Source organism: Chanos chanos, chromosome 7, assembly GCF_902362185.1.
Source record: "Chanos chanos chromosome 7, fChaCha1.1, whole genome shotgun sequence".
In the NCBI taxonomy this organism is placed as follows: domain Eukaryota; kingdom Metazoa; phylum Chordata; class Actinopteri; order Gonorynchiformes; family Chanidae; genus Chanos; species Chanos chanos.
In genome coordinates, this window is record NC_044501.1 from 38481255 (window position 1) to 38553343 (window position 72089).

The 72089-nt window shown below is 38.9% G+C and overlaps 2 protein-coding genes and 1 pseudogene across 2 annotated transcripts; 1 reads left to right on the top strand and 2 right to left on the bottom strand.

Moving 5' to 3' along the window:
• Nucleotides 1-6277: 6277 nt before the first annotated feature.
• Nucleotides 6278-9510, bottom strand: LOC115817426 (nuclear factor 7, brain-like; annotated as a pseudogene).
• Nucleotides 9511-13494: 3984 nt separating this feature from the next.
• On the top strand, nucleotides 13495-38524 carry LOC115816354 (butyrophilin-like protein 2). The gene is made up of 10 exons (XM_030779311.1): nucleotides 13495-13513; nucleotides 13600-13947; nucleotides 14043-14318; nucleotides 17677-17805; nucleotides 25333-25383; nucleotides 26796-27143; nucleotides 27238-27513; nucleotides 30617-30758; nucleotides 38240-38291; nucleotides 38465-38524. Exons 1-10 carry the CDS (start codon nucleotides 13495-13497, stop codon nucleotides 38522-38524), a joined length of 1701 nt encoding a protein of 566 aa, XP_030635171.1.
• A 2135-nt stretch (nucleotides 38525-40659) lies between these two features.
• Nucleotides 40660-48809, bottom strand: LOC115816355 (zinc-binding protein A33-like). The gene is made up of 7 exons (XM_030779312.1): nucleotides 48758-48809; nucleotides 42908-43464; nucleotides 42580-42675; nucleotides 41946-42179; nucleotides 41702-41849; nucleotides 41419-41445; nucleotides 40660-41243 (listed from the first exon to the last, which is right to left on the bottom strand). Exons 1-7 carry the CDS (start codon nucleotides 48807-48809, stop codon nucleotides 40660-40662), a joined length of 1698 nt encoding a protein of 565 aa, XP_030635172.1.
• Nucleotides 48810-72089: the final 23280 nt, after the last annotated feature.

The window sequence follows — 72089 nt, forward strand, 5'->3', positions numbered from 1 at the left end:
TGGCCTCTCTCTCTCTCCCTCTCTCTCTCTCTCTCTCTCTCATGATCAAAAGAATAATCTGCTGCTTCTTCAGCACAGGCAGCTTGTGGCAGTAATTCCATCCCTCTCTCTCTCTCTCTCTCTCTCTCTCTCTCTCTCTCTCTCTCTCTCTCTCTCTCATACACTTAGTCATTTCATTTTTCCTCTCAAAAAACAAATATATAGTATTCTCTGATAACCTCTTTGACAGTTATTAGCAAGGCCCAGATGAAAGTTTTAAGTATGAACAGAGTCAGATGAAGGAGTCAGTCCTAGTTCACTCTGCTTGTGTTTGTCTCTGTCAGTGGACTTGGGTGTCATTACCTTTCATTACAATAAGTGAAAGAGTCAGAGTGTTGAGTACACAGAGGGAGATTGTATTTCTAAACATCTAACAAATACTGTGAGTCTTTCCACATTTTCCTTCTCTTCTTACATCTGAACTGTTTTCTAATTCCTTTAAATACCAACACTGAATTCTCTTTTTTTATTTTTGTCTGAGATGAGAATCAGCACATGATTTTAAATGTCATTATTACATGCAGGAAAACTAAGTAAGGGAATTTGGGGCTGTGATTGTAATTTTTTCCATATCCACCAGGAAGTCCAGTAAGACTCTGTCCAAGCTGATAATCAGTAATGTGACTCACTGCTCTGACCCGAACACTCAGATATATGATATATCATTTGCCTGTTCGGGTGGAGTATACTTTTCTGTTATGCCGTGCGTTTTTGGGAAGCGCAATGTTTCTGTTGCTTCACTTTGGGGGTACTACACGGCTGATTTTGAAACACCACGTGGTTTTGCAGTCTCTCTGATTGGTTCATTCAGACTTCTCTGTATCATCTGTTTCATTTTCACTTACTCTTTTTTGCTGCCCAAACACAACAATTTATGACAAAAATGGGGTCATTACAGTTACAAGTTTCATAAATTTGTCTTAGTCTGGTGATTATACAACACAAAGTATGGTGAAAGTGTGTGTGTGTAAAAGTCACACCATAAACACACCATAAAATGCTGTAAACTTACTGTGAGGTTGCGGTGCGCCGTCCAGTTTTTGATTATCTAACGTGCAGTCTTCATTAGAGAATAACTTTATAGCATTAGAGAATTTACAAGTTCTTTTCAACATTTTTAAGCTGCTCCAACTTTCTACAGTCCACTCCGTCCACTCCATAAGGACTCATTTACCGTCCATGTCTCAAAGACAGAAATGAGAACGTTCGCTAATTAGGAAGTGAACGAAAGTATCTCGTCATCCAATCACTTTTTTCATTCAGTCGTATTCTTTTTGTCCAGTCTTTTTAACTGACAAAATGCAATTTTTACATCCAATCAGATACTTGAAGTTGATTTACATCACCAATCTCTACCATTTTTACTGCCTCTTGAGTTTCACCCGGGGCTCATCAGTTACTGTACCGATTTATGATCACCACTCAAGTTACGAGGGCCCCCTAGTGGACACAGAAATATCTGTGTTGGCACAGGAAGACCTGTTTGCCATTTCTGAGTGTGGTATTGTTGTGTTGTGAGGGATTGGAGCTGCATTCTTGCTGAAATCACTGTGTTCATTAATTTGAATTTTCTTTTTTAGATTAATTATACATTTCAGAGATGTGTTTGTGAGTAGGCAGTCTGGCAGTGAGGAAATTTACAGCAAAAAAAATAATTACAATTTTTTAAATGACAGTTTGTTTACATAGATATGTTTTTCTGTTATTGCACTGTCAAAAGCAAAAAGGTCAACGGCTTATTTGAAAGGTTTAAAAATTGTTTGAAAAATTTCGAAGTATCTGGCAGAGCAGTAGAATAAACATTATAAAGCATCTATTTTAATGGGACAGAGAATATTAAATAAATAAATAACTTAAATCTCAAACACTATAACTTAAGTCACTGAAACAGTATCAAATGCACTAAACACCTCACATCTCACACATAGGCCTAAAACATGCTAACACAGACACCAGAGAGAGGAGAGAAAGAGAGAGATATAAATGTGTCAGTGAAGGCTTGTCTGATCTGATCCAAACAGTGTAATGAGGAAACACACAAACAGACTTCATTCCTGAATGAACCACAACCAGAACAGACAAGTTTATGGAAAAAACAACAACTTTAAATGCAGAAGAAAAAGTAGAGACTTAAATTTACATTCCCAACACTCTTCTTTAAAGACACAGAGACACAGAACACGGTTTTGTTTTCATCTTTTCATAATGCACTTTAACCTGTAGGACCTGTTGGTCAACAGATTCAGTCACAGATAAAACACACAAATACTCCATAGGATACCCTTTATAATTATACCCAAGACTGTACAATGATCACACACAGCACACATTTACTGAAACATCAGTGAAAAACTGTCTTTCTTCATGGACACATCTGTCTTTCTGTTTGTCTGGAATTTCCACCATTTCACCACTGGGGGGTGTGAATCACAGTGACCAAAGCTGTGAGAAACATGACCTAATAAGACCTCTCCTGTATAAGACACAAACTATTCTAGTAAGCACTGAATTTTCACTACTAAAAAAAGACCAAGGGTTAAATTCAGTATTGTTTAAATTAAAACCTACATGCAGATTTATTTTAAATAACGTCGTCATAAAACTGCTTTACCAGATACCAAGCCTGAAACTTTCAGTGGGCAGGACTAAGATGACAATGATGAAGAAAATTTTAATTTGGTTGCTATAGAAACTTTGAGAGAACCAATCAGTATTAGGAAGGAAAGAAGGTAATCTGTCTTGTCTGTCTGACATTCCTGTAGTTTAGTGGAGCATCATCTGCCTCCCAGTGTTGCCATAGCTGGTTTGATCTCTTCTCTCTTACCTCTTTCCTATGTGTGTGTACCTCTATCTGCAGTATCTGCACCAGTGAATGGAATGATAACATGACCAGTGAAATAGTCAGAAAATGTATTTAACAGGAAACAAGGAAATGATGAGAGGATTCTGGGAAACGGAGTGTTATATGTTCAACACAGATGCCATGGTTACAGTCAAACTCATTATATTCTGAGTGTCACAGAAAGACTCAAGACTGGATGTAACAGTTGTTCTCAGACACACTGTCAGTATCCTCATTACTGTTCTTTAGAGTTAGAGACCGTATGTTCAGTTCATTCTATCATCGACAATTATCTTACTTCTACATTATCTGATGATAATGTCTTTGTTTTCTTTCATTATGAATACAGATGACTCAAGTATCTAAACATCATCTCTTCTCTCTCTTCCTCTATGGTACTTGTCTATACTCTCTTCCTCTATTTCCTGATCTTCCATCAACAAAGGAGGCTCATGTCACACCCCTTCTCATCTCCACACCTCCACTGGTTCCCTGTGTCCACCCACATCAAGTTTAAGTCCCTGATGCTGCCTTTCAAATCAACCAATGAAAACACTCCCCTCATGCACTGGGTCACTTATTAAGACCTGTGTGCCATCCTGCCCACTACGGCCTGTGAAGAAAGCTGTCTGGTGATTCCGCCACCCTGCAGCAGAGAGTTACCAGCTGGACTCTTTGCATGCACAGTTCCTCGATGGTAGGACGAGCTGCCCAACTCCATCTGCACTGCTGATTCCTTTGCAATCTCCAAGGAGCAGCTGAAGACTTATCTTTCCTGTGCAACCCTTACCTCCACATGTCACCAACTGAATCAACCTTCTACATTTGACCCCTAGCTGCTACCCAGACAACTCTATCCTCTAATACACTAATTCACTCCATGATGTGACCTACACGGGACCTCTACCTATACAGACCTATGAGCACTGTCTCTTTACGATACAGAATAATTCATTCATTCATTCTTTTTCTAAGCCACTTATCCTAATTTGGGGTGGCAGAGGGTGCTGGATTTTATACCAGTGCTCATTGGGCGAAAGGTGGGGAAACACCCTGAACTAGTAACCAGTCCATCACAGACGATGTATAATTATGTAGTGCTTAATTGTGATACTTGGTGTGCAATAGTTATATCCATAGGTAAATATCACTAAGTATCAATATGTAAGTACATTATTATGCACTTACTCATTGTTTAGAATTTATGTTTAGAAGTGATACTGCAGGACTGAGTGGGGAGTCAGCATTCCATTGTACTTGTTACGCATGACAATAAAGAATCCTGAATCCTGAATCTCACGCACCTAGATCACTCTGTTATTTTCCTTTATCTTACTTGTGTGTGTATCAAGGCTGTGTCAAGTGCCACTTACTCAACAATCAGCTCCTCAGTGGTTATTTGCTTGGTATTGGGCTTTGCCTGTATTGGAAGTTGCTTTGGATGAAAGCATCTGCAATATAAATAATTGTAAATGTATGGGAACAGTGTTATGAGTTCTGTGGTCTCCTTCAGGACTAAGAGACACATATACATCTACTCATCTCTACAGAACAGCTCCAGGGGTCTCTCATGTTTCTTACAGATATAATCCTCCACATTCTCCACAGGATCAATCAGTTTGTGTTTCTTCAAGGCTGAGACTCTCTGATGAGGCTCCAGGTGAGTCTCACAGTAAGAGGTCAGACACACCAGACAGGACTTCAGAGCCTTGAGTTGGTGGATATTACAGACATCACAGGACACTTCTTCGTATGTGGCAGTGTTACCCCTTGTTTTAAAATGATCCACAACATCTCTTAGTTGTATTGATGTTGAGTTTATGTCTTACAGAACATTTCTCTTTACACAGTGGGCAGTAGTGGTGTGAACTGGTCTCCCAATGTGTTCTGATACAGGTCAGGTAGTGTCATTCTGATTTGATCCGTGAACACATCCAGACAGATAGAACACTGGATCTGCTCCTCAGCCTGGAAACTAATGAATGAAGCCATACCTGGACACAGGGAGAACTGGACATAGGGAGAACTATATCAAATGAGACATTTATGAATTTTGCTTAGCCATTTACTCATTGGCATAATCTCGCCAACAAGTCGACCAACGTTCAGCCGACATTGTGACCTGATGTTTATGAGCATGTACATTTCAGAACCATTGAACATTAAAAGAAAAAACTGTTCCCACTGTGCTCTGGACTGTTAGAACTCTGGAACTTTTATTTCTTTTCTATTTCTATTTCTATTCCTGTGCATGTTTCTTTCAATATTTTATCCATTAATGGTTCAACAGCAACTGGGTAATCACACAACAGTGTCATCAAACACATTCTTTACTCTTAACTCTTAGCTGACAGTGCCTTCCTTCACAGGTTTTCAGCATATGGAACCAGTGACACATGAGCCCTGCTGTTAACATAAAACATAAAAGAGATAAATGCATTTTTCAAACCTTTCAATGTGCTCAGAAAACAAATGAATTTGCATTTTATCATCACTGATCTGTTTGTTTGTTTGTTTGTTTGCTTGTTTCTATAGTGAGGATTAAAACAAGCATTTCCATAGCTCCAACAGTTATGTACAATGAACACAGCTGATGAAAAAAACATTCATACTATAACACAGATCAGTATTTATCTGACACTTTACACAGTCTGTGGTGGAGATAAATAGTAAAGAGGTCACCATGGTAACAGTGCCAGTGGTCAATACTATCCTCTCTCTCCTGGCTGTTCTCATTACTTTCTGTAGGAAGTTCTATGTAGTCAGAATGAGAAAGTGCACTGCCATTCAGGCTCCCTATGTACAACAGTTGCAGTCAGGTCAGTGTTTCATCAGGCACTGAAGAAGAAACCAGAGGCCAGTAGCCCTAACAGAAGGGCATAGTACAGTAATGGACATGTAATGTATCTATATTCTAACTGAAGTTAACAGATGACAGTGACATTATCATTATAGTTTTCTAGAGTCTAGATACAAATCTATCTATCAAATTATTCAAGACATGGGACAAGACAAGTTAACAGTGTTACAGAAGAAGACAGAGTCTAATGAACATTAATAAACTTGTAGTGTGACATTAACATATCATATTAACTGATTAACAGACATCATGTGATTTGACAGAAACATCTCTTTATTAAACAATATTGAAAGGTGTGTTTTGGTTAATGAAAGGTTTGTGAAGCAATGGGGAAAAAAGGTAATAAATGTGTATTTACAGTGTATTGTTTTTTGGTCACATTTGGTCTCACGTTATACAGTAGCTCATTGTCTTTTAATTCCTCTAAAGGAGAACATGAAACACAAAATATGTATTGCAAGTGATGCTATTCAAATGACATTCTTCTGGGTTTTGTGATCTCACTGTAAAACTACATTTAGAAATGTTGCAGAAACTCATTTAGTGTGACTGAGAGGAGTGATGATCAGTGGAGCTGAGTTTTTACCTTCATCATCACTACAGGGACTGAAGAATGGATAGAGTTTCTCTGTGAAAGACTGACCAGTGAAAGAGTAGATATGAGACCTGGCCTCCACATCATAAAAGGAGACCACACCCTCCTCATAATCCACAAACACCCCCACCTTCTGGGGTTTCTGTTTCAGAGAGAGGAGGACAGAGGGATCGGCAAGAGCCTTATACTCATTCCCATTTCTCAACCACACAGTCCAGAATCCATTCTCAGGGGTCAATTCAATATGTCCTTTCCTGTTAATGGATTCTCTGGCCACTCCTAAATCCCATTTCGTCTTCCCACTGACCTGCACCTCATAGTAAAATTTCCCTGAGGAGAACCCCTCCTTTCCCAGGACACAGCAACAGCTACTGAATCTCTCTGGGTTGTCAGGGAGATTCTGTCTTGTTTTTCCATATGTCACTTGTTTCCCATCATCAGACAGGATGAGTTTAGGACATGCTGTAACAGGATCCAGAGTCACATCCACTAAGAGACAGAGATCAGAACGTAAAAGATGTTTTGTTTAAAGGGATCACTGATCAATTGCAAATACACAACTATACATACATCAGTTCAGATGAAATCAGTATTAATCCTATAATTGAATGAGATAACAGAATGTGTATTGATAAAAGAAAGCAGCAAATTTCACAAACTCTACCTGCAAACAGCTGAATGTTCTTTAGATCTGCTGAGAGAAGATACATAATGTTACTCTTTGTATGTAAACTGAATACATCCTGCAGTACTCACATGTCTGTCAGTGTAACAGTGATTACATTTAATACATTTAATACAAGGTACAAAACACTTTTAGACACAAAATCCATCCATGCTGTATCATTTCTCTGTTTCACTGATCAGTAATCATTTTTTTCTGCTGCTGTGTATCATGTGAAATTTCAGAACAGTGCTCAACCCTGATGTCATACTGATCATTACAGACTCACCTATCTCTGTTATCTTCTCCATTGTCTTATTGAATGATTCCTCCAGCTGAGTCAGAGATCTCCTCAGAGTGTCCACACTCACAGCAGTCTTAATACTGATGTCACTCCAGTCCTTGGTGTGTGGAGGGCTGCACACAGATGGGTAAATCTATAGTACAGCAGGAGAGAGGAGAAATCCCTCAGCATGGGGAGTCTTGTCCTGTCATGTGCTGCACTGTCATTGAGCAGAGAGAGAGACACTCACCTGTAGGAGGTGGAGGAGGTCCTCAGTGTGTGAGAGCTGCTCCAGCTCAATGTCTCTCCTCTTAAGATCACTGATTTCCTGCTCCAGTTCTTTAATGACTCCTTCAGCCTCCTTCTGTGTTGCTTTCTGTTTCTCCTTCATCATCTCAAGCAGCTCAGTCTGGACTCTCTCAATGGATCTCATAAGAGCAGTGAAGACCTCAACAACATCTCCCTTCTCTTCTTGTGTGGTTTTCTGATGGGAGAACATTTTTTTAAAAAATTAAAAGAACTTAAAATACTGAATACTGGAGATATTTCACCTCTCTGAACACCTTGATGCTGAAGACAGTGAATTTACTGTCGTTATAGTCTTTGAATAAACTCACTTTGTGTTTCACTCACTTTATTGATCTCTACTGAGTGTCTGATCTCTTCAATCTTCTTCAGTCTGCCCTGGATCATCTGCTTCACTTCTGTCTGTGTTTTCCCTATCTGTGTCTGTGAGGACAAAAGCGAAACAAGGCCATGGTGTCAAAAGAGTGAAGAAATTGTGAAAGTAGAACACTAAGAACATTGCAACTTTTTCTTCACACGGTTTCCCTGGTTAAGCTAAAAAAAAAAAGCCTCTTTTTGACCTTAGTCTTCCCATTGATGCTAAGGAGGTCAACCTCCACCATTTTCTGTCATAACAGTGAGATTATAGATCTAAAATATAAAAAAACGTGATGTATTTCTTCCAAACCAAATATATGCATTCTAAAGCAATATACAGAGAGCCACTAATTTGGTTTGTTCCACATGCTGATTCCTACTCAGCTCTTAAGGTCATGACTGAAGTTCAGAAACGCTGGGATAAAACAAACAGATCTTGACTGAATTTACACCTGAACACTCTGAACAAGTGTAATTAAAGAGGAATGCTTTGACGACAGACGCTAGTGGATAATATCAGAGTTTTCAGAGATATTTCACCATGTAGGATCTGTACGTATGTCTAGCGGCCTAAAAAACTGATATATTTTCATTCATGCAGCATACATGTAAACTGAAAACTTAAAAAAACAAACAAACGAATAAACAAATACAAATGAATTAAAAATTGTGTCCCCTGACACTCCTCATTTTTGGCTCTCAGACTGCAAACACACTAAACATTATCAAAGGGCATGTGAGTGCAATTGGTGAGAGAGCACAGATCTTTTCTTCATTGACATTTCTTTCTAGAATGAGAAAAACATCGAGTCTTGTTTTATTTAAACAAAGGAATTGAAAATCAATTTCATTTCATTTATTCATATGGGGTCCTAAACCTCCTGTCCAGTTGTCTGCTGTTGTAGCATTCCTTGCGTAATACTGTGCTGACTGTCTTACTGAAGTGTCCCTACATCAGATCTGTCAACATGCAAATTTAAAGTTACCAATTTAATTTTAAATTTCTCTCACAAACTTTCAGATTTTAAGCCAATACTCCAGTGTTATGAGTTCGGTACTCTCTCTCAGTACAGAACTGACACACACATGTCTGGTCATCTCTACAGAACAGCTCCAGGGGTCTCTCATGTTTCTTACTGATATAATCCTCCAGATTCTCTACAGGATCAATCAGTTTGTGTTTCTTCAAGGCTGAGACTCTCTGTTGAGGCTCCAGGTGAGTCTCACAGCAAGAGGTCAGGCACACCAGACAGGACTTCAGCGCCTTCAGTTTGTTACCAGTACAGACATCACAGGACACTTCTCCATGTTTGGCAACATCACCCCTCATTTTAAAATGAGCCACAACATCTTTCAGAGTTGTACTGATCTTGAGTTCAGGTCTCACAGTAAAGTTCTCTTTACACAGTGGGCAGTGGCAGTGTGAACTTGTGTCCCAGTATGTTTTGATACAGGTCATACAGAAGTTGTGTCCACATGGAGTAGAGACTGGATCAGTGAACACATCCAGACAGATAGAACACTGGAACTGCTCGTCAGACAGGAGACTGCTGGAGGAAGCCATATCTGAACACAGAGAAAACACAGAAAAATGTCAAAACATTCGGCACTTGAGATGAGATGTGCATTCCTCACTCACTCACTCACTCACTCATTATCTAAGCTGCTTACCCTAATTAGGGTCGTGGGGGGTGCTGAAGCCTATTCCAGTGCTCATTGGGCAAAAGTCAGGGAAACACCCTGGTCAGGTCACCAGTCTATCGCAGGGCATATGCATTCTTCTTGAGTTGTAAATTTATTTTTTATTGTCAAAGTGGTAATGAAGCTGAACTACAATGTACTGAAGTACTTAACTTACCATTGCAAATCTGTGAAGGATCTGATGTTAATCAATATGAATGGACAAAGTGACTGCTAATGTTTAGGACAGAAAACCATTTCATCTTGGTATACCTGCTTGTACTGCAGTATTTACTTGGGCAGGTACTGCCAGTGAGACATGTGCATTTAAGATTCATGTTAAATTGAACATGGTTCTGATTTATCTGTCCCAAACATCAAAACCAACTCTTCAGTGTTTTTATTGCAATTTTACCTACCACAATAATTCTTACTTTTTAAATATTAACTGAAAATCGACTCTTGGCACTCTTGCTCTATTTTCTGTTTTTTCCAACTTTTTAAAATTGTCGGCAGTAGTGCAGTGAATAGTTAGTCTAGTTCAACCTTGTCCATTCTGATAGAATAATCACATGACTGTCTCATAACCTTTTATGGTATTGTGAACACGGTTTATTGCTTCCTGTTCAGATTTAGATCCAAAGTCCAGTACCTTATGGTTATGAAAACGTATAGCTTATGTTTAAATTACATGCGTTTTTTAACATTTTGTTGGAAAACATCGAACTTCAAGACTAACGTGGAGTTTTGCAATCTGTAATCTTACCTGAGATCTTCAACACATTTCTTCCTTGTGGAAATAAACTGATACTGGGAACAGAACTGTTAGTGCAGCTAGACGAGTCAGATCTCTAAACAGCAGTAAAGATGTTTCCTGATCTTTATGTTCACCTTTACACCTTTCTTTTTTTTTCAACGCGTTTTGTTCCCTTTTTTTTTTTTCTTTTTTTTTTTTACACTCCAGCTCTGTGATGTCACTGATCCACCCACCACTGTACTATGAGCAACAAGAATAACTCCTCTGAATAGACTGTAAATACAACATTACACACACACACACACACACACACCTTCACACACAAACTCAGTCTTTGTAACATCTGTTTTCACTGCTTCATTAAATGTTTCTTTTGTCAGAATGTGTGAGTATATGTGTTACACATATATGATACATAACTGTTTGGTCTATAGTACATAACTGATAGCACAATGAAACCAGTAATACTGAGTCTACTGATACACTGAGTAAAAAAACCTAAACCCTGCAGCAGGGAATACTGTCATATCATATGTCATGTATCATATACTGTCTCCAGCGTCTCTGAGTCTTTGGGTCCGAGCAGTGAGTCACATTACTGTTTATCAGCTTGGACAGAGTCTTAATGGACTTCCTGATAGATTTGAAAAAAAATTACAATCATGGCTCCACTTTTCATATTTCAATTTTTCACAAGTTATTATCAGATTCAAAATCATTTGCTGTCACTGACAAAAATGAAAAAAGGGAGAATTCAGAATTTGTATTTAGAGAGAGAGAGAGAGAGAGAGAGAAGCCAGAGAACACAGAACCCAGAATTTGTGAGAACTGTACGGAAGCGCATTGCATTTACAAAAGAAAAAAAAATAGACACCTTATCTTGTAATTATGAGAAAAGATGTAGTAATTATGAGAAAATGTCCCGTAATTACGAGATCGTAATTATGAATGTAGCTGCCTGATTTGTAGCGCCCTCCTGATCTGTGGCACCTGGAAGCCTGCATGCATGCGCAATATCCGAAGTAACTGCCCGCTATGTTACATTTTCCGGCAAAGCCATATCTGTACTGCTCATGCATAAACATTTTACGGCATGAAAAAGGCGTAACGTTTTCATTGAGGGACAGCGTGTTAGCCTATACTTCTAATAATGTTATCAAAGTACTGTACTGTGTTGTTCTGCAAAGATTCAGTGTAGCCTAAGCGCGGCTTTCACTACTGCCATAAGCTGTTTAAGCACTTTGCTATAAACCTAACTATTTATCAGCAAGAACGAACAGTTCACAGTTCAGGATTGAAAACCACCAAATCATTTTTGGCTCGCCCATGTAGTGCTCTGTCTTTAGGCCTACTGGCAAATTTTAACTTCTTTCGACACTTATACGGGTGCATTTTTTACGAGATAACCATTATTAATAAATTCAGTGTTTTTACTGAGCCGTGATGTTTCAAGAATTTTATAGTTTAGTAGTTAGGGTGCCGCAGGTTGGTCGCTGCAAATTAATAATTACGATATAATGAGATCCTGATCTCCTAATTACAAGATATTTCCTCTTTTTCTTGTCTAATTTTTTCTTCTTTTGTGAATGCAATGCACTTCCGTAGTACTGTACACATCCTGTATTTAAACCGCAATACCAAAAATTAGATTATAATCTGACCACGAGTGTAAATACAATAAAGATCTGGAATATTCCATGACATGGCCCCATTATTACTTACATTGTGCCATGTACAGCCTCAGTCCTCAGAAATAAAATATTGTTTCTTTTCAAAGGTGGTGATTAAATGTTTCTATTCATATTGATACTGTAGGTCTGTCCCTGCCTATAAGAGAGACAGTGAACAAAGTTAGACATAGATGAACAGAAAAGATTTCATCTTGTTACACAAACTGTTGAATGTGTACCAGTATGTAAGATGGTTGTGTGTATTTGCTAGGCCTGGACCCGAATATTTGACTATTCACTGCTGATTACTACCGAAGCTCCAGAACCAAAAAATGGTATTCAGGACAGCCCTAGTATTTGCAACTCACTGTTTCAGTGTTTTAACAAATTGTAAACTTTGAAATAATTCCTCTTGTCACACACTTGTTGAATGAGTTTTACATTACTGCTAAATGAATGTGTGCAAGTTAATGTGTATGTGTGTGTGTCTTTGTTTCTAAGTCTATACTTTTTCCCCTTCATTTAAAGGTTTTTTTTATTGTTGTTGTTGTTATTGTTGTTTTTAAGTTGTCTGACTTATGGTTGTGGCTCATTCAGGAATGAAGTCTGTTTGTGTGTTTCTTCATGACACCTTTTTGTCCAGATCAGGTAAACCTTCACTGAGATGTTTGTGCTTCTCTCTTTCTCTCCTCTCTCTAATATTTCTGTGTTTTAGGCTTATGTGTCAGAGCTGGTGTGTTAAGCATTTTGGATTCTGTTTCAGTGACTTAAATCATAGTTTTTGAGAAAACATGTTCAGTGTTCTGCTAAAACAGAAGGTCTGTCAATTTTGTCCTTTTGCTCTGCTGGACACTTTGATTGTGTCATATAAGCTGTTGACCTGTTACTTTTGACAATGCAACAGCAAAAAAGTCATTTTTTTAAACAAATTGCCATTTCGAATGATTGCAGTTTCTTTACTGCAAAATCTAAACCATTTCATTGCATTAAGGCACTAAACTCAGGAAAAGGTGGAGACTGAGAATCTGGGTTAAGATAATGGGGAGATGCAATAACATGATCATCATAAACAATGTATGAAACAGGAGGTCCTTTTCAGATATTTTTATGACATACTGCACTGAATTTTTAAAGTTTAATTGTGGGGTTTATAAAGATAAATACACTTAGGAGTATGTGCTTGTAGTTTGGTACATAGTCTGTCATTGCAAGATAAGTGTTTTTACTTGGAAAAAGTGAAAGTATTTTAGTTTGGTAACATGCACATTAAGTCATTTTTTATGAAACCATTTCTTTCAGGAATGAAGTCTGTATTTGCAGTTTTCCTCTGCTTTCACTATATTCCAGTGTTCATATCTGGTAAACTATCATTTGAATTTTTACACTGTGGTGTGATTGTGTGTGTTTTTGTATCTAATAAGACTGTGTGTGTAGTGTTGACATGGCCTCCAAAGACATGGGTGTGTTTTGTGCAAATTAAATTATCTCCTTAACTCATCTGTTTGAATGAGGAATGTATTTTTTAATTCTGTTTGTCTGATTCCAGATCAGTTTCAGGTTGTTGGTCCAGATGATCCTCTTGTTGTTGGAGCTGGTGAAGATGTGATTCTGCCCTGTTCTCTCAAACCCAACATCAGTGCTGTGGACATGAGAGTGGAGTGGTTTAGACTCCATACATCAGACTCACTGGTGCATTTATATGACAGTGGAGATGAAAGTAAGGATCAGATTCAGTCTTACAGAGGGAGGACATCCCTGTTTAAAGAGGAACTGCAGAAAGGCAACGCTTCATTAAAACTCTCCAGAGTGAAGACCACTGATGAAGGGGAATACAGATGTGTTGTCCGGTCTGAAAACTGGTTTGATGATGTTTTATTCAGTGTCAGTGTTGCAGGTCAGAGACACATTCATTTAAAAAACACTTTGTGTTGTGACTATTTTATATTCTTTCCTAACAGTGATATTGTTTGTAATTTATACTTTTAACAGCTGTGGGGACCTACCCAGTGATCTCTATGGAGAGCTACAGTATTGGTAAAGGACTCAGTCTACTGTGTGAGATTAAAGGCTGGAACCCTGAACCTGAAGTTGTGTGGTTGGACAATGATGGAAACCTTCTCCCTGATGAAGATACAGAGACACTCAGAGACACAGAAAGTTTCCATATTAAAAAACATGTCACTGTACAGGACAGTAACACCAACAGGTTCTTCTGCAGAGCAATACTGAGAGATCACATGAAGGAGGCAGAGATTGTCATATCAAGTAACTCAACATTCAGAAAATCACAATTAAAATTTGTTTTGTAAAATGAACACAAATTTATTTTGTTTATTTGTTTCTTTTTTGAATGATCTTTATTTCATCTTGTTTGTGTGTTTCAGATAACATTTTTCATACCTGGAGGAGTGCTGTTAGCTGCATAATAGTTACAACTTTATTCATCATCATTGGATCAATTGGACTTTTTATCTATATTCGCAGAGTAAAAGGTAATTTGTAGATTCACAGTTTTTAATGTCCTCTTTAATATTCTGTGTGAGTTAGTGATAGGGGAAGGAAAAACAAAAGAAGGAAGACAAGGTCATTTTTTAAAGATGAGAAAGTGTAAGAGCAGGATACAGGACTGACACATTTTAAAGTCTTTGATTTTATAAGCATATTTTTAGTAACAGTAACCTACACTAACGACATGCGTTACCACATGAAAGAGAGAAAAACAGAGGGACAAAGAGAGAGATGGAAAAAGATGAAAGAAAAAAGAAGTTTTACAGATTTACTTTCAGTGTTGTTGAAACCCTGTATGTTAGAGAAAGAATTCAAAACTTAGCATTTTATTTGTATTAAATTACATGAATATTAGCAAAATTCTACAATAAAATACCAAACTAACATGAAATGCAGAAAGAGAGGAGGGGGAGGTTCTTCAGAGTCTGTGTGCTGTGGAGCTCAGCAGAGGAAAGGGAGAGAACAGAGGAGTGAAGAGTAACAGCCAGAGGTCCAGTGTGACTCAGTGTCATAAATATTTCTTTTCACTGTGTGATCACTGAAAACAGAGACTTGAGCAGTTAGAAAGACAACAACCAATGCCTCATGTTTACCATGCCAAAGATTCTACACCACAGTTGGCAATATGAATAGTACACAGGTTAATTAACTTTTATTGTCTCTTCTAGTGTCTGAGAGGACACATGCAGATGAGCCTATTTGAGTCCAGTTTAATTTTATTGTAAAGTCAATCCAATTCGAAGAAGTAAAGTTAATTAATGAGTAGATTAACATCTATTCTGCACATAAGATGGACAGCTACATGTCAGTCTTTAATAATTTGGTTACTGCTGTCTTGTGTATTTACAGAGCATGTCAAGGAAAAAGATGAACAGATACTAGAGGGTGAGTCTCTTTTGGTTTTAAGCAGATTGCTGAATGAATAATAATGTTGACTAATCAGAGCAGTGAGACATTGAGGGAGAATTTGGGCAGGTCACACACCAGACATGCGACCACCTTACAGAACACTTACAACACGTCCTATTGCCTATGGTGGTCTAGTCTGGAAATCCACTGGAGTGTCACTGGACCTTTCATTACTGAAACCTGTTGTCCAGTCATCCAACACAAACCCATGTTATATAAACATTTGCAACTCCTTCTGCCTGTAGTAGTCTAGTCTTCAGATCATTTATGGCTTTTTAGTAAGTGATGGAGGCAATTAAGAACAGCTGTATCCACCTGACGTTTTGGACGAAAACAGGAAATGTTTTTTGTAGCAGTGATTTACCAGAGAAGTTGGTCAGGAACAAATCTGAGGTTCTTGGTGCTGTGGGAGTTGTTTGTCTGTATGGAGAGTTCCTGTAGCAGAGTGGGTTTAATGGGAAAACAGGTGAACTCTGTCCTGTCCAGGTCATTTTTAAGGTGACAGTTGGACACCTATATGGATATATCAGACAGACAGACAGACAGAGATCTCCTCAGTTAACTGGGAAAAAGAGAGTGGGACGGAATGAAAGTGCTGTCATCACCATAGCAACGGCTTTGGACAGATCAAGCAGAATGAGAATGAGAATGGAACATGACAAAACCACTGTATATTAAATCTGTAGAAGTTAAAACTACAGATTGTAAGATCATACTTTCAGACACCTTTGACTCTGATGTTGTCGATATTTTCTAGTCACAAATTACAAATCTTGAACTCTTAACATGAGTTCTCACCTGCAATTTCAATCACCTTACATGTCTTTTGAGGATCTCATAACAGATACTTACACTGCGTAAGACCCCATGAATCGGACTTATACTGAATTAAAACTATTGAAAATCTTAACATGAGTTCACATCAGAGATTTCAGTTCATTGACCATCTTTTTGATGTGTGTTACTAATCATTTCATTTAGATCGAAATTATACCTGAAGTGAACTAGCTTATTGGTCATGCCATTGAGTTTTTAGTAATCCTCACATCACAGAACAACAAGAGTCACATTTATAACAGTAGAGGGTCTTTATCGTGGACATATTTATCGTACACATATAGTACTAGTATAGCCATAAAACACATGATGTAACACTCACAATGTTTATGGTCTGCTTTCAGAGTTTAACAGGACACGAAGAAAATATGCAGGTGAGTCTCATTTTCTCACTAATATTCCAAATCTTTAATTAAACATTCTGTATCACTGATGTAGAAAAACGTATACAGTAAATACTCATTGTATCATTGTTTGAACATCATACATCACCAAAACGGAAGCAATATGTCAGTTTGTATCATATAGTAATATTTTCACTGATCTGGTCATGTTATCCACACAGTGTGATTGTATGAAATGTTATATTAATGACATCACTCTACACACAGAGTAATCAGGGTTTCATTGTTTTAATCAAACGCTGTCAGATTCCATCAGTTATTAACCTCCATAACCATTACCTATAACATGATAACACATATTTAAATTGGTACTGTCTACATTTTCAAACCAATAAAGAAGCTCTGTTCGTGAGTTTGTATCATTCAGTAATATTTGTACTGATCTGTTCTTGTGATCCTTTCAGTGCAAACGTGTCCGATAGTGAGATGTTGTATTAATATCTGAACTATATATCATGTAATAAGCACTTCAGTAGTTTAGTCACAACTGTCTGATTCAAACAGTTATTAACCTCCATAATCATTATCTGTACTGTGATAATGCATGTTTAAATCAATATTGTCTACATTTCCCACAGTGGATATAAAAGTCAGTCATTTAAACATGTTTAATGGTTCAGTTCCAGTTGTACAGCTGACAGACTCAACCAAAACACCATATGATTATGACTTTCTTATTCTTTCTTATTCTTATGATTATGTCACACACACACCTCTGGAGTCACCATGGGGTTCAGTGTCTAACTCACACACACACCAGCAATGATGTTTGGGATTCAAACCTACAACCATTAGTTCACTAGTCTGCCTCACATTGTCATTACTACCACACAGTGTTAAAAACTGGATTTGTGTTAACAAATACTGTAGAATTCAATCAGATATAATCTTAATCCTGATACAATTATAATCTTTAGTTGATTAGTATTAACAAATACATTTAATGTTTTCGGTATTTTCCACAGCTGATGTGATTCTGGATCCTGATACAGCTCATCCAAACCTCATCCTGTCTGATGATGGGAAAGAAGTGACACATGGAGACACACCACAGGATCTCCCTGACAACCCAAAGAGGATTACCAACTGGTATAGTGTCCTGGGAAAGGAGGGGTTCTCCTCAGGGAGATTTTACTATGAGGTGCAGGTCAGTGGGAAAACTTATTGGTATTTAGGAGTGGCCAGGGATTCCATTAATAGAAAGGGAGATATTGATCTGATCCCTGAGAATGGATTCTGGACTGTGTGGCTGAGGAATGGGAATGAGTATAAAGCTCTTGATGATCCCTCTGTCCTCCTCTCTCTGAAACAGAAACCCCAGAAGGTGGGGGTGTTTGTGGATTATGAGGAGGGTCTGGTCTCCTTTTATGATGTGGAGGCCAGGTCTCATATCTACTCTTTCACTGGTCAGTCTTTCACTGAAACACTCTATCCATACTTCAGTCCCTCTCCTAATTATGGAGGTAAAAACTCAGCTCCACTGATTATCACTCCTGTGAGCCAAAATGAATAAGTTTTCAAAAGAAATTAAGTCAGTTGATGACAAAACAAAAAAGTCACAGCAGGAACATTAATTGTAAAGAAGGTTGTTGTAATAAAAAAGTGTAGTTTCTTTTTCAAATTAAGCTGCTTTGGAATTAAATTGCCAGTAAAAATCTGTGGAACACGGTGTGTTTCAGAGAAAGCAGAATAGATTCAGAAAAGACTCCAGTCATGCTTAGCGTAAGAACTGGGGTTTAAAATTCATGGGCCAATATTTGAAAATATGCTTTCCTTTGGAGCCATGATGGCTTCTGATTTCAGTCTCACTGCTTGACTAAGAATGGGGGCGACTGCAGTTGCAGCAGAATACAAGTGTTAATGACAACATGTAAACTCCTTGCTGATGAGGACTTCCTGTCATCCAGCACTTTTCACATTCAGCTCTGGAGAAGCACTGGGTAGAAAAGTCTTTGCTTTAATCCAAGATTATAGTCAAACTGTGGCCCGTGATCAGTTTTATTTCAGCCATACACAGTCACAAATGACATCTTGTTACAGTGACACACTAAACAAGCTGAGCTTTCTTGCGATAAGGATTTTTCCTGCAATATTCCATTGCTCCACAAGGGGGCTGAACACTTACACTAACTGCTAAGAATGAAAAACAACCTTTTTGGTCCTTTGTTGAAACTGAAGGCCCTGACTCCAATTGTGAAATGGAGTGATGCACTAGAAGAAGAGTGGGACATGGATGAACAGAGCTTTTGGGGAAAATGGGAACACAAATGTTTTATTTTTACAGACATGAGAGATAAAGCAGTTAGTCTCTTCGGTAAACAATTTGTGTCTTGAAAGAGTATAATATTTACCATCATTATGACCTGAACTATGTCACCTCTTTGTCTAAGTTATGAGGAGAAATGACAAAGAGAAAGACTGATGACCTGAAAGCTGTTGTGTCAATGATACAAAGCTCTTCATTCACACATTCAGGAGATCACATTCAGCCACCAAAACTGGCTACAATGGTTTAACTCTGGTGTCCATATGTGCTGGTGTTATCAGTTTATACAATTTAATAGATATATAATAGTTCAGAGCTCTGTATAAGACAAATCGAGAGATTGTGCCTCTGATTCAACAAATTGTACCCATCACAATTGTTTTTACTTTCAATTTGTTCAGATTTTTCCATTTATATCATGACCAATCATGTCAAAACTCACACCTATAACAATGTAGGCATACAATTTTCTTCACTATTGTAAGTTTTCTTTTATTTATTTGTTTTTATAGTTTGGCCCTCATGATAGAGGACTCACCTCTTAGATGACATTTGATATTTCAAGTTTCAAGTTCATTCAGAGCTCAGTAACAGTGTTTACAGTCTCAAAGGGCTTTACAGGCCCACAAGAAACAAAACAGGATGGCACCTCCTGATTTAATCCTCATGGCGGGCAAGAAAAAACTCCCTGAAAAACCTAGGTGTATCAGGAATAACAGGGTAAAAATGAGAGAAATCTTGAGAAGGACCACAGAGAGAGGAGACCCCCTCTTGGCCAGACAGTTGTGCAGTAGGTGTGGACCCAGAGGGCAATTACAATTTCAAATAAATACACAAAGATTACAAACACAGGGGATGGCCATGCTGACAGGGGGATGAAAGATGAGAACACCAGGACGGATCAGTCCGGAGGGCAGGAGGAGTCAGGATCACTGGTATCTCAGGAGTAGCATGTGTGGCTCTACAGAGAGAGAAAGAGAGAACTCACCCCCCATTTGGGTACCCCTCCTCTAATCTGATACACCACTGAAAGTTATTTAATCAGAAAACCCTTAATAAGTCAACTGAGGAGCTTTAACACAGAGCTACACTGAAATTTTGCTTTCCAGTAATTTTCCATGGATTCTATAGGGATTTGATAAATACTGTTTCAGACGACCTAGAAGAGGTCAAACTCCTCACCTGTACTGAGAAAGGACAGGCTGGGTCAGAGGTCTGTCTGGGGTGAGAGGTTATGTCTTTCTGTGTTACTGAGGTATTCATACGGGAGAAAAATGTGGTGTATTACAGTATAAAACGAACACTTGTAGACACTGGAAAGGTCATTCTGCAGTGAGATGTTTCAAATATTACATGTTCTCAATGTGCTTGTTCTATATTATGAATGTGTTAAATCAAGAATAAACTCATATGAGGAAAATATTGCATTTCTTTGTCTGTTGAGAAGTTACTGTCCTGCCATTGGAGGAGGTCTCAGTGGGTAACAAATCTGATTGGTGGGGGAGCTGCCTGCTGATTGGATGAGTGACATCATGATAAAGACATAATTTCTTATCTGGAAAAAAAAAGTTACCATGGTACTCAAGACTAGTGAAAGTAAATGAGTTAAAATATTATGATTATGTTAATATGACTGCGGTGCTATGACAAGGTTGTGACTGTTTAGGTCAGAGGTTTTGTTCCCATCTTGTGCTCATCGTTCCAGCCCTCACTCTAGAGGAACTAAAGTTTTTATTTAACATGATGAAGGAAAGAGGAGAGAGGAATGAGAAATCAGCAAATCTCAGAGAAAACTGAGAAATCCCAATCCCATCCATTCCATGACAGTGATATTATAAACAGGTTTGTAATTCCTCTATTCTGGAGAAGTTAACTGTGTCTGTGAAACTGTTTGTCATTCTCACCATATACACACACATTCTGACAAAAGAAACATTAAACGAAGCAGTGAAAACTGCTGTAACAGGGATGGTGTGTGTGTGTGCGTGTGTGTGTGTGTTTAAATAGCCACTGTCTCTTTGAGAGTAAGTAGTAATCGTAGAGTTGTTCTCAAGGGTGGGACTGTATGACATTATTTGGATTAAACAAAACTTAACTGAAGAGCTGAACTGTTGATCACCAAGACTAACTGAAGAGACAGCTACATATCTCCACTGCACAACTTTCAACAGACAGAGAGACAGAGCAGTCATCACTAACACAAAGGTGAGCAGTGTGTATGTATGTGTACATGTGTGCGTGAAATGGAGAGAGAGAGACAAGAGAGAGAGAGAGAGAAAGAGAGAAAGAGAGAAGGAGAGAGAAAGGGAGAGAGAGCATCTTCTAGGGCTTGTGGTCTAACCACGGAACAGGTGCAAAAACCTTCAGACACTCCACACTGAAGAAGACCTGCTACTGCCACATTACTGAATCTTTCAACTTACATGATCTGTTTTTTTTCACATTACTGACACTGTGTCTGCTTCCTGTCCCATATATATTAGGAATTTAGATACTTGTACTTTTATAGAATTAAAGAAGACAAAGACGTCATCGTCGGTTAAGGTAAAAGTAAGATCACTGTCAAGACAGAAAGAAATGAACATAAGGTCTCTAACTGACAGTGTGTCTGAGAACAACTGTTACATCCAGTCTTGAGTCTGTCTGTGACACTCAGAATATAATGAATTTGACTGTAACTATGGCATTTGTGTTGAACATATAACACTCCATTTCCCAGAATCCTCTCCTCATTTCCTTGTTTCCAGTTAAATACATTTTCTGACTATTTCACTGGTCATGTTATCATTCCATTCACTGCTGCAGATACTGCAGATACAGGCACACAAATAGGAAAGAGGTAAGAGAGAAGAAATCAAACCAGCTTCGGCAACACTGGGAGGCAGATGATGCTCTACTAAACTACAGGAATGTCAGATAGACAAGACAGATTACCTTCTTTCCTTCCTAATACTGATTGGTTCTCTCAAAGTTTCTATAGCAACCAAATTAAAATTGTTCTTCATCATTGTCGTCTTAGTCCTGCCCACTGAAAGTTTCAGGCTTGGTATCTGGTAAAGCAGTTTTATGACAACGTTATAAAAAATAAATCTGTACGTAGATTTTAATTTAAACAGTACTGAATTGAACCCTTGGTCTGTTTTAATCTGTAAAACATTTTTTAGCAGTGAAAATTCAGTGTTTACTAGAATAGTTTGTGTCTTATACAGGAGAGGTCTTATTAGGTCATGTTTCTCTCACCTTTGCTCACTGTGATTCACACCCCCCAGTGGTGAAATGGAGGAAATTCCAGACAAACAGAAAGACAGATGTGTCCATGAGGAAAGACAGTTTTTCACTGATGTTTCAGTAAATGTGTGCTGTGTGTGATCATTGTACAGTCTTGGGTATAATTATAAAGGGTATCCTATGGAGTATTTGTGTGTTTTATCTGTGACTGAATCTGTTGACTAACAGGTCCTACAGGTTAAAGTGCATTATGAAAAGATGAAAACAAAACCATGTTCTGTGTCTCTGTGTCTTTAAAGAAGAGTGTTGGGAATGTAAATTTAAGTCTGTACTTTTTCTTCTGCATTTAAAGTTGTTTTTATTTCATAAACTTGTCTGTTCTGGTTGTGGCTCATTCAGGAATGAAGTCTGTTTGTGTGTTTCTTCATTACACTGTTTGGATCAGATCAGACAAACCTTCACTGACACATTTATACCTCTCTCTTTCTCTCCTCTCTCTGGTGTCTGTGTTAGCATGTTTTAGGCCTATGTGTGAGATGTGAGGTGTTTAGTACATTTGACACTGTTTCAGTGACTTAAGTTATAGTGTTTGAGAGTTAAGTTATTTATTTATTTAATATTCTCTGTCCCATTAAAATAGATGCTTTATAATGTTTATTCTACTGCTCTGCCACATACTTCGAAGTTTTTCAAACAATTTTTAAACCTTTCAAATAAGTCGTTGACCTTTTTGCTTTTGACAATGCAATAACAGAAAAACATATTTTTGTAAGCAAACTGTCATTTAAAAAATCTTAATTATTTTCTTTGCTGTAAATTTCCTCACTGCCAGACTGCCTACTCATAAACGCATCTCTGAAATGTATAATTAATCTAAAAAAAAAAAAAAAAGATTCAAATTAATGTACTATCTCCCACAGTGGTTTCAGCAAGAATGCAGCCCCAATCCCTCACAACACAACAATACCACACTCAGAAATGGCGAACAGATCTTCCTGTGCCAACACAGATATTTCTGTGTCCACTAGGGGGCCCTCGTAACCTGGGTGGTGATCATAAATCGGTACAGTAACTGATGAGCCCCGGGTGAAACTCAAGAGGCAGTAAAAATGGTAGAGACTGGTGATGTAAATCAACTTCAAGTATCTGATTGGATGTAAAAATTGCATTTTGTCAGTTAAAACGATTGGACAAAAAGAATACGACTGAATGAAAAAATGTGATTGGATGACGAGATACTTTCGTTCACTTCCTAATTAGCGAACGTTTTCATTTCTGTCTTTGAGACATGGACGGTAAATGAGTCCTTACGGAGTGGACCGTAGAAAGTTGGAGCCGCATAAAAATACTGAAAAGGACTTGTAAATTGTCTAATGCTATAAACTTATTCTCTGATGAAGACTGCACGTTAGATAATCAGTAAACCAAAAACTAGACGGCTCACCACAACCTCACAGTAAGTTTACAGCATTTTATGGTGTGTTTATGGTGTGACTTTTATACACACACACACTTTCAACATACTTTGTGTTGTATAATCACCAGACTAAGACAAATTTATGAAACTTGTAACTGTAATGACCCCATTTTTGTCATAAATTGTTGTGTTTGGGCAGCAAAAAAGAGTAAGTGAAAATGAAACTGATGATACAGAGAAGTCTGAATGAACCAATCAGAGAGACTGCAAAACCACGTGGTGTTTCCAAATCAGCCATGTAATACCCCCAAAGTGAAGCAACAGAAACATTGCGCTTCCCAAAAACGTAGGGCATAACAGTAAAGTATACTCCACCCGAACAGGCAAATGATATATCGTATATCTGAGTGTTCGGGTCAGAGCAGTGAGTCACATTACTGATTATCAGCTTGGACAGAGTCTTACTGGACTTCCTGGTGAATGTGGAAAAATTACAATCACAGCCCCAAATTCCCTTAACTAGTTTTCCCACATGTAATAATGACATTTAAAATCTTGTGCTGATTCTTATTTCAGACAAAAATAAGAAAGGAGAATTCAGAATTGGTATTTAAAGGAGTTAGAAAACAGTTCAGATGTAAGAAGAGAAGGAAAATGTGGAAAGACACAGGATTTGTGAGATGTTTAGAAATACAATCTCCCTCTGTGTACTCATCACTCTAACACTTTCACTTATTGTAATGAAGGTAATGACACCCAATTCCACTGAGAGAGACAAACACAAGCAGAGTGAACCAGGACTGACTCCTTCATCTGACTCTGTTCATATTTAAAACTTTCATCTGGGCCTTTATTGGCATGCTAATAACTGTCAGAGAGGTTATCAGAGAATCCTATATATTTGTTTTTTGAGAGGAAAAATGAAATGACTGAGTGTATGAGAGAGAGAGAGAGAGAGAGAGAGAAATGGATTTACTGCCACAACCTGCCTGTGCTGAAGAAGCAGCAGATGATTGTTTTGATCATGAGAGAGAGAGAGGCCAGAGTTTTGAGCACTGTACATATCTTGCATTCAAACCAAAATACCGAAAATTAGATCACATTCTGACCAGGAGTGTAAATAAGACAAAGATCTGGAATATTCCATGACTATTCCACATTATTATTTACATTGTACCATGTACAGCCTCAGTCTTCAGAAATAAAATATCATTTCTTTTCAAAGGTAGTGATTAAATGTTTCTGCTCATAGTGATACTGTAGGTCTGTCCCTGAATACAGGAGAGACAGTGAACAAAGTCAGATTTGAAAGAACAGAAAAAGATTTCATCTTATTACACAAAATGGTGTGTCAGTTTGTAGGTGGGTGTGTGTATTTGGATGTCACTGTATCAGTGTGATAACAAGTTGTAAATTATGAAATAATTGAAATAATTCCTGTTGTCACACACTCGTAGAATGAGTTGTATATCACAGTTCAATTGTGGTGATGTTAATGTGTGTGCGTATGTGTGTGTGTGTGTGTGTGTGTGTGTGTGTTTTATATGTGGCTGAATCTGTTTACTAACAGGTCCTACAGGTTAAACTGCATCATGAAAAGATGAAAATAAAACCATTTTCTGTGTCTTTCTGTCTAAGTCTGAACTTTTTCTTCTCCATTCAAGGTTCTTTTTTTCATAAACTTGTCTGTTACGTTTGTGGCTCATTCAGGAATGAAGGCTGTTTGTGTGTTTCTTCATTTCACCTTTTTGTCCAGATCAGGTAAATCTTCACTGAGACATTTATACCTCCTCTCTCTGGTGTTTGTGTTAGCATGTTTTAGGTCTATGCGTCGGACCTGGGGCCTGTACTACAAAGCAAGATAAAGGTAACTTCTGGTTAAGTTAACTCAGAGTAAGTAGTAAACCACCTAATAGAAGAGCCGTATGGTTTCATTCTCTTAGCTAAACAAAGCCATTGGGCCCTTCTAGTAGGAGGTATACTACTTACTCTGACTTAACTTAACCAGAAGTTACTGGCATAAGCCAGTTACCTCGCTTCATAGTACAGCCCTCTGGTGCGTTTAGCATGTTTGATTCTGTCTCAGTGACTTAATTAATAGTTTTTGAGACAATATATTCAGAGTTCTGATAAAACAGAAGGTCTGTCATTTTTGTTCTATTACTCAGCTGGGCACTTTGGATGTTCTGAAGCACTTTTTGCACCTGTCATATAAGCTGTTGACCTGTTACTTTTGACAAGACAGCAGCAGAAAACATTTTTGTAAACAAATGGCCATTTCAAATGATTGCAGTTGTTTTCTTTAACAGCAAAATCTAAACCATTTGATTACATTGCCATCAAGTTTAGTGAACATGTAAAACATTAACACAAATACCTTGTTTTAGGCATTACCTTACGTTAGGCATTAAACTCAGGAACCGATGGAGACAAGAGAAACACATATTTTTGTAAACAAATGGCCATTTTTAAAAATGCAATTCTTTTCTCCACTGCAAAATCTAAAGCATTTTTTAATCGTCACGCCAAGACTTTAGTCAGTATGTACGACAAGTAACAGAAATACTTGAGGCACTAAACTCAGGAAAAGGTGGAGACTGAGAATCTGGGTTAAGATAATGGGGAGATGCAATAACATGATCATCATAAACAATGTATGAAACAGGAGGTTCTTTTCAGATATTTTTATGACATACTGCACTGAATTTTTAAAGTGGAATTGTGGGGTTTATAAAGATAAATGTACTTAGAGTATGTGCTTGTAGTTTGGTACATAGTCTGTCATTGCAAGATAAGTGTTTCATTTAGTTTACTTACTTTTAGTGTAATTACTTTTACTTATTGGAAGCTGTAAAAAGTATCTGAGTTTGGTAGCATGCACCTTAAGTTGTTTTTTATGGATCTGTTTTTTTCAGCAATGAAGTCTCTGTTTGCAGTTTTCCTCTGCCTTCACTACATTACAGTGTCCAGATCAGGTTAACCATCATTTGAATTTTTACACTGTGGTGTGATTATGTGTGTGATTATCTGTGTGTTTGTATCTAATAAGACTGTGTGTGTAGTGCTGACATGATCACCAAAGACATGGGTATGTTTATTGAAATTATGTTGTCTCCTTAACTCATAACTTTGAATGAGGAATGTATTTTTCAATTCTGTTTTTCTGATTCCAGATCGCTTACAGGTTGTTGGTCCAGATGGTCCTCTTGTTGTTGGAGCTGGTGAAGATGTGATTCTGCCCTGTTCTCTCAAACCCAACATCAGTGCTGTGGATATGACAGTGCAGTGGTTTAGAGTCTATACATCAGACTCACTGGTGCATTTATATGACAGTGGAGCTGAGAGAAAGGATCTGATTCAGTCTTACAGAGGAAGGACATCACTATTTAAAGAGGAACTACAGAAAGGCAACACTTCATTAAAACTCTCCAGAGTGAAAGTCTCTGATGAGGGAGAATACAGATGTGTTGTCCAGTCTGAAAATTGGATTGATGATATTTCCTTCAGTGTCAGTGTTGCAGGTCAGAGACACATTCATTTAAAAACAGTTTGTGTTTTTACTATTTTATATTCTTTCCTAACAGTGATATTGTTTGTAATTTATACTTTTAACAGCTGTGGGGACCTACCCAGTGATCTCTATGGAGAGCTACAGTATTGGTAAAGGACTCAGTCTATTGTGTGAGATTAAAGGCTGGAACCCTGAACCTGAAGTTGTGTGGTTGGACAATGATGGAAACCCTCTCCCTGATGAAGATACAGAGACACTCAGTGACCCAGAAAGATTCCATGTTAAAAAACGTGTCACTGTACAGGACAGTAACACCAACAGGTTCTACTGCAGAGCAATACTGAGAGATCACATGAAGGAGGCAGAGATTGTCATATCAAGTAACTCAACATTCAGAAAATCACAATTAAAACTTTTGTAAAATGAAAACAAATCCCTATTAATTTATTTTGTTTATTTCTTTTTTGAATGATGTTTATTCATCTTATTTGTGTGTTTCAGATAGCATTTTTCATACCTGGAGGACTGCTGTTAGTTGCATAATAGTTGCAGCTTTATTCATCATCACGGTATTAATTGGACTTCTCCTCTATGTTCGTAGAGTAAAAGGTAATTTGTAGATTCACAGTTTTTTAATGTCCTTTTTAATATTCTGTGTGAGTTAGTGATTGGGGGAGGAAAAACAAAAGAAGGAAGATAAGGTCATTTTTTAAAGAGGAGAAAGTGTAAGAGCAGGATACAGGACTGACACATTTTAAAGCCTTTGATTTTATAAGCATATTTTTAGCACAGTAACCTACACTAACGACAGGCTTTACCACATGAAAGAGACAAAAAACAGATGGACAAAGAGAGAGATTTTAGGGTAATTTTTGTGTTTCATGTAGGCATGTGTCAGTTTTGTTTTTTTGCCAGTTTATTTTTCCATCATCAGTTGCTTTTTATCATCCTCTGTGTCAATATATTCAGTTCAGACAATCCTTTAGAATTATTCAGGTTAACAGTTCCAAACTCAATGTGGCCTATCAAATATATGAAGATACAATATTGAAATGATACTTTTTAGATTCACTTCCATTGTTATTTTATATATAAAAAATACATACATGCATATTCAGTGAATTATTGAAGGAACTGTTTTATTTAATAAATGATGTTCAAAGAAAAAAAAAAGCTTTATTTTCAGTATTGTTTAAACCCTATACATTAGAGAAAGAATTCAAAATGTAGCATTTTTTGAGTTAAATTACATGAATAACAGCAAATTCTACAATAAAATACCAAATTAACATGAACTCCTTCAGAGTCCATGTGCTGTGGAGCTCAGCAGAGGAGAGGGAGAGAACAGAGGAGTGAAGAGTAACAGCCAGAGCTCCAGTGTGACCCAGTGTCATAAATGTCTCTTTTCACTGTGTGATCACTGTAAACAGAGACTTGAGCAGTCAGAGAGATCACAACCAATGCCTCATGTTTACCATGCCAAGGATTTTACACCACAGTTGACAATATGAATAGTACACAGGTTAATTAACTTTTATTTTATTTTCCAGTGTCTGAGAGGGCACATGCAGGTGAGTCTACATGATAGTTTAATTTTAACATAAAGTCAAAGAAATTCAAAGAAGTAAAGTTAATTAATGAGTAGATTAACATCTGTTCTGCACATAAGGTGGGCAACTACATGTCAGTCATTAATCATTTGGTTACTGTTCTCTATGTGTATTTACAGAACATGTCAAGCAAAAAGATGAACAGATACTAGAGGGTGAGTCTCAATTTTCTCTCAGCTGGGATGTTTGAGATTTGATGGAAGCAACTGAGAACAGCTTGAATCCACCTGACGTTTTGGAGGAAAACAGCAACGGTATTTTGTAGCAGTGATTTACCCAGAGAAGTTGGTCAAGAACAGCTCTGAGGTTCTTGGTGTTGTGGGAGGAGTTGTTTGTCTGTATGGAGAGGTCCTGTATCAGAGTGGGTTTAATGGGAAAGCAGGTGAACTCTGTCTTATCTAGGCAAAAAAATATTAAAAATCATAACATAAGTTCACATCAGGGATTTCAGTTCATGGACTTTAGCCATCTATTTGATGTGAACTCCCAGGTGTTACTAATTATTTCATTTAGATCTAAATTCTGCCTGAAGTGAACCAGTTAATTATTCATGTCATTGAGTTTTCATTGATCTTCCCATCACAGGACAACAAAAATCTTATAACCTATAAGAGTAGAGGGTCTTTATCATGCACATATTTATCATAGATGTATAGTCCTAGCATAGACATAAAATATATGACATAACGCTCAAAGCGTTTATGATCTGTTTTCAGAGTTCAACAGGACACGAAGAAAATATGCAGGTCAGTCTCATTTTATCATTAATGTTCAAAATCCTTAATTAAACATTCTGTATCACTGATATAGAAACACTCATACAGTAATATTCTGTATTCTGTTCTGTTAATTAAACTTCCTAAATCACCGAAGCAGTATGTCAATTTGTATCAAACAGTAACATTTCTATTGATCTTGTCATATGATCATGTAAGTGTGAATGTTAATAACTTAATAACAGCACTTTAGACACAGATCAATCAGGGTTTTATTGTTTAATCCAACATTTTCAGATTCAAACAGTTATTAACCCCCATAATCATTATCTATATGTGATAACACGTGTTTAAATCAGTATTTTTTACATTTCTGAAACCAGTACAGAGGCTGTTCGTGAGTTTGTATCATTCAGTAATATTTTTACTGATCTGTTCTTGTGAGCCTTTAAGTGCAAACGTGTCCGATAGTGAGATGTTATATTAATATCTGAACTATAAATCGTGTAATAAGTGCTTTAGTAGTTTAGTCAAAACTGCCTGATTCAAACAGTTATTAAGCTCCATAATCATTATCTATTATGTGATAACATATTTTAATCAGTATTGTCTACATTTCCCACAGTGGATGTAAAAGTCAATCATTTAAACATGTTTAATGGTTCAGTTCCAGTTGTACAGTTGACAGGCTTAACCAAAACACCATATGATTATGAATTTCTATGTCACACACACACACCTCTGGAGTCACCATGGGATTCAGTGTCTAACTCACACACACACACCAACAATGATGTTTGGGATTCAAACCTACAACCATTAGTTTGCTAGTCTGCCTCACATTGTCATTACTACCACACAGTGTTAACAACTGGATTTGTTTTAACAAGTATTGTATAAATCAATCAGATATAATCTTAATCCTAATACAATTATAATCTGGAGTTGATTAGTATTAACAAATAGATTTAAATGAATGTTTTCTGTATTTTCCACAGCTGATGTGACTCTGGATCCTGACACAGCATATCCTAAACTCATCCTGTCTGATGATTTGAAACAAGTGACACATGGAGACACACGACAGAATCTCCCTGACAACCCAGAGAGGTTTGATAAATGTAGTTGTGTCCTGGGAAAGGAGTGGTTCTCCTCAGGGAGATTTTACTATGAGGTGCAGGTCAGGGGGAAGAGTAAATGGGATTTAGGAGTGGCCACAGAGTCCATCAACAGAAAGGAAAATATTAAACTGTCACCTAAGAATGGATTCTGGACTGTGTGGCTGAGGAATGGGAATGAGTATCAGGCTTGCGCTGATCCCGATGTCCCCCTCTCTCTGAAACAGAAACCCCAGAAGGTGGGGGTGTTTGTGGATTATGAGGAGGGTGTGGTCTCCTTTTATGATGTGGAGGCCAGGTCTCATATCTACTCTTTCACTGATCAGTATTTCACTGAGAAACTCTATCCATTCCTGAGTCCCTGTAATAATGATGGAGGCAAAAACTCAGCTCCACTGATTATAACTCCTGTAAGTCAAATTGAATGAGATTTCAAAAGAAATGAAGTCAGTTGATGACAAAACAACAAAGTCACAGCAGAAAAAAGAAAGCTTGATAAAGAATGGGGCTGACTGTAATTGCATCAGAATGAGAGTGTTAATCACTGCGTGAAAAGAGGTGTATCCGGACTGGAATACTCCTGTATATTCCCAGATACTCCACAGATAATTGGTTGTATCTGGCAGTTTGCAGCTCTGTTACGCGGCATGGAATTTGTCACGGTCCTGCCCTACTCTTCCAGATCCTAGTCCATGTTTTCGTTGTGTCTTGTCATGTATGTCTTGTCTGTCTGTTCCAGGTTGCGCCGGTCCATGTTTTACACTGCTTCCTGCCTGGTCCCTGCTGACCTGCTGCCATTTACCTCATCAGCCACTGCGTTTAAATCCTGTCTGTTTCCCCACTAGTTTGCCGGTTTATCTAGCCATTCTCATGTTTCCTGTGTTGGTTTGTTTGCATCATTCCGGTTACCTTTTTGACCTTTGCCTGTTCTTTGGATAGTGTTTTTGCCTGTTGCCTTTTTGACCTTTGCCTGTTTTTTGGACATTGTTTTTGCCTTGTGTTTTTGGAACTTCTGCCTGTTTTTTTCTGTCTCTCTGTGCCTGACCTTCTCTGCCTGTTTTTGACCACTGCCTCTGTCTCTGCCCACTGGTACCATCACCATTATTCAGTCTTTTGGATTTCTTGGAAGATAACACTTCATTAAACACCTGCTAAAATATGTTCTGTCCTCTGAGTCTGCTTTTGAGTGCTCAGTCAACCAGGCCTCACTGGCCCTAACAGGAATGCTCCTGATATGTACCAGGTTTGGGGGTCTGCCTAGAGCCCTTAGTTGCCATGGTGTATAATCCCTTGGGGGCGACCAGGTATCCTGCAATTGGTCAAAAGTATACTTTGGATTGGTGGAGCAATGCCTTGCCCCTCCTCTAAAACCCTTCCCCATTGGTCCATTGTGTGTCCCCAGACATGATTTCATATGGTTTATATTATTAATATTTTATTATCACTGGTGGTGTTGTTTTATGTTCATAGGTAGACTGTACAGATAGTCTGGCAAACAAAAATGAATTACACAAATTTTATTATAAATAAAGAAAATACAGTATAATCCGCACCAACTCGTGCATGGTGATTCACAACATATCTTTGATCTTTGTCCAGTCTATTCTGTAGCACCCCACACAGTGCAACTCTGTGCTAGGCAGGAGGACCCACGCTGGCCTTCCATCCAAGATGGCGGCGTCCTCTTCAGAAATTATATCTACTGATGCAGTCCTCCATATAGCAGCCTCTCCCTCAGTTTAAAGAACACTAGCTCTGGCATTGTGCGGCTGCAAAACACAGAGAAAACAGAAATTAGATCACTGAAAATAGCAAATGGAGAAAAAGTCTAAGAACTACTGGGGAAATGATGTTTTGACTTACTCTTCTCCTCCTTTGCCTCATTCGAAAGGCAATCCTGCCCCCCTCTTTGTTCTCCAGATTCCCCTCTTGGTTCATCCTGTAACTCTTTCGAATAGTCTCAATAGGTCTTGCAGGATGCTAGAGAGAAAAAAAAGTGGAGAAGAAAGGAAGATTGATTAAAAGTTTGTTTAGAATTCCAGGCACTGCTATGAAACGATCGCGATGATATAATCTACCAACAAAACACGTCTTACTTTGTCTGTGCACGTATTGTTTTCAGCATTATGCATTCTCCGCACAGCTTCCTGTAGAAGCAACATTAGTGCAAGAGTTCAACCATATTAAGGGATAAAGCAGATAAAGAAATGCAAACGTATCAAAATGTGAGGCAGTCAAAGATAAAAGCCAGAAGGTTACAGAAATAAACTTACCGAAACAGAGTTATTTCCCGCTCGTCTTCTTTTTTCGGGCAGACTCCTCTTGCCCCTCTTTGATGGGACTCCATTCTGTTCAACCGCCGAATAACATTCTCCATGAAAGTTTACTGCTGTTCAGACATCTTCTTAAAAAATGCATTTAACGGGAACACCAGTTGTTTGTTTTCGTTCGGACTCGGCGTTGGAAAAATTGGATTTTCCCGACTCATGTGTAGCCTCTCCACTCCGCTGTCCGTTCGAAAACTCAAGTGTTCTTTTGCAAATCATCTTCAAAATGCACACTATCGACAGAATACGGAGTACAACTGCTGTAATCCTTCAGTGACTTGCTTCTCCTACGTACAGGTAACCCCTTCCCCAAAGCGACTTTCGCTGCAGTTACACACTATGCTAGTGGTTGCTGCCAATCCACGCCATGCACGCACAAAAACTGATTGGACAGGACTCAACCTTAGATTCTAAGTGGGTGGTTTGAAAACGGGGCGTGTCCTCGTACTGAGGAGAAACATTCCAAACAAAGCGAGGAACAACAACAACAAAGACTTTTGTACCCTGTAAGCTTAAAAAAAAAAAAAAAAGCCTCATGTACCCTTTGTCCCGCATCCCGCATATTGAGATAATGTCCCGCATTTTCGCTGGTTGTTTGGTTTTTAACTGTCAGAAATAAAAAAAATAAATGGATCCATTCTTTTACCCGCCCGGCACATGAGCCGCTTATGCCGTTGCGGCATAATTTCTAATCTCCTTAATAGCGCTATGTCAAAAGCAGTAAAAATGCAACATAGCCGAGTTTTTTTTAAAAAGCCTTGCTTTTACCCAATGGCTGAGAGGACAGCATTGAGAGCGGTCATCAAGAGGCTGTGGCGGCCATCAATCAAACTGTGCAGCTGTGGGGCTGTTGAATTTATTTGCTACGTCAGAAAAACCAAATTTAGTAAAACTTTACAGATATGAAGGTAAACGCTGTCAGCCGACATCATAGTCAAAAAGAAAGGAAAAATTTCTTTTATCTTTTTATCTTTCATCCCTTCTGACCATGCTACTCATCCAGTATTAATGGCTTGATATAAAGATTTGCACTGAAATTGTTTTATTTTATGTAATATTTTATTTTGAGCCTTATTTATTCTTATAGTTGGATTTGGTCAGGGGTTTAACTTGAAAGACTTGAACTGTATGATGCCTGCTGCTTTGCTTAAGTACAGTTGCCTTTGATGGGCCTGTAATGGCCAATGCATGCTGGATGTCTATCAATACAAGTGTATACAAGTGTTTCTTATTCAGTTAGCCTGACATTATATCTAAGTTTTACGTTATCTCTCAGCGTTGGTAACATGTCCCACATTGTCCCACACAAACTTACTACTTGTCCCCCATTTGGTCTGTTTGCGTCTGGTCACCCTATACCTTTGACCCCAAGTAAAGGACAGTTGCATAACCATCAAATGTATAATTAATGAACCTCTCATTTAGACTTTTTTTAAAATTATGTTTTCAGTGTGTTTTTGTGTGCTCCATCTGAAGAGTCTGTTGTAATTTAGCTGCACGACAGTGCAATGACAATAAAGGCTATATGGGCCTACCACTGCTGTATTATACATCATGCAACACCTAACAAATTTGTGTGGTTTTCAAAACATAGCCTAAATATTACATATAGGCTAACTGATGGAAAGTTACAGCAAAGAAGGGGGCCAGGCTTCTGTACCCAGTCCCACCTAGACCACTGACTGTTATTAGCATTTGAAAGGCCAAGCCATCAGCTAATGACTGTGGTCACGCGGATGCCTGAAAATCTCCGTCTAACAGTTGTATTCGGACATTTACGAGTTTTCAGGTCCGTATAACAAAGTTCTGCGGGCATCCGAATACCTCTGGCAAACAGCAGGTTTGGCGGAAGTTTACTTTATCCGGATATTTCCGAATACACCGCTTTTCACGCAGTGTATATCATATATATGTGCTAAAGTCTGAATGAAATGAAATATATAGAACATTGTGCCATGCCTGGGGATTTGAGGCATTAGCCTGCAGCTACTGAAGATGGTCTAGCAAGTCTTGCTACCCTATCATCAATAAAAACTGGAGATTAACGATGCTGGAGTGCTGAAGGCAGATCATAGTGTTTTTGATATTGTTACAGTTTAGCCAATATTTCAGTCTGTTTGGTTCTGTTCATATACAGACAAATCTGGGTTGAGTATACCTTACTCTTACTCACAGTATACTTTACTGATGCTGAACACAGTTTATGATATACGACATAGGCCTGTATCATATAAACGGTTAGGTTTTTCTTTTCTCAGCGTGTGTGTGCACACGCACACACACACATTTAACTATACATATTTAATTTTTAATTATTAATATTTGTGTATTGTCACAGCCTGAAAGTAACTTAGTTTTGGACCCCAAAGTGCTGGAAACTGCATTATTTTCATATTGCTGATATTTTATTCTGTTATTCTGATATTCTACGTACTTTAATATTTTAATCTGATACACTCTGTTCATATACAGGCACTCGATGTTTGGGTTGAGTATACTTTCCGCTTATGCCTGAAAGTGATTACTGAAAGATTTCTCTGTATCATGATGGTCAGTTTCATTTTCACTTTCTCTTTTTTGTGGCCCGGACACAACAATTTATGATAAGAATAGGGTTACTATACTTGCAAGTTTCATAAATTCGTGGCTGGGCAGAACACACACGACATAGTCTAGTGATTATACAACACAATGTATGCTGAAAGTGTTTGTGTGTAAAACTCACATCCTAAAACGCACCGCAAAAAAAAACGAACTCACGATGTAATCTTACCGTGAGGGTGCGGTGCGCTGTTCAGTTGACGGTTTAGTGGTTAGCTATTGCGTAGTCTTCATTAGAGAACGTGTTTATAAGCACTAGATAATTTGCAAGTTCTTTTCTATACTTTTATGCGGCTCCAACTTTGTACGGACGATTCCGTAACGTCTTATCGTATCTCAATGACAGCGTTCTCTAATTGGGAAGTGAGAGAGAGTATCCCGTCATCCAATATTTTTCCATTCAATCTTATTCTTTTTGTCCAGTCTTTATAACGGAAAAAATGTAATGTTTACATCCAATCAGATACTTGAAGTTGATTTACGTCACCAGTCTCTACTATTTTTACGGCCTCTTGGATTTCACCCGGGGTTCATTAGTTACTACCGATCTAAGATCACCATCCAAGCCACAAGGGCCACCTAGTGGATATAAATATCTGTGTGGGCATAGGAGCACAGTTCTGAGTGTGGTATTGTTGTGTTGTGAGGGACTGGAGCTGCATTCTTGATGAAACCACTGTGTGAAATAGTACCTTTGATTTGAATCTCTTAGATAAATTTACACATTATACTTTTTCTATTATTTTCAGTAGCTGAACTGAGACTCAATGTCTTGTATCTGTGTTTCATTGTTCTAGACATATTCTGTAAACACACATTGAGAACGGTAATTAAATTATTATTAACAAAATTAAATTAAGTATAGATTATAGAGGCCACTGATCATTGGGGAAAAAAATGATATATTACATTCCAACATGAAATTACCCAATCTTTTTTTCTCTCTCTCTCATGAGGTAACGCATGTCGTTAGTGTAGGTTACTGCTCTAACAATATGCTTTTAAAATCAAAGTCTTTAAAATTTGTCAATCCTGTATTCTTCTCCTACATTTTCTCTTGTTTTAAAAAGGAACCTGCTTTTGTTTGTCCTCCCCCAGCAACTGACTCATACAGAATATTAAAAACTGCATGTCACACTGGGAATCTGCAAAGAAAGCTTTCACTCTACGCATACAGAAGAAAAGTCATATTAATCCAGCCATGATCACTAAAGCTACATATGAAAATGAAAATAATAGCAGTAACACACAAAAGAGATGAGAAAAAAAACATTCAGAGGAGAAATATAGACACAAGATAACAGGATTAACAGGACCAACAACCTTGTTTTCAGGACCAATAACCTGAGACCACAAACAGAGCAGAAAAATGTAGTCCTCATTCAAACTGAAGAGCTAACAAGACAACATAATTTGTACAAAACATACCCATGTCTTTGGTGGGAAACTGAGCTCTACACACAGTCTTATTAAATGCAAACATACACATGCAATCAAACAACCCTGTAAAAATTCAAATGATGGTTTACCAAATCTTACTACTGTAATGCAGTGAATACAGAGGAAAACAGAAAATACAGACTTCATTCCTGAAAGATATGGTTCCATAAAAAAAACAACTTAAGGTGCATGTTACCAAACTAAAATACTTTCATTTTTTCCAAGTAAAAACACTTATCTTGCAATGACAGATTATGTACCAAACTACAAGCACATACTCTTAAGTATATTTATCTTTATAAACCCCACAATTAAACTTTAAAAATTCAGTGCAGTATGTCACAAAAATATCTGAAAAGGACCTCCTGTTTCATATATTGTTTATGATGATCATGTTCCTGCATCTCCCCATTATCTTAACCCAGATGTAAAGTAAAGTAAATCTCTGTGATCGCACACACACACTGTGAACAGTGAACAGTGAATTTGTCCTCTGCATTTAATCCGTCCAACACACCAGTAGTGAACACACACACACACACCAGACACAGGAGCAGTGGGCAGCTGGGGGCATTGGGGTTAAGTGCCTTGCCCAAGGGGCCTGGGTCCTGAGAATCGAACCAGCAACCCTTCACAAGCCCGATTCTCTAACCTCTAGACCACAGCCGCCCACAGATTCTCAGTTTGTTTACAGAAATATGTTTTTCTGTTATTGTATTGTCAAAAGCACATGGTCAACAGCTTATTTGATAGGTTTACAAATTTTCTGAAAAGGTTCAAAGTGCCTGGCAGGGCAATAGAATAAACATGACTGACGATCTATTTTAATGGGACACAGAGTATTATATATATACATTATCATGTACTTACTCATTTTTTAGAGTTTATGCTTAGAAGTGATACTGCAGGACTGAGTGGGGAGTAGGCATTCCATTGTACTTGTCACGCATGACAATAAAGAATCCTGAATTTTGAATCTCACTTGTAACTCTGTTATTTTCCTGTAACTGACTTGTGTGAGTATCTAGCCTGATAATGAACTTAGCAGTGGCACTTACTCAACAATCAGCTCCTCAGTGGTCATTTGCTTGGTATTGGGCTTTGCCTGTATTGGAAGTTGCTTTGGATAAATGCATCTGCAATATAAATAATTGTAAGTGTATGGGAACAGTGTTATGAGTTCTGTGCTCTCCTTCAGTACAGAAGAGACACACACATGTCTGATCATCTCTGCAGAACAGCTCCAGGGGTCTCTCATGTTTCTTACAGATATAATCCTCCACATTCTCCACAGGATCAATCAGTTTGTGTTTCTTCAAGGCTGGGACTCTCTGTTGAGGCTCCAGGTGAGTCTCACAGTAAGAGGTCAGACACACAAGACAGGACTTCAGCACCTTCAGTTTGTGGATATTACAGACATCACAGGACACTTCTTCGTATGTGGCAGTGTTACCCCTCATTTTAAAATGATCCACAACATCTCTGAGAGTTGTATTGATGTTGAGTTTATGTCTTACAGAACATTTCTCTTTACACAGTGGGCAGTAGTGGTGTGAACTGGTCTCCCAATGTGTTCTGATACAGGTCAGGTAGTGTCATTCTGACACATTCACACAGATAGAACACTGGATCTGCTCCTCAGCCTGGAAACTAATGAAGGAAGCCATGTCTGGACACATCGAGAACTGGACATAGGGAGAACTATATCAAATGAGGCATTTATGAATTTTGTTTAGCCATTTGCTCATTGGCATAATCTTGCCAACACGTCGACCAACGTTCAGCCGACATTGTGACCTGATGTTTATGAGGATGTACATTTCAGAACCATTGAACATTAAAGATAAAAAGACAGATATGGTACAGATTTGATTTGTAATAGTTGGTCTTTAATGAGTGGCGCTGTCACCTCACAGCAAGAAGATCTCGGGTTTGATTCCCAGCCGGGCGGAGTGTGGAGTTTGCATGTTCTCCCTTTGTTCTGCCTGTACCTGCGTGGGTTTCATCTTACAGTCCAAAGACATGCAAGTTAGGCAGACTGGAGACACTAAATTGCCTCTAGAAATGAATCTGTGTGTGAGTGCATTTGTCTGTGTGTCCGCCAGGCAATGGACTGGCCTGTCCAGGGTGTTTCCCTGCCTTTCACCCTATGAGCACTGGGATAGGCTCCAGCAACCCCCCCCCCCCCCCCCCCGACCCTATTTAGAATAAGTGGCTTAAATAATGAGAGTGAGTGGTTTTTAATGAAAGACGCTGGAACTTTGATTTCTTTTCTATTTCTGTTTCTATTCCTGTGCATGTTTCGTTCAATATTTTGTCCATTAACGGTTCAACAGCAACTGGGTAATCACACAACAGTGTCATCAAACACTTTCTTTACTCTTAACTCTTAGGTGACATTGCCTTCCTTCACAGGCTTTCAATGGAAACAGTGACACTGCTGTTAAAATAAAACATAAAAGAAATAAATGCATTTTTCGAACCTTTCAATGTGAACAGAAAACAAATGAATTTGCATTTTATCATCACTGCTCTTCTGTTTGTGTGTTTGTTTGCTTGTTTCTATAGTGAGGATGAACACAAACATTTCCATGGCTCCAGTAGTTATGTGCAGTGATCAGAGCTGATGGAAAAAGATTTGTACTGTAACACAGATCAGTATTTATCTGACACTTTACACAGCCTGTGGTGGAGATAAGTAGTATAGAGGTTACCATGGTAACAGTGCCAGTGGTCTAGTTAAGTTTAAGTTTCAGTGACTGCACACACACAGCGAGCAGTGAATTTGTCCTATGCATTTAACCCATCCAACACACCAGTGAATTTGTCCTATGCATTTAACCCATCCAACACACCAGTAGTGAACACACACACATCAAACGCAGGAGCAGTGGGCAGCCTCCTTGGTGAGTGCCCGGGGAGCACTGGGGTTAAGTGCCTTGCTCAAGGGCATACAGCCGTGGATGTTGGGAATCGAACCGGCAACCCTCCAGTCACAAGTTGGGAATCGAACCGGCAACCCTCCAGTCACAAGCCTAACCTTTACGTGTCAATACTATCCTCTCTCTCCTGGCTGTTCTCATTACTTTCTGTAGGAAGTTCTATGAAGTCAGAATGAGAAACTGCACTGCCATTCAGGCTCCCTATTTACAGCAGTTGCAGTCAGGTCAGTGTTTCATCAGACACTGAAGAAGAAACCAGAAACCAGAGGCCAGTAGCCCTAACAGAAGGGCATAGTACAGTAATGGACATGTAATGTATCTATATTCTAACTGAAGTTAACAGATGACAGTGACATTATCATTATAGTTTTCTAGAGTCTAGATACAAATCTATCTATCAAATTATTCAAGACATAGGACAAGACAAGTTACCAGTGTTACAGAAAAAGACAGAGGCTAAGAAACATTGATAAACTTGTAGTGTGACATTAACATATCACATTAACTGATTAACAGACATTACGTGATTTGACAGAAACATCTCTTTCTTAAACAATATTGAAAGGGGTGTTTTGGTTAATGAAAGGTTTGTGAAGCAATGGGGGGAAAAAAGTAATAAATGTGTATTTACAGTGTATCGTTTTTTGGTCACATTTGTTCTCATGTTATACAGTACCTCTTTGTCTTTTAATTCCTCTAAAGGAGAACATGAAACGCAAAATATGCATTGCAAGTGATGCTATTCAAAGATATTCTTCTGGGTTTTGTGATCTCACTGTAAAACTACATTTAAAAATGTTGCAGAAACTAATTCAGTATGCTTGAGAGGAGTGATGATCAGTGGAGCTGAGTTGTTACCTTCATCATTATTACAAGGACTGACGTATGGATAGAGTTTCTCAGTGAAAGTCTGGCCAGTGAAAGAGTAGATGTGAGACCTGGCCTCCACATCATAAAAGGAGACCACACCCTCCTCATAATCCACAAACACCCCCACCTTCTGGGGTTTCTGTTTCAGAGAGAGGAGGACAGGGATATCAGCACGAGCCTCATACCTCTTCCCTTTCCTCAGCCATACAGTCCAGTATCCATTCTTAGGGTTCAGTCTAATTTCTCCCTTTCTGTTAATGGACTCTCTGGCCACTCCTAAATCCCATTTTGCCTTCCCACTGACCTGTGCCTCATAATAAAATCTCCCTGAGGAGAACCCCTCCTTTCCCAGGACACAATTACATGCATCAAATCTCTCTGGGTTGTCAGGGAGATTCTGTCGTGTGTCTCCATATGTCACTTGTTTCAAATCTTCAGACAGGATGAGTTTAGGATATGCGGTATCAGGATCCAGAGTGACATCCACTAAGAGACAGAGATCAGAACGTAAAAGATGTTTTGTTTAAAGGGATCACTGATCAATCGCAAATACACAATTATACATACATCAGTTCAGATGAAATCAATATTAATCATATAACTGAATGAGATAACAGAATGTGTGTTGATACAAGAAAACAGCACATTTCACAAACTCTACCTGCAAACTGCTGAATGTTCTTTAGTTCTGCTGAGAGAAGATACATAATGTTATTCTTTTTATGTAAACTGAACACATCCCACAGTACTCACATGCATATCAGTGATTACATTTAATCCATTTAGTACAAGGTACAAAACACTTTTAGACATGAAATGCGTTCATGCTGTACAATATCTCTGTGTCATTGATCAGTAATAATATTATTTTCTGCTGCTGTGTAACATGTGAAATTACAAAACATGGCACAACCCTGAAGTCCTAATGATCATTACAGACTTACCCATCTCTGTTATCTTCTCCATTGTCTTGTTAAATGATTCCTTTAGCTGAGTCAGAGATCTCCTCAGAGTGTCCACACTCACAGCAGTCTTAATACTGATGTCGGTCCAGTCCTTGGTGTGGGGAGGGCTGTACACAGATGGGTAAATCTACAGTACAGCAGGAGAGAGGAGAAATCCCTCAGCATGGGGAGTCTTGTCCTGTCATGTGCTGCATTGTCATCGAGCAGAGAGAGAGACACTCACCTGTAGGAGGTGGAGGAGGTCTTCAGCATGTGACAGCTGCTCCAGCTCAGTGTCTCTCCTCTTTAAATCACTGATTTCCTGCTCCAGTTCCTTAATGACTCCTTCAGCCTCCTTCTCTGCTGTTTTCTGTTTCCCCTCCATCTCCTCAAGTAACTTAGCCTGCGCTCTCTCAGTGGATCTCATAAGAGCAGTGAAGATCCTAACAACATCTGCTTTCTCTTTCTCTGTGTTTTTCTAATCACCGAAAAACATGGAGTTCATTTATTTCAAAACAGTCAGTTGTATAATCCTTAGCTGTATAATCCTCACAGACCAATAAAAACATGTTACTCTTCAGTGAAAGGATTTATCTGCGGTTTGTAATCTGTGCATTAATGTGTATACTGATATCTGGATGGAAACAGTGTATACCTTACACTGCCACTAAGGACAACAGAAAATTAACTAATGCAGTTTCAAAAAGTGAGAGTGTATCAGTATCACTGATTAACACCAACACCAACCATGAAAAACGGATCATGTTTAATTCATACCTCATTTGTCCTTTAATGGTGTTCATGTACATGAAATTGTCTGTTTTTTCTGTTTTCACATCTCATGCCAACAACAACACCCCAAAACAACTCTTACTTACTTTGTTGAGTTTTACTGTCTTGTTGATGTCTTGGATCTTCTTCAGTCTGTCCTGGATCATTTTCTGCACTTCTGTCTGTACCTTTCTCAGCTGAGTCTATGAACAGAGATTAACTTTAATACTCCAACTGATTCATGTAGCTCTTCTATTTCATTGAAGTTTATAATTCATTACATGGCTCAAGTCAAGGTACCTTCCATTTCAATTGTTATAAATATATTTCTATTAAAATCCATCACTGTGTGCAGAGTTATACAAAGAGAAGAGACTGTGTCAAACAATCTTTTATCATTTCAAAGATAATTTCATATCTTTTTTGTTTTCTCACCTTCCTCCTCTCACTCTCCTTCTCTATGGGAACAGTATTGTGAGTTCTGTGCTCTCCCTCAGTACAGAACTGGCATACACATGTCTGATCATCTCTACAGAACAGCTCCAGGGGTCTCTCATGTCTCTCACAGATATAATCCTCCAGATTCTCCACAGGATCAATCAGTTTGTGTCTCATCAAGGCTGAGACTCTCTGATGAGGCTCCAGGTGAGTCTCACAGTAAGAGGTCAGACACATCAGACAGGACTTCAGAGCAACAAGTTTCTCCTCTGTGCAGATGTCACATGAAACATCTCTGGTTTTAACAGTAGGTGTCTGTGGGATACTGCTGGCCTTCACCTCAACTGACTTCTTGAACTGAGCAGTTAAATCACCCAGCACTCTATTAACGAAGAGATCTGGTCTCTTCTCAGACTGCCTCTTACACATTGGACACTTACAAGGGTCGCTGTTGTCCCAGAGTCCTTTGGTACAGGTCATACAGAAGTTGTGTCCACATGGAGTAGAGACAGGATCAGTGAACACATCCAGACAGGGTTCGTACCTGTGCAAGCCTGCTGCTGCTGTTGTGCTGATTATTCGTCACTGCTCTACGGTCTGTCTCTAACATTTACGTTGTGCTGCGCTTCTAATCTTGTAATATTGTGTGCTTGTTTTAATCTCGCTCTGTGTCTGCTTCGTTAACGTTACCTATCAACACATTCTTTCTACTGTTTGGCTGCTAGCGTGGTAACACCAGCCTAGCATTCTTGCTAACCTTATTTGCACAGCAATAGTGTGTTGATAGTTCACGTTTACGTTACCTCTCTTTATCTGCCACTATGTCTTGCTCTCTCTGCCTCGCTCTCGTAGAGAAGTTGTCTCTCCTAGAGAGACGTGTCCGTCAGCTAGAACAAGGCAGCGCTAGCCCTAGTTTTATTACTATAGATACGACGGGCACCCCAGATAGCATTAGTTTAGCCTCTGAGCCGATTAGCGGCTCAGTCTCTCCCTTTAGTGCAGTTTCGCCGGCGGAAAAGGAGTTTGTTACGGTCATGAGTGGCAGGAGGTCTCGCCGACGCCGACACCAGCCGTCATCCGTACGGCCCGACTCACAACCGCTGCCGGTGGTGAATCGCTATGCTACTCTTGTTTCTCCTGCTTGCCGGCCCGGGTCCTCCACCTCCCACGACCGCCCCAAGCCCCGTACCTTAGTTATAGGGGACTCAGTGACCCGAGGGATTAGATTAGCAACGCCAGCGACTGTTACCTGTCTCTCCGGGGCCAGAGCTCCCGACATAGAAGCTAACCTTAGGGTGCTGGCAAACAGGAATAGCCGTATCGATAAGGCACACCACACAGACACTAGCTATGACAATATCGTTATTCATGTCGGCACCAACGATATTAGAATGAGGCAATCTGAAGTCACAAAAGTCAACATAGCTAGGACTTGTGACTTCGCCAGAAAGATGTGTCGGCATCGATTAATTGTCTCTGGCCCTCTACCAGCTAGGGGTAACGACGAAAGATATAGTAGATTACTGCAACTGAATCGCTGGCTGGCGCAGTTTTGTTTAGATCAGGGATTTGATTTTGTAGATAACTGGCCCTCGTTCTGGGGTCGACCTGGCTTGCTAAAAGCGGACGGCCTGCACCCTAATGGGCATGGCGCTGCTGTTTTATCAGGTAACATAGATAGATGTCTGAGTCAGCTATGACATCTTCCACTAGAGCGGGCCAGGTCGCAGGTGATTACAGAACCTGCTAATGAAATCCCCTCAGAGGCTGCTGAGTTCCATGAACCAATGACTCCTCTCCTCCAGCATAAGGCAAAGATTAATTTGACTAGTTATTCATTTAGTGGAGGGGCTTCAGCAGAGACTAGCTCCCTCTGTGAGCCTGGTCCTCATTCTGCCTTAGTTGCTCAACATAACTCGCTCTATGGTCATCCCTCTGTCAGCAGCAATTTGGCTTTTGCTATTAGCGTACTCTCACGCCCTCGCAGACCACGTCGGCCTAGATTTAGACAGCCTATTTCCCACAATAACTTAATTCCTATTCAACTGACCCCCTCTTCCGATTCGATCGTTGTAAGCCCAACAACCCTGAAGTTCGGTTTTATTAATATTAGATCACTCTCCCACAAGGCCTTGCTGGTCAGCGACCTTATTACTGATCTTAGCCTTGACATGATGGGTTTGTGTGAAACTTGGTTGAAGCCAGATGTTTATTTTTCTTTAAATGAAGCCTCACCCCCCAATTATTCCTTTTCACATGCTGCTCGAGCAGCGAAGAAAGGTGGGGGTGTAGCCTTAATTTATAACACTGAATTCTCGCCTAGCATCTTTAATGCACCAAATTTTACCTCCTTTGAGCTGCTCTCTCTGAAACAATCCTGCTCTACCTCACCCTTCCTCATAGTAGTGATCTATCGGCCCCCTGGGCCCTATAGTCAATTTCTCGATGATTTCACTGAATTGATCTCTAGCATTATAACTACGGTGGATAAAATCCTTATAATGGGGGATTTTAATATCCACATCAATGATAGCTCTGATTCTCTTAATAAAGCATTTACTTCTATTTTAGACACTTTTGGCTTCAACCAATACGTCTGCGAGCCCACTCATTCCAATGGCAACACCTTAGATCTTATTCTAGCTCGCGGCCTAACCGTCTCTCATGTGGTTGTTTCTCCCTATTCCACTGCCTTATCTGACCATTTTCTTGTCACCTTCCAGGTCACGCTCCCCTCTCCTCCTGTAGTCTCCACCGTGGTTCGTCGCTGCCGCCGCATTAATGCTTCCACCACTGCCGCACTTGCTAACTTACTTCCTGCTGCCCTCAGCTCTCTCAATGATCAACAAGGGTCTTTGAACGATCTGACAGACAGTATAAACTGTACCCTCCGCAATGCTTTAGATACGGTAGCACCATTAACGCTAAAAAATAGGAGTAAACATAGAACACCCTGGTTTAATAATGATACACGTGTATTGAAGCAAGCATGCAGAAGATTTGAACGAAACTGGCGCGCCACTAAGCTGGAGGTCTTCCGCCTCGCCTGGCATGATAGCTTAATAGCCTATAAATGTGCCCTCTCCACGGCCAAATCCGCCTATTACTCAAGAATAATTAATCTTAATAAAAACAACCCGAGATTTCTATTTGATACAGTATCAAAATTGACCCAGAATCACTCCCCTCAATCCAGTTCTATTACCGCATGCGGCTTTGTCGATTTTTTCTCACAAAAAATAGACTTAATCCGTTGTGATATTAAAAACAGTCAACAAAATCAATGCGCCGGTATACTCCCCATCGCTGCCCCAGAGCCTAATCAGGATGTGCACTCTTTAACCCAATTTGAGCCTATCTCCCTAGACGCGCTCTCCAAACTGGTGCACTCCGCTAAACCAGCCTCTTCCCTGCTCGATCCCCTACCTCCTAAACTTTAAGTAGAACTTTTCTCGATCCTCGGCCCTACAATCCTCAACCTTTTAAATTTGTCAATTAAGTCGGGCGTTCTACCCTCTGCTTTCAAAACAGCCGTGATTAGCCCCCTACTTAAAAGACCTAACCTCGACCCAGAAAGCTTGAATAATTATAGACCAATCTCTAATCTCCCGTTTCTTTCTAAAATACTCGAAAAAATTGTCGCTGCGCAACTCATCGCATATATGTCCTCCAACAGCCTCTTTGAAGTGTTTCAGTCAGGCTTTAGGCGTTTTCATTCCACTGAAACCGCATTAACTAAAGTGACTAATGATGTATTACTAGCCATGGATGCTGGTGATACCTCATTACTTATTCTTCTCGATCTGAGTGCAGCATTCGACACAGTCGATCACACCATATTGTTAAAGCGCCTGGAAAATCAAATTGGCATCCGTGGCCTGGCGCTCTCTTGGTTAAAATCTTATCTCTCAGAGAGAAAGCAGTGTGTCCACTACAATAATGTGACATCTGAGTATCGAGAGCTTAACTGTGGTGTCCCTCAGGGGGCGGTCCTTGGCCCTCTCCTTTTCTCTATCTACATGCTCCCTCTTGGAGACATTATTCGTAGCTATGACATTAACTTCCACTGTTATGCTGATGATACTCAGATCTACTTACCAATCAAGCACAGTGACCGCTCTGAATTGACTAACCTTGAGGCGTGTCTCTGTGCCATTAAAAATTGGATGTCCTCAAACTTCCTGATGCTTAACGCAGGTAAGACAGAAATGCTAGTCATTGGACCCCCTGTGCATAAGCATCTTTTTAGTAATCTTAAATTAAAATTTGACAACTGCATTCTCTCGCAAAATTCTACAGCTAAAAACCTTGGTGTGATTTTTGACTCTAGTCTCTCGCTTGTCACTCATATCAAGAACACTACCAAAACGGCCTTTTACCATCTCCGCAATATCGCCAAAATTAGGCCCCTGCTATGTTTAGCTGATGCAGAAACCATTGTCCATGCATTTGTCACGTCTCGCCTCGACTACTGTAACGTTCTGTACTCTGGCTTGCCCGCCTCTAGCACCAGAAGTCTTCAGCTTGTCCAGAATGCTGCTGCCAGAATCCTGACCCGAACTAGGAAGTTCGATCACATCACTCCCGTCCTGGCTTCCCTTCACTGGCTCCCAGTTCACATGAGGGCTGATTTTAAAGTCCTCCTATTAACATTTAAAATTCTCCATGGGCTTGCACCGGCCTATCTTTCTGATTTAATTACACTCTACGCCCCCCCCCCCGCACCCTGCGCTCTCAGGCTGCTAAATTATTAGTTGTTCCAAAAGTTAAAAAGAAGTCTGCTGGCCATCGCGCCTTTGCCTACCGCGCACCCTTTCTCTGGAACAGCCTACCTATAGATATTAAAGAGGCAAACTGTCTTGCTACCTTTAAAACCAAACTTAAGACTCATTTATTCTCCGTGTCGTATGATAGCATAGTCTCAAACTAATCTTCCGGTATAGCTCAGTCTCTGCTGTAGTCTCTCCTGGCATAGTTTAGCTTAGTAGCTGCCGGCTTAGATACCTCTCATCTTCTCTCTCTCCTCCCTCTCCTCTCCTCTGCTCTTATCTTAACCTGATCAGTTGCTGTCATTAACCTGCTCTCTTCTCTTTGTGTGAGTGGTCGATGTCTGCGCCTGCTTCCTGGATGTGGCACCTTCCCCTGACCGGCTGAATGACTGTGCCCTGCTGTCCCTGGCCCTGCTCCCCCACGTGGCCCTGCTCCTCCTGCGCCCTCCTCAGCTACTACTCTTGCAACTTTCAATACAAAATTATCTATAAAATTACTTTTCTTATTTCATCTGTTAAGTGCCGCTACTCCAATTGCTCTCCTTCCCTCCCTCATCTCCTGCATGGCTGTGGCTCATCTGTTTTGAGCATGAGTGTCTGGTGTGAATGTGGCTACTTTCTCTTAGGTGTCTCCCCCCCCCCACCCTCCATGCCATCCCTCTTCACCGTCATCCCGATGGCTGCTGCGGCTTCGTGTCCTCCTGCGCTGCTACAGCTGTGCCGTCCACCCCAACTGAGCCCCATGCTGTTGTGTCATTCCTCATACTACCTACCAGTTGTGTTCTCATTTATTATCACTCTGTTGTTTTGTAAATTGCCCTCTGGGCTGGCACCTACTGCACGCCTGGCTGGCCTAGAAGGGGTCTCCTCTCTTTGTGGTCCTTCTCAAGATTTCTCCTATTTTTCCCTAACGTCTGGGTTTTTTGAGGAGTTTTTTCTTGCCCGCTATGAGGATCAAGTCAGGGGGTGCCACCCTGCTCTGTTTTGTTGTAATCCTGTGGGCATGTAAAGCCCTTTGAGACTGTAAACAGTGATATTGGGCTCTAAATAAACTTAAACTTGAAACTTGAAACTTGACAGATAGAACACTGGAACTGCTCCTCAGACAGGAGACTGCTGGAGGAAGCCATATCTGGATACAAGACAACATCAAAGAAAACATTGCTAAACTATTAAATATTCATTTCAGATTGAACATCCACCAAACGTGACACCTAGTGTATGGCAGCAAAAACAAATGTAGCATGTCTTTCTCTCCTGTCCTAAATAGTTAAATGGTAAATAGTTTGACAGGTTTGGCCGGTAAATCTTGCCCGAAGGTTTTGGATGAAGGCATTAAACAACACTGACCCATCATACACCATTTTAACTTTATTTTTCTGAAAAGAACGCAGTGTTTCTAAAATTTTCATGTTGTCCAGATTAAATTTTTCTATGTTTCTTTCTTTCATTCCTTCTGTTTGAAACTGGAAGAAATTTCCATCAGATTCCAAAGTAGCACCCATTTCTAACGTCTGTTTATGTTCGTAATCTTGATCTCTAATCTCTATAAGAATTGAATTAAGTTTAATCTTACCTATTCTCTGTTCTTTTCTTCTTTGGGAACAGGTAATCAGAGATCAAACAAATGAGCAGAACTCTTAGTGCAGATCCTGAATCAAATCACAAAAGGACAGAAAAATCATTTCCTGGTAAAAATATTCACTTTACACTTTTACTTTTACTTCAGTATTGATGTCACTGCTCCACCCACTGGCTATAAACAGCCAATAACTTCAGCTGGACAGGTTTTAAAACAGGAAAGACTTTAAACGGGCACAGAGCTTCAGATCTATCACTTTTTCTCTTTTTTGCTTTTCTCCCTTGCCTCTTTTAATTATGTCATGAAGCTTTGGGCAGACTTCACTTTCGAATTGCACTGGCTTGAACAGCACTCTTGTTGAAATTACACTGTCTGTCCAGCAGGTGCTGCTGCTGTTATTAAAGCCAATTGATCATCATGTACCATTATACAGCTAAACAATATCACAATTTCCAATTACTCTTGCATCCTCTTATTATTCTGACTTGTGGAAAAATGCTGTGTTATCCCTTTTGGTTCAGGTGCCAGTCACTCTGCGCAAGTCGCTGACTCTGGATCCAGTGAAAGAGCTTCAAACCATCATGCTTCCTGCCCCATGTTTGACAGTTGGTGTCACACCCTGAGGAGCCATCCTTTCACCTACTCGACGGCATACAAAAACCCTGCATGATGAACCGAATCCAAATTAATCCAATCCAAATTTTGATTCATTGGTCTATAAGACCTTCTTCTAGTCTTCAGTGGTCCACTGCTGGCCCAGGCAAGCCTCTTTTTCTTATTTTGCCATGTTAGCAATGGCTTTCCTACTGCCACACAACCTCTCAAACCTGCAGCTCGTAGTCTTCTCTTCACAGCTGAAACTGGGATTTGCTTATTTCGACCACTGTTAAACTGTGTTTGAAGCTGTTGTCCTTTGAGCTGCCTGTCACGCGAACTGCTGACTCTCAGAAACTTGTCCTCTGATTCTGTTGTGGCTTTGGGTCTGCCAGACCTCTTCTTGTCAGAGTTTCCTCCAATTTCCAAGGGCCTTTTGATGGTCCACACTGTACTCATTGATACCTTGGCTTTCTTTACAGTTTCTCCAAAGGAAAGACCTATACTTGAAAGGGTTGTAATGGTCTGTCTGTCTTCTTTTGTTTGTTGCCTTTTTCTTGCCATTAGAACAGCCAAGACAGATGATATTTGGATGTTGGTTTGATTGTAATTTCAGTAATGTATCTAGTGTTCATGTGTGTTTATCAGATGTTTCATAATCATTTCTGTGTTATAGAGATCACAGTCACAAACAGCAAGACAAAACCTTGCGCCCCAGTTTTCTTGTAATCCCAAACTTTTTCTCCTGAGTACCAGCGTGTAGAGCAAAGGTCACCATGCTAACCGTGTCAAAGGGCAGAGCTGCTCTCTCTCTCTCTCCTGGAGAAATCTCATCATCATCCCCTAGGATGTGAACTTTCCTGTGAGGTTCCATTTCTACTACAGTTGCAGCCTAAACTATGTTTCCACAAGCATTGAACATGAAACCAGAGTCCATTATGGCTCTAAAGGAAATCAGGTGTGTGGCTGACCTCCTGTGTTCTCATGACATTGCACACTATTTGCAGGCCCAATTTTTTTGGTCGGCCTCACTGGTACAGTTACAGACAAAGACCACTTTCAAAGAAACTGTGTCCAAAATCATGATTTCAATGTACAAATGAATAAATTACAAAGGAACAATATTTACAGTGTTTACATGTTATTCCTCTGTTTTCTGTTATTACTAAAACATTACTAAATCAGATTAAATTCTAAACAAAGTCTTTCAGTGATACGGTCAAAGTAGGTTCATTTAGTTCATTTAGTACAAGGTGCAATGCATTTAGTACATTTAACACAAGGTGCAAAATACTTTGAGACACACAGTGAATCCATACTGTATCATTTCTCTATGTCATTTGTCAGTCAGGACATTTTTTCTGCTGCAGTTCTTGGCGTGTGGAGGGCTGCACACAGATGGGTAAATCTACAGTACAGCAGGAGAGAGGAGAAATCCCTCAGCATGGGGAGTCTTGTCCTGTCATGTGCTAATGGGAACTTGATGAGAAATAATTAGTCGAGCTCATACTTTACACTGTTAGTAATGAACACAGTAAAGGAATCAATTTAATTTCAGCAGGAGGCAGTGTCTCAAAACCAGGGACACCATGGCATTGTTGTTGTAAATGATGTTTCATCTGATCTGCATAACCACATCTTTTGCTAACATGAACACCCCCAAAATAACTGCAAACAGATATTGATACAACATTTGAAACGGGGGTGTTGGAACCATAATCTAAGTTCAAGCTCTCATCGTAAGTACTCAAGTTTTCTCATTGTTGTACTTTACCTTGTCAATTATTTTTGTAGTCTGTGTGTCTCCACCCCCTCGAGGAGCCGAACTGAAAACCAGGGGGAGGGGCACCTTAATGACTGGTGATGCAAGCCTCTGGGTGTGGCTGGTGGAACACACAGCATTGCGACCATGGGGTTGTGGCATGGAATCAGACTTTTTTTTTAGTTTCTAGCTTCAAGCTAATTTAAATTGAAACAGTAATGTTAAGTAAATGGCCATCTTCAAATACATACAAATGTATCTCTAGCATCTTTATTTCTTAAATATTTTTGGTGCTGTCTCAAGCATTGTCTCAACAAATAGAGGAACTTTGGAAAAGGCTAATACAAAGAGTCACGTTGTTTATTTTACTGTCTGTTTAATATCATGAATCTTCTTCAGTCTGTCCTAGGTCATCTGTTATTTCTCTGCTTGTGTCTTTCCAAACTCAATCTGCAACAGAGAGGAACTACAGTCTGCTGGAGGAAGCCATGTTTAAACACAGTGAACATAATAATGTTGTATAAATATTTTATTGATTTTACCTATGGCCCATTTATTAGTAGATAAATTTGTCTTGAACCATAAAGGGTTTCCTGTGATGTTATGTTTGTATGGATGTGTGTGTGTGTGTGTGTGTGTGTGTGTGTGTGTGTGCTTGCTGCTGTAAAAAGTTCAACTGATACAGCTGATAAATCTTGTCTGAAAGTGTAAGAGAGAGATATTAAAATACACAGCAGTTGACATAAAGTATTTTAATTGACAATATCTCAAAGATCACAGAGCATACTTATCAGGTACTATCAGCATGTGCAGCCAACATAGACATCTTTTTAATTTCCCTTTCTCATCAGCCATTTCAAGTACCTGTTTTGGCTGGATTAGGTAAGTCTTTTCTTACCTGAGGTTTTCAGTTCTTTTCTGTCTTTGGAAATGAGTAAGCAGACACCAGCTAAACGAAGCTCTGAACAGAACAGCCGCTAATTAAAATCACAAAAGGACAAAAAACAGTGAACAACTTCCACTAAATAGGTTTTAAAATAGCACACACTTTAAACAGGCACAGAGATTTAAATTGTCTTTTTATTATGATAAAGCGTTACTCTTGTTCTGTATGCAAACTATATCATTAAAATCAGTTCATCCATGTTAAGCTTCATTCTCTTCTATCATTGAATGTCATGTAACGAGAGCGTGGAGAGCAGATTCCTCCAGTTTGAGTTAATATCCACATCTATCTTTAAAAACATCAGTCCAAAAACTTTAATGCTCGGAGTAACAATGAGAAAAAAAAATACAAAAAATATTTTGAAAAGTCTAAAAGTAAGAAATAATGAAAGAACATCTATGACTGCATTCACCATATCTTTCATATATACAGTAAAACTACTTTACTCTACAAGGATTCAGAAGATAACACAGAGTAAAACTTATTGTCAGCACAACAGTTTGTTACAATTATTTTCATTTAATCACATTATAACAACATATATTACGGGACTATGTACACAACACAAATGAGAACACAAATGTGCTCTATAGAATTAACAAGGTGCTAATAAACTCTGATGTCACACATCTCAATTTTAGACTTGCTGGGCATGATTAGCATATGTTTTTTCATCATTATTTAAACATTATAAAAATATAATTACTGTGAACAGACTTCAGGGTATTTTCTGGTATACTGTTATATAAGTACATATGATGTACTCATACACACTACAGGAGTGATGATCAGAGGGGCTGTGTTTGTGCTGTCACGATCAAGACAGGGACTGAAGTATGGATAGAGTTTCTCAGTGAAAGACTGACCAGTGAAAGAGTAGATATGAGACCTGGCCTCCACATCATAAAAGGAGACCAGACCCTCCTCATCATCCACAAACACCCCCACCTTCTGTGGTTTCTGTTTCAGAGAGAGGAGGACATCGGGACCAGCGCAAGCCTTATACTCATTCCCGTTCCTCATTCTAACAATCCAGAGTCCACTCTCAGGAGCAACTTTAATGAACTTAATCCTCTCAATAGATCCTCGGGCCACCCCCAGACTCCATTCAGTGTTCCCCTTAACCATGACCTCATAATAAAATTTCCCTGAGGAAAATCCATTCTTTCCTAAGACAACTTTGTAATTTGTGAACCTCTCTGGTCTCCTGGGGAGCTGTTGTGCTGTGGTAACATTTTCCACTCGTTTCCCATCATCAGACAGGGACAGATAGTCATTTGCTGTATTTGGATCCAGAGTCACATCCACTGAGAATGAAAACAGCAAAGAGAAAACAGGAAACTGTGCATAAATTAACTACATTTTTATATTTGATGGATATTTTCAAATATACTAAGGAGTGGACACATCTGCAATATATTGCAATGTGTATGAAAATGCAATATATATTTCAATACATATTAATCATATAAATGTAATGAGTTTAGATGATCACAAAGAACACACCTGCACACTGCTGAATTCTTTTTAGTTCTGAGGAGATGAGATAAACAATGTTATAAAATGTGTCTTTATTTTCATTTCAGTGAAAATATTTGCCAGAGTATTTTAATCAGTCATATACAGAAGAATATATTTCAGATGCAGCACTAGAACAACATATAAATAGTCCAGTTAAGTTAGTTTCAAATGGAGAATACATTCTCATTGCAGACTCACTCATTCCTGGTATCTTCTCCATTTCCATATCGATGTCATTCATCATCTTTATGAGAGCTTTTCTCTGGGGCCTCATCTGCAAACCAGTGTTACTACTGATGGTGGGACAGTCTTTGGTGAATGGAAGTTCACATAGTGATTGATTATCCTGCAGTACAACAGGAGAGAGGATGAGATCCCTCAGCATGTGGAGTGCAGTGTTAATTTTGGCGGGTGATTTTGATTTAGTCTTAGTTTTAGTCTTTTGACTAAAATACGTATTCGTTTTTGTCATATTTTAGTCAATTTGATCTTTATTAGTTTTGGTTTAGTTTTAGGAAACAATAACTAGACAAGTTTCAGTCACATTTTAGTCAGTTTGCTTTTTTTTTCCTTTTTATTAAATCATAACAGTGATTTCATCAAGCACACAGATATTCTTAGGCTTGCTATAGGTATGCATAATTAGCATTACCACGTCAAGTGAACAAGAGCTCATAGCCGGCTGCTTCTAGCAAACAAAGTCAAGCTTTTAAGTTGATTCTAATAGAAGTACAATTTTTTTTTATCATTTCTTGGTGGCACATCTTCAAATGTCTCTTGAGGTTTGAGGTATTTTTCCAATCGATTTTACAACCACATTGTTTGCAGTGCGTTTTACTTTCAGTTGTATTATAGCTCAAATGAGTCACAAATCAGTTCTTTTTCTTCTTCAGAGGGTAGCCATGATATGAGTTGCCAGCACCGTAGTCAGATGGGAAATGTTAAAGTATCGTACCAGAGGCTTAAAATGATCGTATTTTCAAGGAAATTATCATATGCGAGTCAACAAACAAAAGAGAACAAATATGTATAAGTATGTAATTTCCAAAAACACGTATTCACTTAGACGACTTTTTGACACCGCTGACAAGGCACATTGTTTAAAGACATAATTTGCCTTTCGACTGTCCTCACCTTCCTGTTCACCACCTTTTTCTTTTTCTTTTTTTTTTCACGTGGATGCAGCAGTAAGCTATATCTAGTGTAAACTCTCTTCATATGAGCGGGTGCTCATTTGACAAGCTTATCTAACTTGTAATGTAACGATAATTGCATAGCACTGGGTAAATATAGCACTGGCCCGTAATTTACTGCAGTCAGCATAAAATACCCCAAAGTTCTGATTTGTAAAGAAGATTTGATTAATGGTTATGTCATGAACATTCGTGCTCCTGAGTTAATCATCACAACAAGAATGATTGGCTGGAAAGAGTGTGAGAGGAGTTGCGTAAACACCAATGTAAGATCCATATTTTACTATCTTGATCGTGTGGGAAATGAATTAAAATGAGATAGCCTATCCTGATTACAACTACTACTGCTAAGTGTCACAAAATGATCAAATTATTGCAAATTATGGGACTTTGGCTGGTTGCCAAGTTAAGGTTGGTTAAAATGTTTACCTGGATTTCCAGAGGAGGGGGGCTTTAATTGAACTGCTTGTCCATTCGTCTGCCTCTGACATTATAGTTTCGTTAGTGTAATTCAACAAAAACGGTAATATATAAATTGTCACAGTTTTTATTTTCAAAGGTGCATTTTATTTAGTTATCGTCTCGTTTTCGTCGTGGAAAAAAGTTCGTTTACGAACATTTTTCGTCACAGTTTTGGTCGACGAAATTAACATTTGTGGAGTGTTGTTCTGTGGTATACTGCAGAAAGACACTCACTTGTAGGAGTCGGAGGAGGTCTTCAGTGTGTGAGAGCTGCTCCAGCTCACTGTCTCTCCTCTTCAGATCACTGATTTCCTGCTCCAGTTCTTTAATGACTCCTTCAGCCTCCTTCTCTGCTGTTTTCTGTTTCTCCTCTATCAACTCAAGCAGCCAAGTCTTGTTTCTCTTAATGCAGTTCTCCAGGTCTGTGAAGACCTCATCACAGCGTGCTGTCTCTTTCTCTGTGTTTTTCTAAGCAGGGGAAACACAGTTATAAAATATGAAAAAGCACATTCAAAACAATAAATTGCGAACAAGTTGCTTGAGTTGGATGATCCTCAGAGAGCAAGAAACACTTTTCACTCTTCAGTGAATGGATTTATAAATAGTTTGTAATCTGTGCAGTAAAGTGCATATTGGCATGTGCTTGTAAGAACCTGGGAAAACATCAGTTGTAATGAGACTGGCTGATACACGGCATATTTTGTTGAAGCAGCTCCCACTTTAGGTTAAAAACTTAAAAAGCACACACATGCCAAGAGTTTACTTTTATGACCTGCTTGTGCAACAAAGGCCTTGGATGAAGTGGTTAGCAGCAATGCTTACAGGATGACCAAGAGAAAATTGTCCAGATATAGTGAACTGTTATTTCCCCTATAATGTGGTGACTGACTCCACCCTCATGTGCCTAACGAAATGAAAATACATGCATATTGACAATATGAGTTGCGTTAACATTTATCTTTATATAGAACTCACTTTCCTCTGTTCCACAGAAAGCTTGATGTCTTCAATCATTCCCTCTTTCTTTTGGATTATTCCCAGCACCGTTCCTTTTGTTTTCACCATCCGTCTCTATGCAAATAGGTAAAACATGTTTCCTGTTAAGATGTGCTTTGAGGTGGGGGGCGGGGGGGGGGGGGGGGGGGGGGGGGGTTGGGTTGTTTGGGTGGGGGGGGGTTGTTTGAGGGGGGGTTCCTCATAAATATGAGATACTAAGTCAGATAAATATGAGATACTAAGTGAGATATCATAATCTCTTCTAGTCTTCTAGTGTGTCTTGTAGTTGACTAGACTAATTGTGCTGACTGGAATACCACTCATTCTTGTGTTCATTCACTTCCACTGTTTGTTACTATTATGTTCTTTGTATATTGCATGCTCCCAGAATTATTGCATGTCTTTGACCATCATAATCAAACATTATTACCTTTCATCTGTGTCTGCTTGTTTCTCTTGTCACATCTGACCTTTACTAATTTTACAAGCTACACTTGAAGTCTTCAGTATCTAAGTTATTACTGAATTATCTAAATTGTTGTCATTAAATTTATATAAGTGAGGGTTACACAAGAAGTTTAATTGGTGATATTTTTATTGAAACCTGTCCTCAGTCTGCTAAGAGTGTCTTATGACTGTAAAAGGTTATTTATTTCTCACCTTCGCTTTTTTAGATTCTTCTTCAGCGGAAGCAGTGTGGTGTAACTTATGGTCTCCCTTAACACAGTCGACACACACAAGGGCTTTGTCTGTTTTACAGAACAGGTCCAGGGATAATCCATGCTGCTTGCATATCATTTGTGGGTTCTCAACGGGGTCAATCAGTTTGTGTTTCTTCAGCTTTGGTGCATCATGAGACTCCTAATGCAGCTCACAGAAAGATGTCTCACACAACAGACAAGACTTTACAGCTTTCCGCTTTCTGCAGCAGTCACAGAATATGGTTGTGTAATTCTGTGGTGTTTTGGGTGTTTCATCTTCATGGGATTTTGTTGCAGACATTTCTGTAACAGAATGTGTTGGAAATTGGAAAAATTTTTGTCATGATCTCTCTACTTTGTTGTAAGTCAAATAAATGAACAGTTGTATTATCTAACATTATTAAAATATAAAGTTGAATGTACTGAATTTTTGCACTGTGGCAGATTCTGTAAAACACATTAACTTCTCACATTTTGCTGCCAAAAAGTTTGATAAGCATTAAAACAGCAGTATAGTCCACTGATCTGGTTTTAATTGCATGAGCTTGCAGATAGCAACTGAACAGAGTGCAGACTGTGATTGACAGGTTTGATTTTTTGTTTTTAAACTGTAAAGCAGGGTTATATTTAATTGTTCATAGCATCTATGCAAAGACTTGACAAATTTGCCATGAGGATAATACAATTCAGAATGCATGCTTAGAAAGACCAAAGTTCAATGACGGGATAATGTGAAAAATGGCCTTGATGTAATGACTTTTGGATGTATGATGTACTCAAACCAAATGTAATAGTAATTTTCAGGAAGTATGAAATAATTATATTGCACAATGTAATGCAATACTTTACTGTACTATTCTTTTAACAGATAGATAGATAGATAGATAGATAGATAGATAGATAGATAGATAGATAGATAGATAGATAGATAGATAGATAGATAGATAGATAGATAGATAGATAGATAGATAGATAGATAGATAGATAGATACTTGACCCCAAGGGAAATTTAATATAAGCAAATGAGGGAGGTCTTTTTCACCTATGATGTACAGATCCCTGGAAGACTGACTATTTACTCACTAAAGGCTGTGAAGTTTCCTAGCAACACAGACCATTCTGAAGTACAGAATGATTTCATGTGTTTAGTGGTGGAGCTAAGCCAAACGATAAGAACAAAACTTGTGCAATACCTCCAGAGTGCTAAGTTTTTTTCTGACTGCGAATGCAACAAATAAAACCTCCCCATGTTTGACATGGCAACACATACAAACACACACCTGTCTGTAATTGCTTCATCTGCACCTGAGGTTGTCCCACCACAGCACTGTTGGGAGTGGGAGCCCTGATCGGGACCTTGGGGCTGGGGCCCATGATGGTGGCCTGGGGTGACTTCACTACCACTCCAGGCTGCAGAGGCTGCAGAGGCGTCAGGACCTGGAAAGAGAACCAAAAAATATTCTACTTAAACCCTTGGTCTGAGACCAGAGCTGTTTGTATTAATAACAAACAACAGTCAAGAGCCCTAACTAATTGAAATAACTACCAGTGCAAATCTTACTCATAGCCCATAGCTATAATGAATTATTAAATCCTTGTGTGTATTCATAAATGTGTATTATTTTTTTTCAACATCCTCTCAGAATATGTTACTCTGATGCAATTATTTAACACTCAGATATTTGCCGTCTGACTAAAGACAAGCCAAGGCCAATGTGTGCTGCATATAAAACATCAGAGGGAGGTCTAACTTGTGTTTTAACATGTACTACAATGTATTAGAACAGTTTCATTTTACATTACAAGTACTAAAGTAAGTCAATTAAATAAATAAAGGTTTGTTAACCCATTTAACATATTTATCATTCATTTTCATTTGTCCCGTTTTAAACGTTCAGATAAAGCAGACACTCAAATTTTGTTCGTTGACTTTATGTGACAGTGTTTTTGACAGATGTGGCCCAGTGACCTGGGAGGCAGGTTGTCCTGGTTTACAGATGACAGGTGATGAGATCAGACGTGGGCTAGTGGTGGTTACCTCTTGAGTGGTTGCGTCTCCGGACTGTAGGGCCTGCTGGATGAAAGCGCAGGGGTCTGGAATGAGTTGACGAAGAGCTGGAACATTCTTCTGTGAGAGAGAGAGAGAAAAAGACAGAGAGAGAGAGAGAGCGAGAAAGACAGAGAGAGAGAGAGAAAGACAGAGAGAGAGAGAGAAAGACAGAGAGAGAGAGAGAGAGAAAGACAGAGAGAGAGAGAGAGAAGAAATCAGGGACACTTGTTTTACATATACAGATCATGACAAGCAACTGTCATCAGACACTAGTCACCTTAAAAGCTGTGTTTCACAACAGTGTTTCCTAAATCTTTGGAATCCAATAAAGAACCAGCTATAACGCACTTGATTCACTGAAAGGCCTGTTGGTCAGCGGACAAGTTCAATCAGATTTAGTCATGATGGATTAGAAGAAAGATATACTGTCAACTGGACACTCAGGACTGGAGGTGCCAAACCATATCTAAGATGATACTGTCAGGTCTGATCCACATCTCATTGAGAAGGAAAACAAAAATAAAGAAAGATACAGTCTTTCTAGACATGCCAGCTTTCAAATGGGAAGAGTGTTATTTGTTAGTAAGCACTGGAGTGCTGTTTACCTTAAAGAAATGCACAAGGTTAGGCTGAGGAGATGAGTGAAGCTCCTTATAAACCTTGCTGGTGAAGTCCTCTGCCTCAATTTTTCCCTCCTGCCAAATCAGAAGCAACAGATAAAGAGAGAAGCAGTGAAATGTATGCTCTTCAGGTTTTTATGTGCAATAACAAGCTAATATAACAGAAACGACAACAAACAGTGAATTATCTGATTTTCATCCCATTTCAAACTGGGACGTAAGCACCTTTAAAATATTAAAAAAAGAAAAAAAGTGAGATACTTGGAGCAAGACAGTTATAGTTGGTCTGGTAGCAACCCAGACACTCCAAACTCTCTTTCACACTCACCAGCAAATTCTTCACTAGGTCTTTAACTCTGGGAGCAGTTTCTGATGACCATGCCCCACGGTCCGCACGTTTGATTAACTTGGACAGGAAATCCTTGCATCTCTCCACGTTCGTCATGGTCTCCTGTGAATGAAAATGATTGCAAATTCAATGATCAAGTCATATTAATCTTTCATTAGCATGAGGCCACTTTGCTTCACCCATAAAGGCATAAAGGAAATCTAAAAAATTGCTTCCAAGAAATATGAAAAGGATAGGTCATATACTGGTGTTTTTTGGCATGAGGGCGGAGTTAGCTGTACTGAGGAATATTTTGTATCTGCTGACCAGGAAAATTTAAGCAAGAGTTGAACCATAATTTAGTATCTTGTATCATTCAGAATTCAACTATACATCAGCTCTCTCTCCACAGCACAGGGCATGAGGGCTGAGTTAACTGAACTGAGGAGTATTTTGTATCTGTAGTTAAAATAATCCCATCACAGACTTCTCCATCCACATCTCTTGTCCCTTCTCATTAGTTATTCTGTCATTTCCAGTGTGTCTGGCAGTTCACTAGACTAATTGTGCTGACTGGAATACCACTCATTCTTGTGTTCATTCCCCTCCACTGTTTGTTATTATTATGTACTTTGTATATTGCACGTTCACAGAATTACTGTACGTCTTTGACCAGCAATAATCAAACTCCATTATCTGTCATCTCTGTCTGCTTGTTTCTCTTGTCACATCTGACCTTTACTAATTTTACAAGCTACACTTGAAGTCTTTAATATATAAGTTATTACTGAATTATCTAAATTGCCGTTAATAAATTTATACAAGTGAAGGTTACACTAGAAGTTTAGTGGTTGATATTTATATTAAATCCTGTCCTCAGTCTGCTAAAAGTGTCTTATGACTGTAAAGGTTCTCTCTCTCTCTTACCTTCACTTTTTTAGATCTTCTTCAACAGAAGCAGTGTCATGTAACTTATGGTCTCCCTTAACACAGTCGACACACACAAGGACTTTGTCTGTTTTACAGAACAGGTCCAGGGATAATTCATGCAGCTTGCATATCATTTGTGGGTTCTCAACGGGGTCAATCAGTTTGTGTTTCTTCAGGTTTGATGTATCATGAGCCTCCAAATGCAGCTCACAGAAAGATGTCTCACATAGCAAACAATGTTTTACAGCTTTCCGCTTTCTAAAGGAGTCACAGAATATGGTTTTTAATTCTGTGGTGTATTGGGGGTTTCATCTTCATATGATTTTCATATAATGTTACATTACTGTAACAGAGTGTGTTGACGACTGTAACATTTTATTCAAGTCCATAAAAATAAATGAACAGTTGTATTATCTAACATTATTAAAATATAAAGTTGAATGTACTGAATTTGTGCTCTGTGATACACCAGTGCTGACAAAGTCGGAGATTTAAACATTTTTATGTACATATTTGGCAGCATGGATTTTGATGATATGATATTTTGATCATACTTGTTTAATAGCATAGTCAAATAAGAGAACACAGTTCTGTACAACACAAGCTTAAATATTTCTCACATTTTGCTGCCAAAAAGTTGAATAAGTATTTAAACAGTAGTGTACTCCACCGATCTAGTAGTAATTGCATATGCTTCAACATAGCAACTGATAACAGTGTAAGCTGTGATCGACAGATTCAGATTCTTTTTTTTTTTTTGGAACTGAAAAACAGTGTTATTAACAACCGAATATTTCTCATTCTTTATTTAAAGTATGCATGTGCACGGTAACATTTCACAGTCCCGTGTAATGGGGGCAACGCTTTATTTGTAATGAGGTATTTTATTCTCTCAAAAATGAAAGCAGCCACACAGAGCCGGCCCGCGGCATAAGCAAACTAAGCGGCTGCTTAGGGCCCCCGTGGCCACCAGAGGGCCTCCAAGAACACTTGAAATGTCCCACAAGAGAGTTTAATTTTGTTGATGTTGTTGTTGTTGTTTTTGTGATATACCAGTGGTAAACATACAAAAACGCTATATTATGTTAACGGGCTGGCTAGCTAACACTACTGATTTACTCAGTTATGGCTGCCTCTGCCACTACGCACTGTAACGGACGTAAACTGCATTTAGCTGTAAGCACAGTCAATCAGACAAACATTAAGTTACAGTCCTCTCCTTTGCGTCTATGGAAAAAAATAAAGCCGCAAAAAGGGCATATCATTCTGTTTATCTAAGTTATCTGATTTTAATCGTAGTTGATTGTTGTTCTTACGACGGAGTATTCGGGCCACACTGAGGGTGAGAAATTCTAAGATTTCGAGAGTAAGGTCGTAATATTTTGAGAATAGAGTCGTAATTTTACAAAACAAAAAGTCATAATACTACAAGAGTGAAGTTATAATTTTACGAGAAAAAATTATAATCTTATGAGAATAAAGTCATAACTTTAGGCTACGTGTTATTTTAGAGGGGAAATATCCGAAGAGTAGCCTGCTGCCTGCGTTAAAATGAGGAATGAAACTGTAAACTTGTGTTTGCCCAACAAGCAAAACCGTATTTGTCAAATGATCAATGATAATATGATTAAGCAAAGTTATCTGCTGTCAGGTGTGTGGCAAAGAATGGCATCTGAGATAAACAGCAGTTTCCAGAAGCAGGCTCAGGCTGCCATTGACTTTGTTGGTTGCTGGTGAAACATTTTCCTAAAAATTATGTTTTTCCTCCCAAAATATTTCGATTTTGTTCCCGTAATATTATGATTTTTTTCTAGTAAAATTAAGTCTTTATTTTTGATGGATTTTTTCTTGAAATATTATGGCTTTATTGACATTAAATTAAGACTTTATTTTCGTAATATTATGACTTTTTTCTCAATTACAACTTTATACTTTATACTAAATTACGACCTTATTCTCGAAATCTCGAATTTTTTTTTCAACAGTGAGGTCGTAATACTCCGTCGTATGTTCTGCAATTTTGCACTTTGAAACTTTTTTAAACCAGAAGCAATTAAAGTGATTAACTCGTTTACAGTAAAAGCATAGTCTGCTGGTTTATTTGTTACTTTTCATCGCGTTCAGTATGCCATTTAGTACTGGAGGCTATCACTGCAAATTAACACCAGACCACTCTTTTAAGATTAAAATCCACAGAAGGATAAAAACATGCCAGGCTGACACTGGTATGATGTAAGCAACACAGCTACAACTAAAAAAACTGACAATTGGTATGTAAGATTTACAGTAGGTGTGCAAATGATCGAGCATTGAGAATAGTCGTTACTATTGGAGGCGCCAGGCGATGGGGGCCCACAATCAAATTCTGCTTAGGGCCCCATAAAGGCTTGGGCCCAGCTCTGTAGCCACAGCTGTTGGATGTTTATGGTGTTTGCATGTTTTCTCTCCGTCTAACCCATATTTGCATTTTTGTATGTTTATGTTTAAGTTCATATTTGTTCTAATTTACAGAAACACAATTTATTTAACACAGCTGAGTGATGTGTTCTTGTTGGTGCCTCAGAACCGACGCCCTGTAGTGTCTGGGCAGATTCTGGAACTAACCATGTATACTCCACAATCAATATTAAAATATCGATACCAGTAGCCATTTTGGGAGCTCGAAAATTAAATCCTCGATGAATAATGTAATAGTAAATATGTTCTGGCAAAGCAGTGCAAAGTCAAATCCATCATATAGAAATGCTATGGCCACAGAGGCCCGAACAATCGTCAAAAGAAACCATCATATCATTAACTCTAATATTTTTTTAACTTACATGTAACGTTTCAATCTCATTATTTAAATTGACAAAGTTTGCCTAGTCCTTGCTTTCTCAACAAAAGCATAGCGGTGCAGATTAAGATCTCCATCTGACAAAGAGGGTGTCATCAAATCATTAGATTTACCTCATTTACATGATAGCTTTCGTTTCGGGTCTGTGATGTCACTGTCCCACCCGTTTGATCTCAACATTCATCAGCCTCTCTTTCGTACGGCCCTTAAACTGCATTTCTACATTTCAGTATCATCTCAGGGGAGAGAAATACCACCACTTTTGTATATACCTACAGATCACAATGGAGTCTCCTCTCCCTCGATATGTGTTCCTCGTCGAAGGAAACTCTAACAAAACTAACAGTTAATAACTGTTGTAACCGTCCCAATAACAGAGCAGTCCGAATATCAGAATCTTAATCTATAAAAAAAATAATAATAACCCTTGCGCAACACACAAGGACATGGAGCAAATACGCAGCTGTGACCACTTAAAAGTAAGAAAGGTCTGGTAATTGATGACAGGCACCTGAGGTCAGTGTCTGTCGAAATTAACAAAGCTCTGCGTAGCAGTCGCCTATGTACATCTGTCGAGGTAAATGAATTCTAAGACGGTGTCAGTAGTCAAAGAGAGAAAGTCCACAAACCTGACAGTAGCCCACCTGCACATGACAAAAGTTTCAAAATATATTTATTTAATTTCATTGTTTACCTTAGTCGAGTTTGCCTTGTCCTTTCCTCTGCAACGAAAAAATAGGATAGTGGTAAAGAGCCAGACCTCCAAATGTCCTACAGGATGTTGCAAAACCTTTATATTCACTTCTCCTACATGAAAACTTTCGTTTCACGTCTGTGACGTTACTGGTACCACCCATTAGGTGTGATCTGCACCCACCCAGGAAAGGAAGGAGGGGCGAGGAAAAACAGGAATTATTCGTTTTGGTTTTTTAAGGCCAGGTAAGAAAGTTTGCCCAAAGGAATAATGATCTACTTGAGCCTTTCAGATCGATTCAGATGAGCGGATTTAAACGTCTAATACTATATAGCTAACATTTTAGACAATGATAGACGGATGTTTAAACGAACAGTGGGGGTAGGGTGGGTAACTAGAATCGGTCCGTTATTCAGTGATATCGGTTGTTCAGGTTAGAATGGTTACTGAAAGAAGCTATTGACAGGTGTAGAGCCATCTCGTGTGAGCGGATGCCCACACTGTAGCCTATGTCATCGTCCAGCCTTCCTTTCCTAGTGTGAGAATAACGTTTCCACACATTTAATGTTTTATTTATTGTATGTGTAACGCATATTGTTGCCCTGTGTTGCATAGGCTAATGCGTTTTCTACTATGGGATTAGGATTAGGGTTAGGATTTGAATATTACTCAAAGTTAGATTTACCTCCTTTCTCGCAACTGAGGCCATAGAGCCTAGTGCTTGCTGAAAATTATAATGTTAACGCAGTTCGGTAAAACTACTTTTTAAGGAAAACAAATTACCTACATAGCGAGCAGAGTGCAAGTGTTATTTACCTTCATTTTGTGACTTATCAAAAGGAATAGATGCCCCGTCTATTAATTATAAAAGACTTTTCTTGTCTCTTTTACAACAGTGTGATTCATATTTTACCTTGACTCTGATTTACGTGGTTCAAAAATGCGGTCCGGATCCGAGTCATTTAATAGGCTATTTAGTATCTGCAGATACAAAGTCCTGGTCCGTTACTTGTATTTTCCTAGGTAATACAGTTGCACAGTGCACATTTCAAGTACATAAAACTTAAAGCTCCAGTAGAGCAGTGTCTGAAATGTAGTGTCGAGAAGGTAAGGCATACTGTGGGAGTTATCCTAGGAAATATATGTAAGTGTTCGATTTCATTTAATCTTACAGTAACTCAAGGGGTTAATTTGTCTAACTGTTACGTTAATACTTTTTCTGAAAGCCTCTTTTTGTATGCTATCGTTATCAATCCTTAGCATTAGTTAAGCGACTGTATTTCTCTCTGTGGTCGTTAATTTAGGCTAACTCGCATACATCACATACAGCGAAATCGTTAGGTCTTTCAATTTTGAAATGATACCTTGGTTGTTATTAGTAGACTTCAGTATTAATGTCGTCGGAGTATGCTGACCTAAAAAAAACCTTCAAATTTAAAAGTTGAAAGAAAACCCGTTCGCCCCAATTTGCCGAATTTGAATTTGAACGCACCTCTGTATTCGTTACCACATAGGCTGGTCATCCGAAGCGATTAATTCAGTTCCCCTCTCGTAATCTTCTTTGCCTTGTCGCTGTCTCGAGGAAATTTCTGTCTCCTTTTAAAAGTATATCCTCCAATGTCTGTCGCTTAAGAGCAGACTATGCCTGTTTTACCTGAGTCAACTCACTGTATTCCGCTCAGTGTTTATTTTTCTAGGTGCCGTAGTAAAGTGGTAGTAGCCTACTGAGCGAAAAGCTGGCATTGCAAACATGACAAGTGGTTGTTGGACTGCTTTCGTTTCCCAATTTAAAACATGCTCACACTGCAGACATTACAGCCACGTCCTGCCATAAATCATGCTCTCCGTTTATGACACCTGCATGACAGCTAACGTTAAACAAAGTATCGGGCTTAGGATCGTGCTCAGTAAAGCCAGTACTCGGCCGATACCGATCTTTGCGATCGGATCGGGACATACCTATATAAAAGCGTATTAAAAGAGGTAGAATATGGACTGAATGTTGAAATCTAGAATGTAACATGTGCAAAGTGAAATAGGCAGATGACTAAACATTTTAAGTGATACAGAAATAATATAACAGATGTGCAAAAACGTGTGTAAAAACGTGCCATGTATTGCCTACTTGAGGCACACAAGAAAAGTTTTCAGTTCAGAGTCACATTTAAAAACCGCCATAAATGTCACAGTTAAAACAGTTTAAAACATTTCCTTATATATCCTAAACACTCTCTCCTGAAATTATGTTGAAAAAAATGACTAAAGTAACTTTTTCAAAACAGCTGTTACAATGTTTATAACCAATGTTACACAAAGGCAAAAAAACATGTTGCCTACATGGTAACCTAACTAGAAACAAGTTCTCAAAATAAACAGTAAATGCATGTCACCTTTGAAATATGCCAAATCAAACTCACTTTCAAAGTCAAAAGTAGTCAAACAGATATCTTTGATTAACAGTTGAACAAAGTTGTTGCCCATACAACTGTGTGCACTAGTGCACATACATCGCCACGGTTTAAAGTAAGAGTTTGTTCTACAGCGATCACACACGCTGTGTGCAGTCAGAGACAATGTCCATGAACACGTTTTAAAATGCAACAGAAACATACTCGAGAGCCTTTGAGTAGGAAATACTGAGGGTGTTGAGAAGGCTGAAAAAAGGTATGTCAACACAGTGGGAAGATCTGGGATGTTCTGCAGAACTACTGCCTCCTCCAAAATGAAATCAATGTTTTGCACCCTTGGAGAGGAAATTGCCACAACACAGTCCTTTAGAACAAACAGTGCCCCCACAGCCACTAACCTGGTCGCCACATCTCTTTAGATCACTGATGTTCTGCTCCAGTTCTTTAATGACTCCTTCAGCCTCCTCCTTCTCAGCTGATTTCTGAATTTTACCTCTGACCCATTTATTAGGAGACAAATTTGTCTTGGACAGTAAAGGCTTTCCTGTGGTGTTATATTTGTATGGATGTGTGTGTGTGTGTGTGTTTGCTGTTGTAAATCTTGTCTGAAAGTGTAAGAGAGAGACGTTAAAAAAACACAGCATTTTATATAAGTTATTTTAAATGACGATATCCCAAAGAACACAGAACATACTTATCAGGTACTATCAGCATGTGTACACAACATAGTGATATTTTAACCATAATATTCTTCCCAAATAATCTTTCTTTTCTTTCTTTCTCTCTCATCAGCTATTTCAAGTACCTGTTTTGGCTGGATTAGGTAAGTCTTTTCTTACCTGAGTTTTTCAGTTCTTTTCTGACTTTGGAAAGAAGTAAAGAGACATCAGCTAAACAGAGCTCTGAACAGAGCAGCTACCAATTAAAATCGCACATGGACAGAGAAGTAAATTAACTAAAATATTTCCCCCCTTATTTTTATAAACAGTAAACAACTTCCACTAGATGGGTTTTAAAATAGCACACACAGTTTAAACAGACACAGCGATTTAAATGTATGTCTCTTTTATTATGATAAAGTAGTTCTGTTGTATTGTATACAAACTATATCATTAAAATCAGTTCATCCAGGTTAAGCTTCATTCTCTTCTATGATTGCATGTCATGTAACGAGAGCGTAGAGAGCAGATTCCTCCAGAATTCAGTTAATATCCACATCTGTCTTTAAAAACAATCACTTCAAAAACTTTAATGCTTGGAGTAACGTTGAGGAAAAAAAAATACAAAAAATATTTTTAAAAGTCTCAAAGTAAAAAATAATAGAAGAACATCCATGTGTGCATTCATCATGTCTATCATATGTACTGAAAAAGGATTGAATTAAAATAATCGTGACACACTGATATACTGTACAGTACAATCACATTATCACAACACATATAATGGGACTCTATGTAAACAACACAGAGAACATAAATGCGATCTGTAGAATTAACAAGGTACTAATATTTTTCAGTTTTTGTCTCAATTTTAGACATACTATGTTTTTTTGGGGGGTTTTTTTCATTGTTAGACATTGCAAAAAACAGTTTCATCGTGTTCAGTCTTTATGGTAATCTCTGGTATATTGGTCATGCACATATCATGTTCTGTTTCACTCATACGCTCCACAGGAGTGATGATCAGTGGGGCGGTGTCTGTGCTGCAGAGCCCGAAGTACGGATAGAGTTTCTCAGTGAAAGACTGACCAGTGAAAGAGTAGATATGAGACCTGGCCTCCACATCATAAAAGGAGACCACACCCTCCTCATAATCCACAAACACCCCCACCTTCTGGGGTTTCTGTTTCAGAGAGAGGGGGACATCGGGATCAGCGCAAGCCTTATACTCATTCCCTCTCCTCAATCTCACAATCCAGAGTCCACTCTCAGGAGTAGCTTTGATGGACTTAATCCTCTCAATAGATGCTCGGGCCACCCCCAGACTCCATTCAGCGCTCCCCTTAACCATGACCTCGTAGTAAAATTTCCCTAAGGAAAAGCCATCGCTTCCTAAGACAGTTTTGTGATTTGTGAACCTCTCTGGTCTCCTGGGGAGCTGTTGTGCTGTGGTAGCATTTTCCACTCGTTTCCCATCATCAGACAGGGACAGATAGGGATTTGCCGTATTTGGATCCAGAGTCACATCCACTGAGAAAGAAAACAGCAAAGAGAAAACAGGAGACCGCATAAATTAAGGGTCTACAATTTTTAGATTTGACAGATGTTTCCAAGTGTACTCAGGAGCAGAAACATCTGCAATATATCAAGTACAAATGTAATGACTTTAGTAGATAATCACAAAAAACGTACCTTCATACTGCTGAACTCGTTTCAGTTCTGAGGAGATAAGATAAATGATGTTACAACATTTGTTTTTATTTCCATTTCGATGAAAATATTCGCCAGAGTATTTTATTCAGTTACATACAGAAGAAGATATTGAAGATGCAGCACTAGAACAACATATAAATAGTTCAGTTAAGTTAGTTTCAAATGGAGACTATATTTGCATTACATACTCACCTATTCCTGGTATTTTCTCCATTTCCATATCGATGTCATTCATCATCTTAATCAGAGCCTCTTTCTGAGGCGTCACCTCCAAACCAGTGTTACTACTGATGGTGGGACAGTCTTTGGTGGGTGGAAGTTCACATAGTGATTGATAAACCTACAGTACAACAGGAGAGAGGAGGAAATCCATCAGCATGTGGAGTGTTGTTCTGTGGTATACTGCAGAGAGACACTCACCTGTAGGAGGTGGGGGAGGTCCTCAGTGTGTGAGAGCTGCTCCAGCTCAGTGCATCTCCTCTTTAGATCATCGATTTCCTGCTCCCGTTCCGTAATGACTCCTTCAGCCTCCACCTCCGCCGTTTTCTGTTTCTCCTCCATCAACTCAAGGAGCCAAGTCTTGTTTCTCTTAATACAGTTCTCCAGGGCTGTGAAGACCTGGTCACAGTTTAATTTCTCTTCCTCTGTGTTTTTCTAAGTGGGGGAAACACAGTTATAAAATATGAAAAAAATATACTCAAAACAATAAATTGTGATCAAGATATTTTAAAATAGTTGGATGATCCTCAGAGAGCAACAAACACGTTTTACTCCTCAGTGAATGGATTTATCCGTAGTTTGTAATCTGCGCAGTAAAGTGCATATTGGCATGTGCTTGTAAGAGCCCTGGAAAACATCAGTTGTAACGAGACTGGCTGACATGCAACATATTTTGTGGAAGCAAATCCCACGTTAGGTTAAAATGATTTAAAAGAATGTGCATGCGCAGAGTTTACTTTTATGACCTGCGTGTGCAACAAAGGCCCTAGAGGAAGTGATTAGCACCAGTGCTTACAGGATGACTAAGAGACAATAAAGATATAATTATGAATGAGCTGACAAGTTTAAATTTCAACTGTCGCATCTACTATTTCAGGTTGCCACAGTGTCAGAGAAATCCTAAAACCCACCTCTCCACATCTCAGAGTAATGCACTTTAATTAATCTGCACAGTAAGATAGCCACCCATATGTCCACATACATAGTTACTCAGAGTAAATGTATTGGGAGCAGGGCAAAAGACCCCTTTGCTATCAAAATTGTTCAGATATGGTGAACTGTTATTGTCCCTATAATGTGATGACTGACTCAACCTCCTATGCCTAATGAAATGAAAATATATGCATACTGATAAATGTAAAAGCAACTCATATCATCTTTGCATGGAGCCAGCCTGCCTCCTAATTGACACATTTGTCAAGACCGGAGGTTTTTTCTTTGTTGCTGTTTACTTTTACTTGTTTGTTTGTTTGTTCTTATCAAGGTAAGGAGGTGAAAATAAGCCACACGTCAGAAAGAGGAAAGAAAAACAGGGAGGAATCAGGACAATCACAACACAGGACTTATGCACACTTGATTTTTGGTCCTCTCAGTATTCATTCATTTGGGCAGACACATCAAAATTCATATTTAAGCCTCTTACACACACAAACTCAACAGAGCAATAATAAATAGATCCTGAGTCAACGTCCGAATAACCACTCACTTTCCTCTGTTTGACAGAGAGCTTGACGTCTTCAATCTCTTTCTCTTTCTCCTGGATTATCTGAAGCACTGTTGCTGTTGTGTTCACCAACTGATTCTGTGAAAATAGATAACACAACATTTCTGTTACAATGTGCTACAACGCTTTGATTCCTCCAATTTGTTCATTCAGTACTGTGACTTGACATACGTGTGCATAACTTTCACATGTCAATATTTTGTTTATTTTCTCTTTTCTTTTCTCTTTTGGCGCGAGGGAAACAAGTCAGAATACAATCAGCAGTTAAGTTCTTGTAAGTTTGTAAAGGGCAAGACAGTTAAATGGTTGTGTGGTGGGGGGGGGGCCAACATTGTTACCATCTCTTTCTTTCTTACATTACACTCTTAGTAGATGACCCACTATTGTGGCCAAACCTTGACACCAAATGTTTCTATCACAAAAGGTCTTAAAATACTTCTCAGATAAAGCAGCACATGTTGTTATACATACAATAACACAAGTTAGCCCCGTGGTGGCCCCTAACCGATCAAAACTTAGATCAACTCCCCTGCTCGGCTCAACAACAACAAAAATCGACTTCTCCATCCACATCTCGTCTCCCTTCTCATTAGTTATTCTGTCATTTCCAGTGTGTCTGGCAGTTCACTAGACTAATTGTGCTGACTGGAATACCACTCATTCTTGTGTTCATTCCCCTCCACTGTTTGTTA

Excerpts from the sequence above, each read along its gene's own strand:
- LOC115816355 (XM_030779312.1), bottom strand. The coding sequence starts at position 48,809 with ATGGCTTCCTCCAGCAGTCTCCTGTCTGAGGAGCAGTTCCAGTGTTCT. Across the intron at positions 43,465-48,757 it reads GCAGTTCCAGTGTTCTATCT|GCTTGCACAGGTACGAACCC; the intron begins GTCAAGTTTCAA and ends CAGCAGCAGCAG. Across the intron at positions 41,446-41,701 it reads GGAGAAGATAACAGAGATGG|AACTAAAGAACATTCAGCAG; the intron begins GTAAGTCTGTAA and ends TTCTCTCAGCAG.
- LOC115816354 (XM_030779311.1), top strand. Across the intron at positions 13,948-14,042 it reads ATTCAGTGTCAGTGTTGCAG|CTGTGGGGACCTACCCAGTG; the intron begins GTCAGAGACACA and ends TACTTTTAACAG. Across the intron at positions 38,292-38,464 it reads ACTCTCTGTTGAGGCTCCAG|AACATTTCTCTTTACACAGT; the intron begins GTGAGTCTCACA and ends TATGTCTTACAG.